This window comes from Papaver somniferum, chromosome 2 (genome assembly GCF_003573695.1).
Source record: "Papaver somniferum cultivar HN1 chromosome 2, ASM357369v1, whole genome shotgun sequence".
Classification (NCBI taxonomy): Eukaryota; Viridiplantae; Streptophyta; class Magnoliopsida; order Ranunculales; family Papaveraceae; genus Papaver; species Papaver somniferum.
Window position 1 is genome coordinate 38,339,115 of NC_039359.1, and position 72,089 is coordinate 38,411,203.

At 36.7% G+C, this 72,089-nt stretch overlaps 1 long non-coding RNA gene and 4 other non-coding genes across 7 annotated transcripts; 4 read left to right on the plus strand and 1 right to left on the minus strand.

Moving 5' to 3' along the window:
* Window positions 1–1,282: 1,282 nt before the first annotated feature.
* Window positions 1,283–6,692, minus strand: LOC113353132. Of its 3 annotated transcripts, none has more exons than XR_003361097.1 (4): window positions 6,058–6,692; window positions 5,266–5,616; window positions 3,990–4,990; window positions 1,283–1,627 (listed from the first exon to the last, which is right to left on the minus strand). It is a non-coding gene; the product is annotated as an uncharacterized LOC113353132 (long non-coding RNA). The 3 variants fall into 3 exon arrangements; XR_003361096.1 differs by having other exon boundaries at window positions 3,990–4,090; window positions 4,167–4,990; window positions 5,266–6,692; XR_003361095.1 differs by having other exon boundaries at window positions 5,266–6,692.
* On the plus strand, window positions 6,122–6,299 carry LOC113354912. Its single transcript, XR_003362105.1, has one exon. It is a non-coding gene; the product is annotated as a small nucleolar RNA snoR138 (small nucleolar RNA).
* LOC113354878 lies at window positions 6,448–6,529 on the plus strand. Its single transcript, XR_003362081.1, has one exon. It is a non-coding gene; the product is annotated as a small nucleolar RNA snoR14 (small nucleolar RNA).
* Window positions 6,693–9,889: 3,197 nt separating the features above from the next.
* On the plus strand, window positions 9,890–10,065 carry LOC113354913. The gene has a single exon (XR_003362106.1). It is a non-coding gene; the product is annotated as a small nucleolar RNA snoR138 (small nucleolar RNA).
* A 6,491-nt stretch (window positions 10,066–16,556) lies between these two features.
* On the plus strand, window positions 16,557–16,635 carry LOC113354879. Its single transcript, XR_003362082.1, has one exon. It is a non-coding gene; the product is annotated as a small nucleolar RNA snoR14 (small nucleolar RNA).
* The last annotated feature ends 55,454 nt before the right edge of the window (window positions 16,636–72,089 follow it).

Sequence of the window (72,089 nt, forward strand, 5' to 3'; positions counted from 1 at the left end):
CAGCAGTGGTCATTGTTGTGAAGTGGTTAGTGAAACATTTTATTACTTCATGTGCATCAGTAATCCAAACACCATGAGCATCTTGAATAGTGTCAATCTTGTTTCTTCTGGTCATGCATTTAGTAGATTTATGAAATAATTTTGTGTTCTCATCTCCCAGCTTGATGAATTGATTTCTACTTTTAGTTTTCCAGAATTTGTCTTTTATGTCATGCCATTCACTGATGTTGCTTTTTGCATTGTTGAGCATCTGAGCTTTGTCTTGTCTGAAGTAGTTGTTATGGAGCCATTCCAAATGAGTTTTGTAGTCTTCAATATTGGTTTTGATGTTACCATAGACTTCTTTGTTCCAGACTCTGATAATTAGCTTGATGTTCTTCAGTTTTCTGGCAATAAGGAAAGCAGTTCATCCTGAGAGATATTTATTCCAGCATTCTGCAATAATTTTCCTGCATTCCTCATAGTCAAACCAATGGCCAGAAAACTTGAAGGAGATTTTACCGCTTTTCCAGTGGGGGTTGTAGTGGAGAAGAATAGGATAATGATCAGAACCAATGACAAGCATGTTGGAGACCGCGGTGTTGAGAAATAGAAGAAGCCAGCTCTCTGAAGCTAGGCCTCCATCCAATCTTTGCTTCTTACTGGGTCAGTAAAACGAATATCAATAAGATTCAGCTTATTGATTTTGTTGTTGAAGAAGTTAGCCTCAACAACGTCTGTAGGACATGTGTTGTTCAGAATCATGCAAGAGAATGTTATTGTCTCCTATGATTCTCCAAGAAAAATTAATCATTTTTCAAGAATTACCATAATAGCCAGTGAATGCCAAGGGGGCAGGTAGATAATACATAATATCCAAAAGAAAAGAAAAAAAAAAGACACCAAACTAATATTTGGAAACTTTTTTCCCCCTAAATTCTTTAGAATGGTGTTTGTTGGACGGAAAAGATGGAATCTATTCTGGTTGGTACAGAATGAGATAGAAGGTGTTAATAATACCAAATGGATCTAAACATCCAAACCCCGGAGATTTTCTTCTCTTAATATAATGTATCGAAAGATTTGGATTTTGATTCTCACAACTGGAGATCTGAAGTTGTCTCCTATAATATGTAGATAGTGGCTTACCCTATTCATTAAATCTAAACCTTGCTCCTTATCGACATTATAAATTGTAAGATCACCCCCAATTATGTGCAGGCCCAAAATACCTGGGAATAAACATAAGAAGAAAATGATTGTACAACGAATTGAAACAAGAAAATAAATGTATTAAACGCAGAATTCATGGTAAAGTTGGTGAAGGTTGTTATCACATTATGTACCATACACACATTAGTCCTGGTGCAACGTCAAAGTCTGTAACATGTTTATTTGATATCCAATTTTTGTAATTCTGTAACATGTTTGTTTGATATCCATTTCTTGTAATTCAAGTTTCCAACCCGAATTTCCTGAGAAAACTTTACCCTTTTGCAGCTTCTAACCGGAACAACTTTTTTACTTGCGCTGTTGTCATGAATGCCATCAGCTATGTTGTGATGCCATATTAGATTCTGCAACATGAACTCTATGCCGTAAAATGACTCTACCTTCTCAAGCTATATCATCAATGAGCAACATGTCACTGCACCACCACCACACAGTTTAGTTATACATGTCCCATGGAGAAACGCATTTTAGTGCTTGAAAAAAATACACACAGAAAACAAGAAGCATTTTTCTCGCTAGCGAGCAATTGAGAAGTTACATTCACAAAATTAATAGCCATACTTAGGTGAAACAAAACTCTGTTTCCATTAATCATTATTATTAGAAAAGCGTCGAGGTAGTAAACACTAAACAGTAAACTCTGCAACTACAGTAGGAACCGCCGTAGCTGTTTATGCTTCATCGTACGTAGTAATTAGTGTGCAGTATACTAAATTTTTGTTAAATTATATTAAGATCAGAGCAACTATGGTCAGAAAACTTTTCATATCTATCAAAAATATATTTCTTTATCAACTTGTAACAGAAAATAAAAATGTGAATGGAAAATATTCAACTGCCTATGATTCTAGAGCCTTAATCGACACGACATATATGCAGTTCAGCAGCTAACAGGTTACAGTGATACACATAATGTTTGTTGAATATACAAATGTAATACGTAATTTTACATGAAATTTATATTGAACCCTTATGAATATGATCAAATCTGAGTACAATTCAATCTTATGATCAAATTGTTCAGCCGTATTGGAATGTGATAGCTACCTAGTCATAAATTAACCAACTTAGTGTAATACTTTGTCACTAAAAAACACTTTCAAGAGTTTTGAAAATGTTAAAGGTTGTAGTGTGAAAGTTCTGGTATTCATATAATTCGCATCTGTCTTATCTAACCAAAAGAAAATCCAAAAGAAAATAATGAAAATGATAAGCACTTGCCGCCATCCTCTCGCTGACATAGCCAATGGTGCATAAACTATTAGATCTTGTATTAGATTGTCATCACTATGTAATCTTACAGATAGATTGGTGGTTGCATAAGTGTCCTAGTTTATGGCAAACAAGGTTAGGGTCCACAGTGCTCATTAATCCTCTCAATTGTACATGGGGACTGTTTCATTATATTCTACACCTAACTTTGTACTTCTTGTTTTATATTGAGGTGGGTAAGGATAATACAGTTGAACTAGCCAGAAAACAAAAGAACACGACTATGATACTCAAGTGCAGCTCTAGAAATTATAATTTTATGATATGTGTTCTTACTCAATCTTGCAAGATTTTCCTTTTAGATGCTTCAAAACTTGTGATGACAATTCTTGTGTAACCAGCTATTGATAGGTCGCTGTCTTAAAAATAACAAGAATATAATACTTGAGAATCCATAGAGAGTATTCAATAATGTACCCAGCATTCACAAGTAAATTGTGATATCTAGCTACTTAGTTCAGACTTAAGTGTAATGTAGATGTATCTGGATGTTGTGGAAGATACACAGACTATGTCAAATCTACGTTTAAAACCGTCATCTGGGTTAGACTAGGTAAATGAGATATTTTAGAATATGCCATGACTTCACTTTGCAATTAACAGGAGAAGAGTCACAAATTTGTCGTTTCATAGCCCAAATGATTCTTCTTGAAGGTTCAATCATATTAAAATTGCAGAGAAAGCGTGCTTGCCTAAACAAGGTTTATTTTATCCATAGAAGATACAGTGGAGATTTTAATATAGAAATTCCTGAAGATGACACTCATATCCGACACGAAGTTTCGCTGTCGAGTAAAGCTTAAAGCTATATAAATCACAAACTTCAAATTATCATATGCTAATATTATATAAAATGTTTGAATATTGATAAGAAAAGCATAAAAAGGTCGATTATGAATCAAGACTTGTAGGTATTATAATGGCCACTTCTTGTGTAATTCTAACGTGGCCATATTGTACTCGGCTAAGAATTAAATTATCCAATAAAAGTCTCCATTTTGTTGGTGTTAAACAGTGATACCCGGGTTTAAACTTTCCATACATGGTTCCTGTCGTTATGCTGATTGAAAAAGTTTTGCAAGTTTGGAGAATCTACTCACTTCTCATTCTCTACCCGAAAGGCGAGCTACATTAGTGGTTATTTTCATAGGGATGTCGGTTTCCTCAAATAAGCTTATTTTTCTTAATCGAATTTTTGTACTCTGTGTATTGAAGTCTCTCTTCTTCTCCTTCAACTCCTCGTCCACTTTCTATCTTTATCTATATTTGAGATGTTGTATAAATGAGGCACAAGGTATTGGGGTTCTCATTATTCATATTCACTAAGTTTTTCAGTTTTCTCAAGCAAATTCTCCCAATCATTCAGCTAAACAAACATGGAATAAAGGGAAACCAATATCAAAGAGCAAACTAATTTCATTTGAATACTTAAATCATAATATAATACTAAATGAACAATACATGCTTTGGTTTCTAGTAAATATTTGTAGTCAGGATAAACATACCTCTTCTCTGTTGCAGTCTACTTGAATGAGTGCATTGGCTCTGCAGAGGCTTTCGTACTCCACCAATCTAATTTAGATCAAGTCTTGAATCTTAATGCTTTCTGTGTAACAGGTTTACATCATTAAGAAATATGCTCCAGGATACTAACACATTATTTCAAAATACAGCGTGTCTACCTAATTCCGCAGATTTCTGGTGCCCAAGGTTGAGATGGATCATTTATTGAGAAACCATGTATTTTTGTATTCTGACTCTAGCCAACCTCACAAGCAAATATTTTTATTTCCCTTCTCTCTCATCAAATGCCTAACCTCTGTTACTTCTTCCAGCACACCAGCTTGTGCATAATGCTTGAGAGTGCTATGTATTCACATTCTTGACCTCCAGCATAAAAAGGTGATGTGCAGCATGTGCTGCTTCCCTCCCAAGTTCTGCTTCATTAATGAACTCTCCAAAGGCCCATGGTGATGCACATACTAACACTTCGAGCATAAGGCATTGTTTAAATTGACTCCTTTGCTTTTCTAAGACGCCCAGTTCGCTCATAAAGATCAACCATGCATGCCAACTGATGTAGTTCAGGGACCAAACCACATTTTCTTCATTTTGTTAAAATATCCTATCCCTTAATCCAAGAAGCCTCTATGGTTGCGAGCTGTTAAAACAGCTGTAAAGCATACGCGATCAGGTTTCAAATCCTCTTTTTCACAAATTCCTCAAATAGTTCAACCCCATCTTCCTCTCTTCATAAGCTGTCACCAGATGTCCCTAAAACATTAATCTTCTCATCACAAATTTCACGAGCGTGCTGCCACGCTTCAAATATATATTGTCAAAGTGCTCTCCTTATACAACGTTGATTTGAAACTAGAGAACTTATCACAAAGCTGTAGTGCTCAAACCCAAACATATGAGCTGTAGTGCTCATATTCATCCCCAACATGGCAACATTTCTTTGTACAAACTCAAAGAATCCTTTCAATACCCTTTTTATGCAAACCTGTATAACAGAAGTCCAAGAAACTTGGTCAGGATTTCTCATAAAACGGAGAACATTTCTTGCATCAACCATGAAACTACATTCTGCATATAAATCAATAAAGGCAGTATATTTATCTTTGTACCCGAGTCAAACAACTCTAGTATGTATTATTTGTAAACCCAAACACAAAGCTAACAACTTCAAACAAGAGCAAAAAAAGATCAGTGAGTACATTTTGCGAATTTTAAACAAAATCATTAACACTTTGAAAAGACCTGAATGCATGAGCTTACCAGTAAACATACTTTAAGAACTCGTATTTCTGAAAACCTCAGCGAACTCAAATCCGTTGTGACATAGTAATGAATTCAGCTCTTCAGGGAATTTCGTCGAACAAAGGATGTGCAACAAACTAAAGTATGGCCGTTACTGCAAACTAACTCAAAAAAATGGACTTAGCATATCAGAAGATTCTCGCCAAATGTTAGTGAAGCTGGATGAATACATATAATTACTTGCCTACGAGAAAGGACATGGAAACCTCTCTGGCCTCTCGGTTGGAGTGGGATGTCCATCCCCAACTGCTTGCCTCACTGACTGGCCTGGTTGCCATCAAAGACTGTTATGGAACAGACAGCACGGCCCTAAAAGAGTAAATCAGAAAAGGGTAAATCCGTCAGTTTGCTGAAAACGATTACAAAACCCTAATTCAGCCTCCAGTTTCTCCCTTAAAAGAAAAGCCTACAGCAACCTCAAAGTCCATCACTGCTTCGACTGCGGATTCCTCAACTGTTAGTTGAACTTACATCCTGCTTCTTGTTTAGTTGTTATTTGTTTAGGGTTACTTGGGAGTTCCATTATATGAATGCCTCTCAGAGTAGCCGTATGAGTTTTAGGGAGATTTATTTCTTCCAAGTTTCGGTTTCATATCTGGTTTAGTGATGAGGCATAAATTGATTAGTCTTTTTCTAGTTCTTAGAAAATGATTTTTTTTTCAGAGTTTTTTGATTTTGGACTTGATAGAAAATTTTATTTGTTTTTCAATCTAGTCCTTCAATCAGCTCTGATACATCTAATACACTTACCTTGATGTTCCATGTTCTGATTTATTTCTTTTTGCTTGGGGTTTAAGCTGAATTTCCATTTTGATTTGCCTTCGAATAACTGGATGTGGAAATTTGAGACCACATTCGGTTCAGACAAGGGCATACAACAAATATATGAGGGGAACTGTGTTGGAATTTATTTCTTTCACATTTCCATGTACTCTTGAATCGATCTTGATTGAAAGGAATGATTTTCCTTTCTAAAGATTGTTCTAACATTTGATTTTTATTCTTACGAATTTAATTGATAGTTAAAGAGGAAGGTTTGTGGGAGTTTCTGACCCTAGATTGAATCAGAGACTTCATCAAACAAGATATGTTGTTGTGGTAGAAATCATACTTCCCCCAATCCGAAATGCTAATCCCTAAGCGAAATGACGATAAGATTCACTGCTCAATAATTCACTGAATTCTGTGATGTTACTTTCGAATCTCGACAGGTTCCGATCGCTTTGGGAATTAGAAAAACACCTAAACCTGAACCCGGTCTTATATTAAAATGACTGCCATTTATTTGGGTGTTGAATGAATCCATGGGTATTTACTAATTTAGAAAAACTCAAAAAAATAAAAGCACACGGGAAATGCTTGCCAATGGTTAAAGTGAGCGAGTCATGGCACAGACCAAAGTTGTCTGTGGCTGTGGTTACGAGAAAATATTAGAAACTGCTTGAGACTTACCAAAAGCCTTCCTCAATCTTCTTCCCCCGATACGTGGCATCATCCTCACCTTAGATTTTATTTTGTGTCCTCGTCGCGGCAGAAAATAAAGGACTATTATTTGTTGGATTAACTTCAACATAGAAGTCACTAACAAGCTAGTTAGGACAAGATTAGGAAATTGATCTAATCCTACGAGAATTGGAAGTCATCTAGTTCTAAGAAAAGGAAAGACATGTAATAAGGTAATAGGACTAGGAAAAATAATTCATAGTTCTATATATATATGCTCACCAAAGTTGTGGTTGATCATATGAGCAAGATTAGAGTTTGTGTTTAGTTTTGAAAGATTTTCTAAACATCAATAAAGAGAGTTGTCTTTATATAAGCTAAGTTTCATCTTGCAGTTGCCATTAATTGGTATCAGAGCTTGTCTACACCGAGTCATGGGAGACGAGAGCATCATCATACGTACAAGATTTTTCACAAGCACAGTTGAAGCTTAAAGGGGAGAATGTTGGATTAACTTCAACATAGAAGTCACTAACAAGCTGGTTAGGACAAGATTAGGAAATTGATGTAATCCTAAAGGAATTAGAAGTCATCTAGTTCTAAGAAAAGGAAAGACATGTAATAAGGTAATAGGACTAGGAAAAGGAATTCATAGTTCTATATATATGCTCACCAAAGTTGTGGTTGATGATATGAGCAAGATTAGAGTTTGTGTTTAGTTTTGAGAGATTTTCTAAACATCAATAAAGAGAGTTGTCTTTATATAAGCTAAATTTCATCTTGCAGTTGCCATTATTATTATGTGAGTGGAGGATTGTGGGGATGGAAAGCATTTGACGATAATCTTCCTCCACATTCACACAATGAAAAATAGCCTTTTCAGGAATGGAGACACAAAACAAAATTTTAGGTGAGGAATCTAAGAATAATGCCATTTATTGCGGGAGAAAAATTACGGAAGGCAACCTAAGTAAATTCTCATTGATAAAATATTTTGGATTATCAAATAAGTAATCGACATGAAACTGTTAGTTCAGATAGTATTGGCTTAATATAACTGATTAACAACAAGTAGTTTAGATAGTATTGGCTTAATAGAACTGATTAACAACCAAGTATTCGTTCAACGATATGGAGGTGTGCTAAGCCAAATTACAGGAAAATTATGTTTATTAATTTTTCTTTTAAAACTCCAAACTTTATTTTAAGATTTAAGAGTTGCAACACAGCTCAACCTATATGGATGATAGTTCATTAATTGTTCTTAAAGATGTTTTGGATTTTTGAGTATTTGATTTATCAGGAATCGCTTATGAAGAGATGTTTGGATTTTTGAGTATATGATGAGTACACAAACTTATGGTCCGGGAAATCTCATATTTACCCTTGTAGCTAGTAGGAATTCATCGCGTGCAATTAAGTGGTATATTCTATCTTTTTATGATGTATAAATCGATGTGGATACTTCGATAATCAATAATTTCTGGATTGGTAAAACGATAATGTGAAAACAAAATTATTATTTTGGTGACCTTGTATATTTTGATATTTGGTGATGCATTATCAACACATCATAATGCATTTTTTTATAACATCAACACATCACCAAATCATAATCTAATGTCTAACATCATCCTTTCATCAGCCCAGAAAATATTAATTATCAGTTCATCTTCATGGACTTTTATAACATAAATTTTAGATCATTTGAATGCATTTTTTTTTTGAAGATATTCCAAGGCATTACATGTATCGCCATAACGTACATAATTTTCATAAACTAAAATAGTTTCCACCTTCCAAATAGAAATCAGCTAGAGAACTTATCACAGATATACAGTGCTCAAACCCAAGATATATCACATGAACATGAAGCAATGCCATTTTCTCCATTGCATCTTCAAGTTCCATACATGCAGTAATCACACTAGTCAGTAGAAAGCAACAACGTCTAATATTCATCCCCAATAAGGCAACATTTCTGAACACAAACTCAAAGAATCCTCTCCATACCTCTTTTATGCACACCTGTATAACAGAAGTCCAAGAAACTTGGTCAGGATTTGTCATAAAATAGAGAACATTTATCAACCATGAAACTACATTCTGCATATAAAACAATAAAGGCAGTATATTTATCTTTGTACCCGATTCAAACAACTCTAGCATTTTTTATTTGTAAACCCAAACACAAATCTAAGAACTTCAAACAAGAGCACAAAAGCAGAACAACGAGTACATTTTGCGAGTTTTAAACAACACCATCTACACTTCGAAAAGACCTCAACGCATGAGCTTACCGGTAAACATACTTTAAGAACTCCTATTTTTAAAAACCTCATTACTAGTAATGAATTCCAGTTCTTCGGGACTTTCATCAAATAAAGGATGTGCAACAAACTAAAGTATGGAAGTTACTACAAACTGAAAATGGACTTTGGCATATCTGAGAATTCTCGCGAATGTCATTGAAGCTAGATAAATACATAAAGTTACTTACCTGCCTGAAAGGACATGGAAAACATGTCCGGCCGGTCAGTTGAAATCAAAGACTGACTTGCCTCGCTGCTTTCCCAAATGCTTGCCTCACTGACTGACTTGTTTGGCATCAAAGATTGTTATGCGTGGCCGCACGAGAAAGCACGACCCAAAAAGAGAAATTAAGATCCAAAAAGGGTAAATCCGTCAATTAAGTAATTCGTTCCTCAGTGTGAAAACGATTTCAAAACCCTAATTCAGCCTCCAGTTTCTCCCTTAAAAGAAAAGCCTACAACCTTGAAGTTCCTCACTGGTCACTGGTCACTTTTTCTTCCGATTACCGATTCCTCAACTTTTGGTTCGTTTCTGCAATGAATTTGTATTATGCTTTTGTTTAGTTGTTCTTTAGGGTTTACTTGGGAGTTCCATTATATTAGTTCCTCTCAGAATAGCCATATGAGTTTTATGAGATTTTTTCTTCCAAATTATCAGTTTTTAGTTTAGTGATGAGGCTTAAATTGTTTCAGTCTTTTTCTAGTTCTTAAAGATTGATCTTTTCAGAGCTTTTTGCTTTTGGATTTAATAGAAAATTTATTTATTTTTAAATCTAGTCCTTCAATCAGCTCTGATACATCTAATTTTTCCATGTTCTTTGCTTGGGTTTTCCTTCGAATAACTGGATACGGAAATTTGAGACCACATTCGGTTCAGACAAGGGAATATGAAAACTATATGAGGGAACTGTGTTGGAATTTATTTCTTCACCTTTACGTTTCCTCTTGAATCAATCTTAATGGAAAGGATTGATTTTCCTTTCTTTAGATTGTTCTAACATTTGAACTTTTATTTTTACAAATTTAATTGATATTTCAAGCTTAGAAGAATGAATTGTTGATATAAGTTAAAAGAAGGGATATTTTGATTTTGGGTCAAATAAAAGTGACCAGCTTTGCGTTTGGGTCACGCCAAAATTTTAATTAGAATTTGGGTGACGAGACCATCGTTGACCTTCTTGACAATTAAAAAATAATTTATTTTTAAAAATTAATTTTTATTTACTTAACACCGTCAGTTACCGTTAACACGTGACTCACACATGTTAACTAGAGTATCATTGAGGTACATCTGACGGTTGAGAACAGATGAATCCAACGTTCAGGGTTATTTATCTGTCATTCAGATCGTTGAGCCCACCTTCAAATCCCTATAAACGCACAAATACTGCCATTTTAGTAACCACTTTTCCAGCAACTCATTTCCACACCTGCAGACAGTTTTATGCACATATTTTTGACAGAATCAACAGATCTCAACATGGAAAAACTGGATAAAAGAAGTCTTACAAAAAAGCAGATTAAAGTAACATGTCATGTTTCATAAAAAAAAAATGTTTGCAACATGAAAGAGTTGGATGTTTGCAAAAGATCCATAAAAACACAAAGATGTTTCGAAAACAAAAAACATTAAAGAAGGGATTAAACCAAATTCACATCATGGAAGTCCTTCATTCGCCCACTGCTCTTCTGTGCCTAGCCAGTACATCATTCTTGGCCTCTTTCCCCTTCCAGATATAAAAGAAAATGCACCACCTCCTCTCATCACTGGCCCACCTCCCCTGCCACCATAAGTACCTCTTAAGAAGGATCCATCTAGTCCTGGTATAGGATTTACCTGCATTGAACAACAAGTTAGATATTATAAGGTCATAAGAGACACAAATTGCTAGTTCATTACCAGCAAGAAATTGCAAATTCAAGATAAAAAGTTAAAGCATAAACCTGCACTGGTGTTGGTTTTCTAGTCAGTGTTGGTCCCTCATCCTGTAGTATTCCAACACTTACAATTCTCCCATTTCTTCTGTGCGCTGTATTCCCTCTTGCTCTGCTTCTTGCTCCTCTTCCTCTCAGTGCACCACCCCCAAAATTAGTAGATGAGTTGCCAACACCTCTTCCAAAAGCAATTGTTGTAGATGTTGCAACTTGAACTGGAGCAACAATTGACAGTGGAAATAGTGCAGTAGCACCACCTCTGCCTCCCCTAGTTCCTCTTCCACCACTTCCTCCTCTAGTTCCTCTTCCACTCCTGCCTCTTCCTCTAGTAGTTGGTACTTCTGGTTCATATGTAGGTGGAACTGATGAAGCAGCAGTTGAAGATGGTGCAGCAACATTTGAAGTTGATGCATGAGTAGATCCACCTCTCCTCTTTCTACCACCACTTGTAGTCCTTGGTTTGTTCCTTGTAGCTGGTGTTGTAGTAGTTTCATCTGCAGATGGTGAAGGTGGTGGTGGCCCAGTACCTGGATCAGGCCTTACATGAGGCCCTGTGTAAGTTTCTGGAGCTGAAACATAAATAAATGAACAAATAAGCCCAATGAACAAATATGCCAAACAACTAAGCCCAATAAAGCATAACATACACAAATGTGGCCAATAGCTTTACCTTGATGTTGATCTTCAACTGAAGCTCCTTTACAAGTGCTCATGTTATGACCGTACACATAACATCTCCCACACATGTATTTTCTGCTATTGCCACCTTCATCCCTGTCCCTTCTTCTTAGGCATCTAGGTCTACCTGGTGGTCTACCTAGTGGTCTACCACATTTAGGAGGCTTTACCTCCCTTGAATTCTGCATAAGTCAGAGGTTACTACAAGTCTAGGTGATCATACAGTAAGATTCAAAGAAATGAAAGTTAAGATTACCTTGGCCCATAAAGCTTGGTGATTTAGAGGTTCAATTGAAGGAGCATACAAGTCTCTGTATGTGTCAACATGCATGTAAGAGTGCACATACCTGCAAACAAATGTACATACAATGTAAGAGCATACATATCCAAGTGTAATTAAGTAGTTGAAATGACAAAGAATTATAACAAGAATGTAACTTACTTCTTATAACTCTTTGGTCTTGCACGTAAACTTGCACAGATAGCATGCACACATGGTATTCCACATACTTGCCATGAATTGCAGGTGCAAGTATGCCGTTCCAGGTTCACCACCCATGATATGTCCTTCTTTCTGTCAAAAACTTGCCAAATATTCACAGATGAAGGTTGTGTGGTGAATTCATGGCAGAAATACAAGTGACTGTTAACAATTTGTGTCACTCTAGGGACCACTTCATCATCAGGCATTTTTTTACCCACTTGCTCTCTATCATAGAAAATTCTCATCATAAGCAAATGAAACTTCTGAACTAACTTACATACATGAAGCTTCCTTAAATCAAGAATCCATGAATTAAAAGCTTCACAAAAATTTGATGTCACATGCTCACACTTTGATGACCTATCAAAGTAAGCTCTTGCCCATGTCTCAACTGGTTCTCTGTCAAACCACTCTGGTGCAGATGTCTTGTACTCTTTGAGTTTGTCCATCCAAATTTTATGACCTACCTCACTAAATGACCTTGCTGCTCGCCATGTCATAAACTCAAGGTTCTTGCCAGGATGAAGCTTCTTAAAGTTCTTGTAAAGATGTCTAAAGCAGTACCTATGATAGTGATTTCTATCACTAAAATTTACAGCAACACCTTCAATCAAACCCTTTTGCCTGTCGCTAATGAAAGTCAAAGCCCTGGGATGTGCCTTCAATTCCTCAGCCACTAAACTTAGAAAATGTATCCATTCTTCCTTGCACTCTGACTCGCAGATGTATATAGTAATGGGGAAAATGACATTGTTGCCATCAAGACATGTGATGGCCAACAAAGTACCACCATATTTTCCAAACAAGTGGCATCCATCTAGTCCTAGAATAGGTCTTGCAGACTTAACAAAACCATCTAATGACACCCTATATGACACACACAGTGACTTAAACTTCTTAGTCAAAGGGTCAGTTGTTAATTTAACAATGTTTGTGGGATTGTCCTTCAGAAGTTGGTCACATAATGCAGGCAGCAATGAATACCCTTCCTCATAACTACCCAAAATTTTCTCATTACACAGATGATAAGCATGCCAAGAAGTATAATATGAAATTTCAACCTTGTGATTCTTCTTTACCTCAGTCATGAAGTCCCTGGGCTTGTAGTTTGTATGTGCTTTGAAAGATTCAAGCATCACCTTGGATACCCATCTCGCATTGGCCAATGGATGCTTGAGACCATGAATTGCCTCACAAGTATGGATAAAATGACCTGAAAATTCAACGACAAATATAAAATTTAGTTAATACACAAGTTAAATTGACCTGGACATCTTACATTAAACATATATAACTGGACATCTTACATTAAACAAATTACTAACCTTCTTTGCATTCAAATGTTTGCTTATCAGAAAGTACAGAGCAGTAAACCCTCCATGGACAATTCTCATCTTTGCATTTGTATTCTTGCTGATTTTTCTTGTTTCTCACTTGAACAATGGAATGGTTCAAATAAAGTGCTAGATCCTTCAAATACTCCCTACAATGTTCTTTACTCAACCATTGCTTCCCAACAAACAGTTTCTCCACAAATTCTTGACCTTCAGACAACTTGTGATCTTCATCTATGTTGTCAGTTTCTAAAAAATATTCTTTGAATTCTTCAGTTGACTCTAGTGTTGCTTGAATCTGACAAGTGAGGTTGATCTCTTCATCGTAATCAATCTCAGGTTCATAAAGAAGTTCTTCATCATCACTCTCATCGGGTTTATCAGGAAAGTCATTTATATTTACTGTCTCATTTGCTGAGTTGCTTTCATTGTACATACTTTCAAATATATCTTCATCATCTAGCTGTGAGATCACTTCATTAGGGTCAACAACTGTAAATGCTTGACTTTCAGATGTGCTTGACTCAACTTGAATGGCCTTTGTAGAAGTTTTCTTTGGGTCCAAAATGGGCAGAAAATCCAAGTCTTCTTCAGGTCTATAGTCAGGCATCTTCTCCATGTCAGGATGCTCAGCCCTTGCACTTTTTCCAACAACATAACCACCTTTAGTGGGATAGTATCTAAATAAATCATTCATTGTACCTGCATTTAAATACACACAACCACCAAGATTAAAACCTTACATACCCACTTGTCTCCAAGAAATTACTCCAATAAATGTACGCAAACTAAACATGAAAATCGGCTAGAACAGTAGTCTAAAAGGCCAGCTACTTGGGTGTATGAGTTAGCATAAGGGTGTAAACTATAAGCAGATTAAACACGCCAGAATACGTACTAATGCTTCTCCTGTCTATTTCGGTATAACAAATTATTCAACCATCTAAAATTAATTAAACATTTAAATTCTAGTATGTATTATATATGTACCAACCAAAAATGGTTGATTGTTTCTTATCAAACCAGTAGTACAAATTTTTGAAAAGGACATCATCATTGAATACTTCCAGTTTTGGCTATATATACCTTTTCATACATATTTTAAGTATGGAAGGTGAGAACCACTGCAACTTGATTTTACCAAGACTAAACACTTAAGAATACTTCTATTGACAACAATCACAGTTCCTAAACTGTTCATACAATTATATATTTTAAGCCATCACTAGGACCATAATATCTCTCACCCACTTGTACCAATTTTTATCATAAAGCACCACTCGACAAAAGTAAAAAAGGAATCAAAAAGAAAACCTAAAAAAATTCCAGAACAGAACAAAACCCTAAAAAACAAAGGAAAAACAAAATTTATCCATTAAATTACTATTTCTGCAACGAATAACACTCATAGGTATCATTAAAAAGCAGATAAACGAAAACCTCCAAATTAAATTAACAGATTATGAAAAATTTTGTACTTAACTCAACTGAAACACAACTTTTACCACGAAATCCTTGTAGATTGGCAATAATAAGAACTAATACTAACTGAAATCAACCATTTCCACAATAACACGATACACACTCTCAGATTTTAGGCAAAATCTCCTCTGCAGTCACAACAGGAAAGAGAAGTGAAACCCTAGAACTAAAAGATCGATTTTGGTTAAGTGAGAAAAGAGAATCTGGTTACTTCTTTTATCCACACACGTTTTAAATCTCAACCGTGCATTTGTTAATTATTAGGAACCATACAACTGTCAAACGGAATATTTGATGGCTTGGTTAGTAAATAAATGAAACTCTAATTTTTTTCTGGTCATTTTAGTATTTAACTAACTTTCCAAACGGTCAAGACGGTCAACGATGGTCTCGTGACACAAACTCTAATTAAAATTTTGGCATGACCCAAACGCAAAGCTGGTCACTTTTATGTGACCCAAAGTCAAAATATCCCTTAAAAGAAAGGTTAATGTGGGTTCTGACCCTGAGTTTGAATCAGACACTTATCAGAACATACTAGTACAACCGCGGTTACAGTGGGAGGGACGACCGAAGAAGAATCTAAAGATGGGGTATGTCTGCGACAACTTTCGCCCCGTTTTAGAAAAAGTGATATTTTCGCCTTATTTCAGAAAAAGTGATATTTTCGCTCAGTTTCAGAAAAAAATGAAACTTTCGCCCCGTTTGAAAAAAAATGATACTTTCACCTTGTTTCAGGAAAAGTGATACTTTCGCCCCGTTTCAGATGCAAAGCGAAAGTATCACTTTTGCTGAAACGGAGTGAAAGTATCACTTTTCCTGAAACGAAATGTGAAAGCATCACTTTTCCAGAAACAGAAAATTAGTTGATCTATAAATCAAAATATGGTTGCATGATGTGTTATGCATCCTTTGTGGTGGTTTACATTATGACTATGTATTCAATTTTCGAAAATTGTGTCTAAAGTGAAAATATCATTTTTCTTGAAACGGAGGGAATACATACATTTTTTTTTGAAGCATGTACATACATTTTATTAGTTGCAACCGAAAATTAGTTGATGTATAAACCAAAATATGGCTACATAAAGTATTATGTTTCCTTTGTGGTGGTTTGCATAATGGATATATACATTTAATTTTCTAAAATTGTGCCTAAAGTGATGAACATTTCCAAATTTTTCGTGAGAACTCTAAATTTGATATTGTTGTTTGTGCTCATTACGTAGATGTTTTTATAACCTTTCCAACGAGATAAAATTTGTAAAATTCCAAGGCACGAATTTTTAGATATGTTATATTAAAGTTTGTTTTCCAATTATACTCCTAAAAGAATAGGATACATAAGGAAAACTAGGATACATAAGGAATTATGTGAAAAGGCTTCACCAAAAAAAGCCTCACCAAATTCAATGTTTTTATTAAATTGAACATTTTTGTTAGGATTCAATTTACAAAAAAATGGTCATAAAAGGGACTAGGGACTCCCTCCCTTCGGGCCCTCCGGTCGGTCGGCCCAATTATTGTTATCGTAGAAATCGTATACTTGCACATGTCCGAAATTCGAAATGCTAATCCCCATCGAAATGACGATAAAATTCATTGTTCAATCCACTGAATTCTGTGATTTTACTCTTGATTCTCGATAAGTTTTGATCACTCTCGGAATTAGAAACTCCTAAACCTCAGGTCCTCAACCAGAAGATTTGCATGGCCTGGTTACTAATGGGTGTTGATATCAATCATTGGATTAATCAGGGTATTTAGAAACTCATTACAAGGAAATTGCTCACCGTTCAAGACCAAGTTTGTTTTAGCTTAGGCAAGTGTTAATATTGGGGTAGATCGAAATTGTTATTCAAAACCTAAATAAAACTGATATTTGCTGATGAAAATAGGACAATTCGGATTGACCTAGGTGTGAATTTGATATTTCTTTGATCAATAAACGTATTGTTTATTGAAGAAAAAATAAAAGACAAACGTAATTAAGAGCTAACTAAAATTACAAACATGAAGTGCCCATGAAGAAAACAAATCTGTTGTAGAATCATCATGCATGAAAGGGATACCGATATTAGCGGATGGGTTCCAATCCATATAACACGAAATGATTCTGATCATTGGATCCTAGTACCCGTATTTGGAAAATGTGGTACGTCATGAACTTTATTATGAGTCCCAGCGTCGAAGCCGGGACTATTGATTAGATGGGGCTTTTTGGAAGAAAAAAAAACTTCCACCTTAACTAGTCTCACTTTTTCATAAACAAGTTATAACGTCGTAAGCTAGGATCTAAATGGGGATATACAACCATATACAGTACATCTAATCACTTACTCAATTCATTAAAGAAAAAATGACTTCGTTTAACAAGAATTGGGTAAACCATGTCCAATGTTATTTACGTGTGTGTACGTAGGATAAAGAGTAGGTGATTATTCTATGCCTATTTATGTTCGTAATTCTATTTAAAAACAAAAAACCCTAGTGGCTTAGTATGACCTGAAAGTTTAGTAACCGGCCAAGATGGCGCGTTACAACATAGCCGACCTAATCAGTGAACAACCAAGATGGCGCTATACTGTATAGACTGTTAAGCGCTAAGATAACGGGATCATGCATGACTGTTAACCGTTAAGATATCGGGACCGTATACTTGGTCTTAACTATACGAAGATGACATTAGATTTTGTATAACGGCTTAATTCTGAGAGTATTTAAACTGGACTAGGTCCCGAGATTTTTCTGCATTTGTGGTTTCCTCGTTAACAAAATCTTGTGTTGTGTTATTTACTTTACTTCCGCATTATAATTGTTTTATATTATAATAAAGTAAATAATACTATTGTACGTTAATCCGAAGTACTTTACATTGATTCTAATAGTCAATCGGTTTTATTACCGTAACTATTGCCAAGTAAATATCTTGTTTGTCGTATTGTATCGACTTCGTCCATGGACAATCATACAAGGTATAAGATTTATAGGTTGATATTCGAAAGATTATGGTGTATTTGGGTACCCTCGTCTTTTTAATTGGTATCAGAGCAGCCAAACACGAAAAGATATAACAATCTGTGTTTGGTGCGATCCTTTGAATCAAATGACTGATTCAATTACGTATTGCAAGATTGTGAATACTCAAAAGTTGAAAATGCTGCTACTTCCTTGACTCATGATCCAGGAGTTAAGATGATTAATATCACATTTGTTATCCCTGACTCCGATGTCAAATAAGATGCTGAGAAAGAGTTGGTAAAACTCCTAAATCCTATTAAACGTTTGTCTTCTAAAATTTTGATATTAAAGACAAAATCTAATATTCTTAGACAAGAGATCATAGAAAAATACATACAACTAAATATTCTAGCCAAACGAAATATGGATCTCTATGTCAAAGTACGTAGAATCTCTTGATAAATCTCTTACTCAAGAACAAGGGGTTCATTTTAAGACTCTGACTAATGATTCTGTTGTAATTTATTCTGATGAAGAAACCAAAAGTCCTTGCTCGACTTTTACGGATCGTAATAACAAGACTTGTTTGATCACATCTGAAACAGATCATGATGATGGAGGTAGTCTGTCTGACTACATCAAGTCAAAAGATAATGAAAAACCTTCTTCTACAACTAATAATGATCAAACGAAATCTAGTTCAAAGGAAACTTTGAATCGGTTCAGCGAAAAGGATCATAAGGAATATAACTTTCAGTCACTTGACAAGAAACTTGACTTCTTCAAAATACTCTTGTGAAAGTGTTAAAAGAAGTATTTTGTCTTAAAAAACTGAAAGATCACTCCTCAGTAGAAAGACCGAATATACCTCAAACCGATAAAATAACTCAAATGGTTCAGACGAAAGAGTTGATAATCATTTCTGGAAAAAGGTTTCATCACATTCATATCGAAACGTTTTCGGTTCACATGAAGGTAGTTTACCTACTGAATATTTCCAGAAGAAAGGGAATGAGACAATTTCTGCCAAGAAAATCAATCAGATATGGGTTCCAAAAAATCCTACAATTATTTATGATGATCAAACTGATGTGAATGAGAAGGAAATTGTTAGAATGGTGAGATCATACGAAAATCTCACTAACAGAATTAAGAGAGATTTATCTATCTCTGAAAATTCTCACATCGGCTCATTTTATCCTCATGATCCAAACCTCATCACAATTGGGAAATATCGGCTTTTTGGGAGAAAATATGTTGTGCGGAAATCTTCAAAAAAGAACATGAACTATGGTTCTGATATTCATTGTAAGCATGACAAGGCTTACTCCGATACAACTTAGTTGTATGGAGTTTGTGCACCCTCATCCAAATTTGTGCTCATAATTGTCAGGATGAGGAAGCCCATAAAACGAGAGCACATGTATTTTGTTTTTATCAGAAAAAAATTCAGGAAAAAAATGGATAACTGCGAATCCATATTGTCTAAAAAGGTTCATGCCAACACCGGTTTTCGGTAGTTAGGGTTTGATTAAGATTTTCGGTTTTTAATATTACCTTATGAAAAAATTATAATCTTCCTAGCATGAGGATTTCATACAATATTATGGAAATAAAATATACGATGTATACTTTTTAAGTAACAAAAATCTCTTTGGTATTTCCATTCTGGAAGTTATTTTCTTCTAAGAAAATCCCTCTTGCTTTTATTGTGAAATTCTGATTCATTCTTATTTAAATCTTTGAGCATGTGTCCAATAACTCGCAGTATTACAAAGGATAATAAATAGGAAGCTCTTAAAGTTGAGAATTGTCTGGGAATCAATACAGAAAGAAATAAGAAGATCATCTCAAAAGTCATGTCTGATTATAAGTATGATAGTTCTACGGGATCCCAAGATGAGTCATGTCTTATGGATTTCAACTTTCAAGATCCGAAAGAAACCAAGTAGATACCTACTGATAGTATGGTAAACTTTATTAATGATTTTGAAGAACTAAGAACCAATCTCATATTAACAGTTCGAAATCAAGATTGGTTAAAGGAGAGAACTAAAGAGACAATAGCTAATCTTGCAGAATGAAGGAGCAAGAGGTGGTTGCTGAAAAGTCTCTTGAGACGTGCTTCAAGAGTTTGATGTGGTGATCTACACTAAAAAACTTGCATTAAGGGACAAAAATTCCATATCTAGAATATGATATGAGGAGAGAAAGAATAATTGAGGGAGAAGATAAGTCCTATTTCATTAGCTGACTAAGAACAGAGAGTAGAAAGACAATAAATATACCTAACGTACACTCTCGCATGATTCATGCACACACGCACCAACTTAACAACTATTACAGCACCCAAATAACAGATAAAAGGAACCTTACAGGTCTGCTCTTAAGAGAAGTTATACTACTTTCACTACATAGCCCACTACTTCTCGAGATCTTTGACCTCATTAAGGATCGGCTTAGGGAATTAATTCTCCATAAGGTGTTTGTCTTCCAAGGTAACATCCTTGTCAGATGAGTTCTCCCAGACAACTAAAACTTGAGATACCTTCTGATTGTTTTTCATAATCACCCTGGTGTCTAATATCTTATGTGGTGTAACCTTCATCTCCCTGTCTTTAGTCAAGGCTGACAGTATGATTTGTGGAAGCATACCCGCACCAATCTTAGGTTTGAGTTGAGAGACATGAAAGGTAGTATGTATCTTAGATCCTGGAGGTAATTGGAGTTTCTAGGCTACCTTACCTACCTTGGAGATGATCTGATAGGGCCCAAAGAATTTTGCAGCCAACTTTAAATTCCTTCTCAGTTGAATAGAGGATTATCTATATGGTTACAAACGTAAGTAGACCCAATTCCCCACTTCAAAAGACCTCTTTATACGCTTATTGTATGTTGAGCCTCCTCTAATACACCTTTGAGTAACTGAGTCATAACCTGTCTTTGTTGTAGATATTCTTCAGCTGTAGCATTTACTACTTCATAGGGAAACTCCACTCCAAACTGAGGAGGAGGATAACCATAGATTACTTCAAATGGAGTGAGTTTCAGGCTTGAATGATAACATGTGTTGAAACCATCATTCATCCAAAGATATCCAGGATACCCATTGAGTTGGCTTGTAGCTGGTCATGTATCTAAGGTAAGTCTCCAAGCAAGCATTTACCCTCTCTGTTTGGCCATCATTTTGAGGGTAATAGGTTGTACTCATGTTTAAAGAAATACCCAACTTGGTAAACAAGGCTTGCCAAAAGTTACTCAGGAACACACTATCTCTGTCTGATACAATGCTTTTAGGTAATCCATGTAATTTGAAAATGGTGTCAAGGAATACCTTTACAACTGACACTGCAGTGTAAGGATGGCTCAAGACTATAAAGTGGCTAGATGTGGTGAATATGTCCACCACCATTAGGATCACTTCTCTTCCTTATGACTTTGGTAGTCCAGTGATGAAGTCCATACTTACATGTTGCCAAGCCTGCTCAAGTATGGGTAATGGCTGTAAAAGACCAGCTGGTAATGCTGAATCTCCTTTGTGTTGCTGGCATATGTCACATTCCTGCATAAAATTTATGATCTGTGCTTGCATACCATCCTAATAAAAATACAACTTAGATTTCTGGTAGCTATCTTGAATTCCTAAATGCCCACCTACAGATGAAGAATGTATTTCTGTAACTATCTTCTATCTTATATCTCCATGAGTACCAATGTAGATTCTGCCTTTAAATTTGAGTGAAACTTGATCATAAGTATATCCAGGTGTGACTTCAGTCTGAGCTAAAAATCTTGGAATTAATCCTTGAGCTAATGGGTCATCCTTGTAACTGTCTTTGAATTTCTTCCATCCAGGCTGGCCTAACCTTTGATATCCTATGACAAGAGGATTAGTTTTCCAAGTGTACCCTGGAAATATCATCTTCTACCTTGTTGTCAGCACCCTTCCTATACCTTAGCTCATAATTGTACCCCAACAGCTTTGACAACCATTTTTGCTGCAACATAGTATGTATTCTTTGCTTCATAAAATATATAATGCTTTGGTGGTCTGTAAAGATAATGAACTTATTACCTAGTAGATATGATCTCCACTTAGTTACTGCCATAACTATACTCTTTAGCTCTTTTTCATAAGTAGATAAACATAAAAACCTTATTCACATGCCTTTGCTGAAATAATCCAAGGGTCTCTTCTCTTGCATGAGGACAACTCCCACTCCAGTGTCACAACCATCAATGGCTATTTCAAATGGTTTATTGAAGTCAGGAAGTGCTAAAACCGGGGTAGTAGCCATAGATTTTTTTAGGAGATCAAATGCATCTCGTGTTGTTGAACTCCATTGGAAGTTGTTCTTCTTCAGCAGGTCAGTAAGAGGTTTGCATATCATCCCATAATTCTGCACAAACTTCCTATAATACCCAGTAAGTCCTAAAAAAAACCTCAAGTCCTTTAAGGTTGCTGGTGTTTCCCATCTTTGCATACATTCAACCTTGGAAGGATCAACTGCTACTCCCTCACCAGGAATAATGTGTCCTAGGTAATCAATTTGATTCTGCCCAAAGGAGCACTTGCTCAATTTAGCAAACAAAGAATGCTGCTTCAAAAGTTCCAAAGTAATCTTCATATGCTGAATGTGTGTCTCTTCATCTGGACTATACACCAATATATAATCAAAAACATACCAATATGAATTTCCTTAAATAAGGCTTAAATACATCATTCATAGGGGCTTGAAATCTTGCAGGAGCATTAGTCATTCCTTTTGAACTTATAGTGGCTTTGATGTGTTTTGAAGGCAGTTTTATGAATATCAAAAGGATATACCCTTATTTGGTGGTATCCAACTCAAATCAATCTTTGAGAAGACCTTGGACCCTTTGAGATCATCTAATAACTCTTATATCATTGGAATGGGTTACTTGTCCTTAATATTTATCTCATTCAACCTTCCGTAATCAACACAGAACGTCCAACTGCCATCCTTGTTCTTTACTAACAGAATTGGAGCAGAGAACAGACTGTGACTAGGCCTGATCACTCCAGCTTTGAGCATCTCTTGAACCAATTGTTCCACAATCTCCTTTTGGACATAGGGTATTATGTAAGGCTTTTGATTTTGTGGTGATGCTGAGGGTTTGGGAGGAATATGATGGTCATGATATCTGATGGGTGGAAGGGAACTTGGCTATTGAAATAGAGATTGAAAATCTTCTAATATGTTCTTGATGTTTGGAGGAGTTGGTTTGTTCTCAGCACAGACTGATATTGAATATAAATGGCCCATAATTCTATGTTTATTCTTTTGAAAGTATTTATGGCAGGATTCCTCAGACATCATGGTTACACTGGATGGCTCAATCTTCCCTATTAGCTCAATTTTCTATCATTCTCTACAGAAAGTGATCTCCATTTGTTTAAAATCAAACTTCACTGGGCTAATCTCCTTCATCCAATCTACTCCTAGAACCATGTCACACCCTCCAAGAGCAAGTAGCCTGACATCAAATTTGAATGTATGTCATTGTATTTCCCAACTGAATTGTGGGAATTTAGCCTCACTTACCAATTTATTACCATAAGCTACTGCCACTTGAAATGTTGTTGTAAGTTCTATATGGCTGCCACTGTACCTAGCAATTTCAGGGTCAAGGAAGCTGTGTGTGCTTCCACTATATACTAGAATGGTGAAACTTCTCTTCTTTTTAGTGACCCTCTGAACCTTGATGGTTTTGTGAGAAATGTTACCTGAGAGAGCATGTGGAGATATCTCCACTTCTTATTCTAGCTCTTGTATGATAGGAGAACTGGATTGAGAGCCTTCTTCTGAAGTGAGTAAGTCTTCATCTTCTCCAACAAGCATAAAAAGTTGTTGTTTCACATATTTATAACCCTTCTGGTATACTTCATCACAATTATAACACACACCTTTTTCCCTCATTGCTCTCATTTCAGTATATGAGTGTTTTTTAATTGGTGGTATTTTTGGGCTAGTGGAACTGATGTGTTTAGGAGAGGGTGTATTTGATTTAATAAGTGTAACAAAGTTTCTGGAGTTTGTTCTTGGAATAGATAGTGGTGGTAATTTGGTGGTGATGGATGGCTTATTCCTTTGAGCTATATTTTCCAGTAACACTTCTTACATTTTTGCAAGGTGGATGGCTTGTTGCAGGGAAGTTGGAGAAAACATTTGAACACCTATCCTGAGATCCTTATCAAGTCCACTGATGAAACTAGAAGTGAAGTATTCCTCAGTGAGGTACCTTTTCTTGGTAATCATCAAGGCATTGAGCTCCTCAAATAATACTTGATACTCTACCGCATTACCAACTTGGCTGAGTTTATTGAACTTACCTACCACATCATCATGACCTAACTCCTGGAACATAGAGGTGATGTCTCTACTGAAAACATCCCATGATATCATTTCACGGCCCTCTTGGTAATCCCGGTACCAAACATCAGCTTCACCCTCTAAATATAACGACGCCATCATAACTCGTCGTTCTTCATCCACAGGATGGAGTTGGAAAAACTTTTTATACTTCTTTATCTAAGACCTTGGATTATTACCATCAAACTTAGGGAAATCGACCTTGGGATTATGAGAATTCGAAAACTGGCTAGTTATCAATAAGAAGTTACCTCTGGATTGTCCATCACGGGTAGATCTTTGATGGCTACCTGAATCTGGAGGAGGCTGCAGTATTTTGTCACCTCCATGGTTCGCCGATCTCCTCAGACGATCTTCCATAGCCTGAAACTCGTTTGTCAGTTGAAGGGATAGGGTTTTAGTTACTGCTTCCGCTATTTTGGTTTGTTCTTCTTCATTTGAACCTTCTGCTTCATCCAATATTTTCATCACCAGGTTCAACTTCTTGTTGATTTCGTCTATATCCTTTTGATTAACCATTGTAACAGGTCACCAGAAAAGCTGCTCTGATACCACTTGTAGTGATCTACACTACAAAAATGGCATTAAGCGACAAAAATTCCATATCTATAATATGAGATGGGGAGAGAAAGAATAATTGAGGGAGAATATAATTTCTATTTCATTAGCTGACTGAAAACAGAGAGTACAAAGACAATAAATAGAGACCTAACATACACTCTCACACGAGTCATGAAAACACACACCAACCTAACAACTATTACAAACCCCGAATAACAGATAAAAGGCACCTTGCGGGTCTGCCCTTAAGAGAAGTTATACTACTTTCACTACATTTGAACACTGAAGAAACCTCTGTAAACAATCAAAGCACCACTAAGGATTGATTCATATGTTGTAATACTTAATCCAGGCAATAGACTATTCAAAATTGTTGATTTATTTTGATATTTTGTATAAGGTCTATTTAAACTATCGATTATTATGAATAACTAAATTTTATTTTATAACTTTTGTATTTCATTCTTTGATTGCATAAGCCTGTGTTGAATGATTATATTTTATGTTATTGATTTCGGTTTATGAGATGTTAGTTTCATTAACCAAATTTTCGATTTCATATGATGGTATCCCTTATGGTTTTTGTGGCTTTTTGATTTAGCGGGTTTAAGTTCTAGCCTTTTTAGGTAGGATTTATCAAAGGAACATAAGGTGATACGATTAAAAATCATGTGTGAAAAGTCACAATATGTTGATATCAATTTATGTTTACATAAGTTTCCTTAGCAAAACATATGAGTTTTGGGTTTAAAATTTTGCTATTGCTCACATTAGTTTAAACCGATTCAACCTTTCTATGGTAAAGGTTGCTCTTGTTGTTGTTCTTTTGTTCTTGCGAGAGGATGACAACAAATAGGGGGAGATTTCTTATTGAACTTGCGCTTAAACGGTATATCTTTATGGGGTAAAGTGGTTGCGGAAATCGAGGTAATGATATATTTTGTTAGTTAATCATTTTCCTGTTTAAGAAAAGCTTCATTTTATTGCATATATTTTGCTTTTGCTTAACAAAATTTCTGTACGATTGATATGTTCCATTATTTTGTATGGATTGATTATTGCGATTCAGTTGTTTCCGGTTAAGAAAAATTGTGTCAATTCTATTGACTTAATGATTTGGTATCTTCTTTATTATTTGGTATTAATTGTTTTTGCTTAACGAAATTCGGTGCAATTTTTGATGTCCTTACATTGGATTATCTTTGTTTCAATTGCTTGTGGTTGAGAGAGATTATGACAAGCGAATGATTTGATTTGTGTCCACTGGTTTTTCTTAACGAAATTACGGGGTCATTTGTTTAGTCCATTTGATTCCGGATAAGAGAAACTAAATCAATTATGATATTAGTTATACTTATAAAATGAAGGATTTGGTTATTTAAGTCTAATCGAAATCCTAGACAAGAAAAAATAGTTAACTAACCTAGTGTTTGTCTTGTTTTAAAGAAAAAAGTGTAAGTTATTTTACGGAATAATTAGTCTCTGATAAGAGAAATGGAATTAATTGTGATCTCTATTTGTGTCTTGTCAAAACAAGCGATTGTACATACACAATCGGTTCCATTAATAACTAAGTTATCTTAGTTGATTTATCGGACTAAGGGAAAATTGCTTCGGGCAATTGTTTCCTTGATAACATACTAAAGCTAGATAACTTTTGTAATTTCGGTTTTAGTATTGGTTATCTAAAATGGTATATAAAACCTTCGTTCTTACTCTTATAGGTTGTACAAGTCTTATATATTTGTAAGATCCTTTCGGTTTTCTCTTTTGTTTGTTCGTTTCTTTGTCATTTTTGTGACAAAAAGCGGAGAAATATATGGAGTAAACAAGTGATTTTTAATCACTAGGAAAGGGTATATGTGCTTAAATGTTATATCTAATGAAAGAGTAAAACATAGACTAAGGGGGAGAAACATATCATCTTGTTGTGTAGTATTTCATACTACAAAAGGGGAATAACAAAGATGTTTGGATTTAATATTTACCTAGCTTTCCTTTACGGGGAGTAAATCTTTTATTATTCAAATGTCAACATCGACAATTATTTTCTTGAATATATGCAGGATATTGTGATGATGAAACTTGGAATCAAGCGTTTGAAGAATGAGTTATTTTATAATTTATTTATCTAAATATGTAATAGAGTTTTGTCACTAAAATTGACAAAGGTGGAGATTGTTAGAGCATAGCTCGGTTGAACCCACCAAGCGTTGGTATGTAAAGTTTGGTTGTCATATTTTAGTATCAAAACTCATATATAGTCGCTTGATTAAATACTAGAGTCAACTTCGTTTAGGTTAGACTAAAAAGTCTAGGAATGTTGAGACATACAAGTATTACTCTGAAGACCTAAAGAATGTGAAGAAGTAATGACTACAACGAAGACATCATCCTTCCACTTGAGGTTAGTAATACTGACTTGACTTGTTTTCATTCCTAACGTATCTTTCTAGTCATATTATATTGAAAACATATCATGCGAAGCTGTATATATATAATATTCTAGTGATTAGACTTGGTCATATCATTATGATTAAAGTGTCAAGGAATTATATTGAATTACGAAGTATAATGCTTATCTTTTGAACTTCGTAAATACGACATCGGCATAATCTATGTATTTAGTTACTTGATTATGTGTAGGATATAGGTGTGATTTCATCCCAGAAAGCTATGTATTATTACATTGGCTTAAGGAAGTAGATGTATGAACTTGTTTCATAATCGAAAGGGAAATCATGAATGTGCTGGTACGGTTTTTCATTGAATATATGTTGAGAATTGAGGTATAAACGGTCATAGTCTTAGTGTGTAGCAAGTTGTAATCAGTCACAAGCTACTTTGTGAAGCAAGGTGTAACCGGTCACAAGCTACATTGGGAAGTTAGTTGTAATCGGTCCCAAACTACTTTGGGAAGCAAGGTGTAACCGATCACAATCTAATTTGGGAAGTAAGGTGTAACCGATCACAAGCTACTTTGGGAAGCATGGTGTAACCGGTCACAACCTATTTTTGGAAGCATGGTATAACCGGTCATAACTTATATTGTGAGTCATGGTATAACCGATCCCAAGAAGCAAAATCGAGTTTCCAATATTCACATATCTCTTTATGTTTTGTGTGATTTTGGAATTATGGTTTGCTTAGATGAGAAACTTCTATATGTCGACATTATTTGAACATGTACATAACTCTTATCATTAATTGTTCAAAGATATTCCTTGATGCTCAAGGTGATCCCAAACTTAAATATTGAAAAACATTTAATTATGATTTTCAAATATATATGTTTTAATTACCAGCAATTAAAGCATATCCTCTGGAAAAGGTTTATTAGTTAATGTACAAAACTAATAATAGAAGTTTTCTAAGAGAGATTTCGGAAAATATTGTTTGACATTAATTGGAAATAGGAAAACCGAAATTAGGTACTTCAATGAATATCTTGAGAATATTCTCGGTTTTGGAATTTCGTTGTTGTCCAAACAACCTTGGTCTATAAATACTTGAGTTTGCATTTCTTGCAAACTATCCTAAGAGCCATACAAACTTCATTCGTGTTTTTTCTAGTGGAGCCGTCTATCCGTAGAGGAAAGTACCCTAATTAGGCGAAATATCTCATAATTGCTCGTTTAAAGACTGTTATGGGATCAAGAATCTCTACGAGTGTTGTTGGTGGGAAACTAGATATTTGCATTGTTATTTTAGTTTTCGATTATTGATTTGATTGAATAATGGTTGTTGAAACTTTGATTGCACTTAGTTTGATTATTCTTGAGAACCTTCTCTTCTGATGTAAGGGTCACTCAAACTAGATCAAAGTACCGACGAGATCTTTAGAACCATTTGCGGATTTCAAGACATCTTGTGATAATCTATTGTTAACAGACTCATTCTATGTGTGATTGATGACAAAAGGATTCAAGTTTGTGTGTGCAGGTTATTGAGAAGGAAATTGAAGATTCGAAGACGAAGAAGATTTTCTTATTAGTTTTCGTATCTTGTGAATTTGTGCACAAACCTTGATCGGTTGGGATCCGACTTAGATTAGATTTATCTAAGTCGTCGGTAACTATCATTTGGTGGTACTCTTCAGTATCTGAATCTGATAGTTGTGAATCTGAATCTAAGATTGATTATATTTTACCAAAGATTGATTACCAAAAAAATTCATTCTTTTGTTGTTTGGAATACGATCCAAAGGAGTAGCTATTCATGTGCGTGACTCTAAAAGTAGAAGGCGCGGGGATACTTAGGAAACTAAGTAGCTAGGGATATTCTACTTGATCTCAACTGTACGAAGTTGGCATTAGATTTTGTATAGCGGATTAATTCTGAGAGTATTCAAAACTGGACTAACTCTCGGGGTTTTTCTGCATTTTCGGTTTCCTCGTTAATAAAATCTTGTGTTGTGTTATTTATTTTACTTCCGCATTATAATTGTTTTATATTGTAATAAAGTAAATAATACTATTGTACGTTAATCTGAATTACTTGACATTGATCCTAATAGTCAATCGGATTTATTACTGTAACTATTGTCAAGTAAATATCTTGTTGTCATATTGTCTCGACCTCGTCCATAGACAATCACACAAGGTATAGAACTTATAGGTTGATATTCGAAAGATTGTGGTGTATTTGGGTACCTTCGTCTTTTCATACTTATTAATCAAGTATGTTATGTCAAATGTATCCACTTCACTGAATTCATTGTAAGCTTCCTTGCATTTAATTAGCATCGGCCGAAATAACATTCTTCAAACGATTTTCTTCGTCCACATCTATGGGGTAAAAGGAATCAATATTCGGGTTTTGCATTCTTGCAAAATGTCTTTGAAGTGCTGCAGCATCTCCCTCACCAAGCTCCAAATGCCTCTCGTTCGTGACCATGTTTCTTACACCCTTATCATCATGTGTAATATTTTAGCGACCGCCAGGTTCAACTGTTTGAATGTTAAAATGCTTGCACAGTCTAATTCCTGCTTTGTCATATAGTAAGATCTTTCTTTTTGCAGCTTTTTTAATTAACTTGTTACATCTCATGAATCGAGCTTTATTGGGACATATTAGATGGTTGTGATCGGGAACAAAGACAGTGATCATCCGTTTGCCGTATAAATTCAATAATGCGGTTATTCTAGCCTTGCACCCACACTTTTCTGATTAATTCATATAACAAATATGAATACTTGCCTTCTCGGGTACAACTATAACAAATATGTCTTAATATCCCATATTCTTTCTTTGATGAGCGAATCTTACATGCAAATCCCGTTCTAATTGCATAACATATATATAATTCATATATTTCATCGACATCGTCGAATATCATTCCAACCTTTGGCACCAATATTTCACCATTATCAGTTAAACCATTATTTGTATTTCCATGGTGTACTATCTTAACCATGATTGCACAGAAAAACGATTATCAATATGTTAGATTCAGTGATGAAAATGTCATATTTATCAATTACACATTTCAATAAAGAAGGTATGTCAAAGAAAATAGTTAACGAAATGTCAGAGAACGTTTTAATGGTATCAAAAATAGTTGGATCTATCTAACTAATAGTTTACTTAGAAATGATCCTAAGGTAATGAATAACCCCCATTAACATCTCAAAAAAAAGTATTTGGTCTAAGCATATAAAGATGAGTGTACTTGAAAAATCTACCAGAAAAGATTGCAAAAAAGTTTGATTTTAAAAGAAAGAATCAAACATATGATTTTAGTTTTGATTATAAAACCTTATGGATGGGGAAACACGGTTTGCTGGTTTTTTAGGGAATGAGGGAATCATCGTGCGATGGAGATTCCTCGAACCGTCCAAACTGTTCAACCTCATACAGATGCACTGCAAAGGGAGTGCTTAGATTCGAGAGATCAATCTGTAGGACTCCGGCCTAAACCAAGTCAATGGCCGTTCCAGAGTCAATTCGGTCGCAAAGAGGGAGATGGGTTGATCTGTAGGAGGGAAGATGAGAATTGTGTGGGATCAGTGATGATCAAGGATTGTGGATGTGTTGAAGGTTTCTGCAATAATGGTGAACTTCTGAAGTTAAGTTCTGTGAATAAGTTTTTATCGAGTTGTTGATGATTGATGATCGATGATAATGTTGTTTATTGTCCTCGATTTTGGACTTACTTATGTTGCAAGAATGATGAACACCCTGATCCCTGTAAGCGTGACGGTTTCTTGAGTGAAAGAGTGGGAAAGTGAGAGATCGTGGTGAAACCAGTTTCAGGTTGTGCGGAGACTTGGTTGATCACTCACCCACTACTTTGCTAACTCCTTAAACTGTTGATACGACTTACTCACATTTCTCGTTGTGGATGAATCCACGTGTTGTAGGCCGCCAGACCAAAACCCTAAGTGATATCCCCCATTTGTGACGTGATTGATGTCTCACAAATCGTGGAGTCTGCATGACAGACATGCATTTAATTAGTCATGTTGACTGATTTAGACAATGAGTCTAGGTTTTGTTAAATTGAGCATGAATGACGAAGTGCTTAGTGGAAAATTCGAGTAACTGAGCAAGTATTGCTCGACGAATTACTGGGTGTTGATGGTTGGATCAATATTCGACCAATTGAGCAAGTATTGTGAAATACTGAATATTGATATCTGGGCAATTGAGCAAGTATTGCTCAATTCGAAGAATTACTGAATATTGATAGTTGGATCAATATTCGAGCAATTGAGTGATTTCTCAATTCGACGGATTACTGATAAATCACTGAATATTGATAGTTGGGCGATTGAGAAAGTATTGCTCACTTCGACGAATTACTGAATATTGATAGTTGGGTCAATATTCGAGCAATTGAATGATTACTCAATTCGACGGATTATTTATTGGTGTCGTGACCCAATAAAATATTAGTAGATTACCAAATATTATATAATTAATCTGTGTGTTGTTTGATGGATCAATATAAATTTATTTAGTGTTTGAACTTCCCAGAATGATGATTTGTTGAGCGTTTGTTCAAAACCCTAATTTTTGATTGATTGCTCATTAATTGACGAATTTCTGAAAATAGGTCATGAGCGAAGGAGGGACCGACCACATGGGACTATGGACGTCCATGTGATTCCCAATTGCTCGAGTGAGCGTATGCCAGGTTCTTGAGTTGACCGGTTGGTGAAGGAATGACGATTAAATGTCAGATTCATCATTTATTGAAATAGTGCTCGATTGAGCATTAGGTGATAAAACCTAATTATAGAAAAGTGGGGGACCGACCAAGATGAGACTTAGTGGTTGTGGGACCGTTGATGGGTATTTTCACAAACTCTGAGTTGGTTGTGAAGAGTTTGGACCCAATATGAGCAATTGCGCAAATTAGGTCAAAAATGTGAAAACGTGTGGGACCGGATCGTTGCAAGCCTTAGAGCCGCCCTTGGTCAGTCAAGGGAGCGTGCCCGTATCTCCATAATGCTCGTGTCTCAGTCATGAGGGTTTCAGCATTTTCTGATGTGTGTTTGAGCAATATTTCGGATTTTCAGAAGAGTTCGATCTTTGACAAAAATCCTCGATTTTGCTCGAATGAGCAAGTATGCTTGTTTGATCAATATTTTATGAACATAAAAATAATAATATTTTAATATATTTTTCGTGAGTAACGTATTCGGTCGTGTGACCATGTTGACTTTTGGCGTTTTCATGGTTTGCGCAATATTTGAGAAAATATGGAGAAACCATGATTTTTGCAAACAGGGGAGTTTCACAAGATGAGAAAAATAACAATTCATGAAAAATTAGGGATTGCAAGGTGTGGGGCCGACCGACCGGCCAAGTTTCCCGGTCCCGAAACACCTTTCCCTATTTTTTATTATTATTTTTCGTGAAACTACACAAAATTGGGGAAACCACAAAATATGGAGAAACCATGAGTTTTGCTCAAACAAGGAAAGTTGCTGAGATGGAGGAGTCTTCATGAGTTTATGAAAACAACAAAAATAAGGAAAAATAATGGAGGAAGCATGGTACCGGGCACGGCTAAGGCACGGCAGGCCGGCCAGTAGGCCCGGCCCATGGGCGCTTCTCCATTATTTTAATATTGTTACTTTCTCTCTCATGTTTTGTGCGGGATTCCTCATTTGTCCATATTTTGGATGCGCGTTCGCGCATTTGGGTGCTCGTTCGTGCATCATTGTCGAGTACACTTGCACTATTTTATGGGGCTTACTCAGTGGTAGTCCAGATGCCCGATTGTTGAGTATCTATCACTAATTTATGAAATTCAGTGGAGAATGATTCATAAAATTGTGTAATAAAACTGAGTATCTTTTTATTATCAATTCACAGGATCAGCCGTGGATTCGACCATGAATTCGGAATAATAAAATAGGTATTACCATTGCATGGGATCGTGAATTCAACCATGAAATCGGAGTAATAAAATAAGTGGTGATATTACCATTTCATGAGACCAACCGTGGGTTCGACCATGGAATCGGAGTAATATCTATTACCATTTCATGAGATCAGCCCTGGATTCGATCATGAAATCGGATTAATAGATTTATCTATTACCATTTCGATCATGAAATATGAGTAATGAGATAAGATAGATTATCTTCTAGGAATTCAGTGGTGAATGTCACGGTAGAATTTAATCTCTTGCGCATAGTCAGTGAATCAGTGAGTGTTGCCGACGTCCTGAAGACGTTATTGCTCTCAGTCTTACGGAGAACCGTCTGGGTCTATACACGGTCTCTCTACATAGTCAGAGAACAGTGAGTATCATCGACGTTCTGAAGGCGTTATTGCTCTCAATCTTACGGAGAACCGCCCAATCGTTCTTCTATGTAGAGGCAGGTACCTCTATGTAGTCAGGGAACGACGAGTGTCACCGACGTCCTGAAGGCGTTTTTTCCTCTCAACAAACAATTATGTATGGAGGACCACCCAATCTTTCTTCTACATAGATGGAAGCGATGAAATGCACATCATCGATCGCTCAGCAAGTGGGAGGCCTTTCGAGAATCATATTCATCATGGCTCTGAGAGGTACTCGATCAAAGATCGTGAAAACGGTTCACGGATCGTAAAATATGGATCGTCACATGCGTTCCTGAAGCCGGATCAGAAACATGCAGTATCATGATTTTACGGTTTTTCCATTTGTTGAAAATTCACCATCTACATTAAGTCCCCTGCTTAGTGAGGGACAGTCATGTTCCGCAGTAAGCATGAAATGATGATTTTCAGTCGACGAGATCAGTGGTTGAACTCGGTCTAAAAAGGTTTTATCAGAATCCTCGATTTGCTCCAGTGGTATCATGTACGAGCAAATGTTTGGGTGAGGACCTTGATGATATGATAGAGTGTGATTCCGTGAGCACGGAGAGATGAAGCATTGCTGATTTGGTCGGTTGAAAGTCCAGTTTTGGTCAGTTTAGAGTTTACGGGCTCGGCCCAAAAAAGGAAATCCTTGTTTTAGGAACAGACGTTCGTTAGTTTAAGAAACAAACAAAATAGACCTGAGTCTAATGACATAAAATTTTGTCTATGAGATTTCATGAAAACCAAATTTTATTTTTTAAATATGTGATATTTCACAAAGTGGAATAAACTCTCGTTTCAAAGGTGGATGCTTATACGAGAGAAAAGTTTTTTTTTGTTTTAGACGTGTCTGTTAGTTATAAAAATTTTGTCCATGAGCTTTCATGAAAAAATTTATTTTTGAAAATATGCTCTTGTTTCAAAGACGGATGCTCGCACGAGGGAGCAAAATATATATTTTCAAATTTACATGAGTTTCACGTTAAAAATATTTTCTGTAAAATCAATGTTTTGATTTTGAACAACTGTTGAAAGTAGACAATTATACATGGTGAAATAATATACGTATGTGAGTTTTCACAATTGTAGAATGGACGTCTATCCAATTTTTGAAAAACCAGTGAATGTTCACATAGTGAAAACTTATGTGAAATTAAGTTGTTCATTTTCAGCAATTGCTAGAAGTAAACAATTTTTGATGAAATATTGTTTGCTTAGATTTTGTGATCTGGTAATGTATGCACAAAACCAATGAGTGTTCACTCGATGGAAGTTGCTCACACGGTGAAAATAATGTGAATTGTTCACATGATGGAAGTTTCATGAATTGTTCACAGTTTTATGAAAATCACGTTATGGTTGTGAATAACAAATTTTGTTCGTCTTTGCAGGTCTGAAAGAGCGAACAAATTCTCGAGATTGTAATCACTATAGCTAGTGAAATTGTAAATAGGTAAGAGTTGGATAGTTACCATTTTTGTAGACGCTGTTGTGAGCACCTTTATTCCATGATTCATTGTTTTGTTGAATCCTGCGCTTTGTATGAATGATGTGCCGAAATAACCAATTTGCAAGAATGACCGACTCCCATGATGATAATTCCAAAGATGGTGTTTCCAGAGATGACATCTCTACGAATGCAACTTTAAGAAATGGTACTTCTGGGACCTCTGAGTGATGGTGAGAGGTCCTTCATACTGAGTTGTACTTCTGGTTATATCATTAGTTTTACCACAGGATGATCGAATAGTGAGATCCCGAATCAATGTAGACTCCACGAAAATGGAAGAAAGTCTACGGGAGCGGAGAACCCAGCAGTAAGTACTACAGGATGACGTGCAGTCCCCAGCCGTTTCTTTGGTGAGTTGTTAGCGCTCCTTGTGTCATGAATTTTCCCTGCCCGTGCAATTAGGATCACGAGACCAAGGTTTGTTATTTATTATCAGACTTTTGCTCCATAACGGTCTTCAACTTGTTCCCGGACAAACAATTCAGGAATCCAGCACTGACGAAGAAGTCGATGTAAGTATCTCTTTCGTGCAGGTGATCGTGGCATCTCATTGAATGAAATAATAATAATTGTTGTCGATGTACCCAGGAGGAAATCAATGTAGATAAGCAGCATGTTGACGAAGCGTGCTCTTCTTCTTTGGGACATGAGAATATGGAGGATTCCCGAAATCCCGAACCGAATGAAGATAGTGGAGTTTCCAGTGTAGATTCCGGCGAGCCTTCAAATGATTTAGAGACTACTCCAGTAAGTACATCTCCTATAATTTCTTCATAGAAGTATGAAATCGTTGGTTTGTGAAGGAATGAATGAGAATCCATGTAAATTTACTGATAACTTTGCCGAAATACGTCACTAGAAAATTTCAGACTTCAGATTTTACTAGAAACGCTGTAGAATCCTCGTCTGAAGTCGGATTTTCACGGTATGCATATGTATCTTCAAGCCCAGGAAATTCCCAAGATTTTGTAAAAGAAGCTTTTTGAACCTTGAGCATGTTTATGGCCTGTAAAAGGCGAAATAGTGAACTTCCAGGAGACCTTCAGAACTTTTTCAGATTGCATGTTGTCTGATGTTTTGGCTACATATCCTTGCTCGTCCATCCGATTGTTATGAAATTTTGATATGTTTTAGAGAACATCCATACGAAGAGAATGGTATATGACTAAAGCTTAGATTACTTACCAATTGCTCCCAGTTCATCGTTTTCTATAGGGAAGTGCAGAATTTCTTCAGATGTGCTTGTTTGAAAACGTGTTTCATGACTTCTCACTATTTGCTCATGTCTTGGATGCATAGTAGAGAACTTAGATAGTGATAGTTCACTTACGTGATGGGTTTTATGATTGTGTTGGGTTTCCATGTTTAAGACGCTCTAATCCCATGTAATCTTCCGCATTAGGTGCCAAATGCCGAAGTTGGGAATGATATAACCAACAATGATGAATTGAGCAATACTGGGGATGTTGATGATGAGACACACATCCATGCACATAAAGACCATAAAATGCTTGCGGTTGATGCTGCAGAGGTGACTGAAACTCCAGTTATGCCCGAGATGGTGAAACCCGAGTCGAGAATGGAAGAACTACTCAGACGGAAGTTGTTTCTATGGCTGCTGATGCTGCTCCAGTGACGGAGAACCGCATGATAGTGCATGAATATCTTCATGCAGTGATTGATTTTACTCTTCCGTTTAGTAAGACACTCCAGGGCCAGAAGTATTGCTACTCGAGATGTACTCTTTGATTGGGAGTACAACTTGAAGAATGCTGAAGAACCCGACTTTAATCTGATGTGGTTTCGTCAAAAGGTTGATGCTATCAAGGAAGCAGTTGAAGGAAACACACCTTTCACCAGTGAGGCCGTGATGAAGAAGATGACTGAAGTTGCTGAGTTGACCAGGAAGCTGGAGTCGGAGAGAGCAACTTTGCAAGTCTTGGAGGATGCAACAAAGCATAAATCATATTTCACTGACTTTATTTAGTTTTCTTTCCATAGTCTCTCGAACTTTGAACTTCTGAGAGATGTGAGTCTTTTAGATTTCGGTTTTGGTTTTGATTTCTTGATTGGTGAGTGATTGAGGATTTTCTTTTGGGTTTTGGATCTGATAGATATTTTTTCTTAAATAAAAAACTTTGATAAATTCCCGAATTCAAATACTGGATGCGAGTATTGCAAACATTTTGGAGGAATCGAAAATACATGTGAAAGAAAATCCTAAAAGCAAACCAAATATTTCTGTGTCTGGTAGGAAACGTCTGAATTGCCGAATACCTCAGACATCAAAAGCTTTGAGCCAATTCTCATGAATTACTGGTATGGTCCTGCCATCCATGTTGATTAGCTTGTAGTATCCTCTAATTATGGATCTTGCAACCATAAAAGGTTCTTCCCAATTGGAGCTCCTTGCAGAATGGAGATCACGTTTAGCTGCCTTAAGAACTAAATCTCCTTCCTAGAATTTGTTAGGCTTGGTTGTACGCGCTTTGAATATCTTCTGCTGATTTGGGATTCCCCGAGCAGTGGAGTTCCATGGTTGTGGTACATATGGACACTCGCGCAAAGGGAAGCATCTATGATACTGTTTATCAAACTCAGCCATTATCCTGGAGATGACCGTGTCGGTGGAGTGCTGAATTTTGAGAGGTTCTGCATCTAACCACTTGGTGAAGTATCGCTGAGGCAAAACTAACCATTCATAACGTTTGTCTATAGATAGGTTTTGAGCAGAACTGAGTCCCGGGACTAGGGTAGCATATTTGAAAAGTTGGTAATACATATGCATCAGGGGGAATAAGACTTGCCTGGGTGCGGAACCTTCTAACGAATTCATGGGAGATTTCCCCAGGTTTTTGTGTGAGTTCCATCAAGGCTTCGACTTTTCCAAAATGCTCGAACGGTTGATCATCTTCCAAGTCAAAGCTTTCTTCAACGGAGAAATGTGTAACTAAAGATGAAGATACCGCAACAAATTTTTCATCATGAATCCATGCTCGCCCAAGAACCATGTCATATCCTGGATCCTCCTTAATTATGAAGAATTTAGTTTCTGTCCAGATTGAATCATTTCTTATATTGAGAATGATGTAACCGTAAGCATCCCTAGATATTCCTTCATGATCTCTGACTGAGATTGGAGCATGAGTTGCTTCTTGTCGAGTGATTCCATCAGCTCTGAGGGTTTTTAAGGAGATGATGTTAATAGCAGTGCCAACGTCGACCCATGCTCGCTTGAATTCATTTTCTTTGAGATGGACTGTAATGAGAAATTCCCAGTCATACATCTATTTGTATGTTTCCGGAGGTTCAGTGAGTGTCTCCTGAATTGTTAATCGTTTCTCTGACGCAATATGGTTCAGTGCAGCGAACATGTCATCTCTTTGGGCCTTTTACAAGTACAACAACTCTCATACATGATCAATTAAGGATTGAACTGCTTTCTTGACCGGATGTTCGGAGAGTGCAAACGTTCTGATCAGGAGAGGATTCCTGTGTACTCCTCCAGTCCCCAATTCCCCTGAATCAGCCTTTTCTTTGAATATGCGCATCATAGTTCTGCAATCACTTGTTGGATGACTGACATATATAAGGAAGCGACAATAGCATGGATTTTCCACTTATTCTTCTGTTGGCTCTCTTCTGATGGGAGGTAGTTTGATCGCACCGTCTTGAATCCAGACTTCCAATAACTCGATCACCTCTTCAATGGGAAAACTGGCTCTTCTTGGTCGTTCTGCTGACGCTGAGCCGGTGGTTGTGCATTCTAGCCTGGTTGTCCTTCCTTGGTGCTTTTGCGGGATGGGATGCTGGAGGAGCATTCTTATGTTGTTGCGCCTCAGCTTTCCTTTTGCCTCCTTCAGAAACATGCATGGAAGGTTGAATATTGTATTGTTTATTGACTAGGCGTCTGATGTTGCTTCGGTTGTCTCGCGTCTCCTCGGTTTTGACAGTTTTTGTTCTTTCCAGTAAGTCTGGAGCATTAGTTGCTGATCTCTTAGTCGCTTCATGGAGTTCTGAGAAAGTTTGGAACCGGAGATTTTCCAGCAAGGCTCTGTAGACAGGGATCATCCCGTGGATGCACAAGTCCACCAATTGTTGTTCAGTAATATTAGGATCATGACAATCAAAGGCTTGAATTCTGAACCTCTTAACATATTCGTTCGGATGTTCGGTGTTTTTCTGAGCCATTCCCCTAAGTCAGAAAGAGTAATCTGCTCTGAAATGAAAAAAGTATTTCCTGTAGAAGGCATTAACCATTCTCCCCAATTAGCGATGCTCCTTGGTGCAATGTTGTTGTACCAAGTATATGCTCGGCTGGTCAGAGACTTTGAGAACTCTTTCAGTCGGATAACATCATTGTGTCATGTTCTCCTAATGCCTCCAGGAATCGAGAAACATGCTCTCGGGCGTTCCCCGTTCCATTGTAACGTGTGAACATTGGAGAAGCATAGCCCTTCGGGAGAGAAATCCTCTGTACAGCAGAGGAATAGGGAGGTTGATGATGATGGACATATGGTGCCTTGCCCTTTCCTCGATCCTTCATGAATCGCTCTAGATCTTCACGAGTGATGAAACCGGCAGACTCCTTTGTTGGTGGGTTTTCCGCAGCTTTATGGACTTCATCATCGTCAACTGTGTGGACTGGAACAACTTCAAGATCAGATGTTTCCTTGGCTTTTCCTTTCTCCTGAATCTTCTCTGACACCTTGTCAGTGAGAGTTTTGAGATAATTGCACAACTCTTTCTGTGTTGCATCCATGTCAGTCTGATTTTTAGCGAGAACTTCCTGGACCTTCATGAGATCGGCTATGGTAGGTGGATTTTCTATGACCTCTTCGGGATGCCGGCCGAAGAGAGGATGATTTTCAACGTTGGTTTGAGAAGGAGTGGTACCACCATCGTTGGAAGCAAGAATGGTTTCTGGAATACCATCATTGTTATTGTTGCTAGTGCTAGTGTCGTTTACATTTGTAACTAACCCAGACCTAAGACCAGCCATTTTGTGAGAATGTGAGATTGCAACCGAGAAATTAACCTCCCACTGTGGTCGCCAATCTGTGGATGGGGAAAAACGGTTTGCTGGTTTTTTAGGGAATGAGGGAATCACCGTGCAATGGAGATTCCTCGAACCGGCCAAACTGCTCAACCTCACACATATGCACTGCAAAGGGAGTGCTTAGATTCGAGAGATAAATCTGTAGGACTACGGCCTAAACCAAGTCAATGGCCGTTCCAGAGTCAATTCGGTCGCAAAGAGGGAGATGGGTTGATCTGTAGGAGGGAAGCTGAGAATTGTGTGGGATCAGTGATGATCAAGGATTGTGGATGTGTTGAAGGTTTCTACAATAATGGTGAACTGCTGAAGTTGAGTTCTGTGAATAAGTTTTTATCGAGTTGTTGACGAATGATGATCGAAGATAATGTTGTTTGTTGTCCTCGATTTTGGACTTATTTATGTTGCAAGAATGATGAACACCCTGATCCCTGTAAGCGTGACGGTTTCTTGAGTGAAAGAGTGGGAAAGTGGGAGATCATGGTGAAACCAGTTCTAGGTCGTGCGGAGACTTGGTTGATCACTCACCCATTACTTTTCTAACTCCTTCAACCGTTGACACGACTTACTCACATTTCTGGTTGTGGATGAATCCACGTGTTGTAGGCCTCCAGACCAAAACCCTAAGTGATATCCCCCATTTGTGACGTGATCGATGTCTCACAAGTCATGGAGTCTGCATGACAGACTTGCATTTAATTAGTCATGTTGACTGATTTAGACAATGAGTCTAGGTTTTGTTGAATTGAGCATGAATGACGAAGTGCTTAGTGGAAAATTCGAGTAACTGAGCAAGTATTGCTCGACGAATTACTGGGTGTTGATGGTTGGATCAATATTCGAGCAATTGAGCAAGTATTGTGAATTACTGAATATTGATAGCTGGAAAATTGAGCAAGTATTGCTCAATTCGACGAATTACTAAATATTGATAGTTGGATCAATATTCGAGCAATTGAGTGATTGCTCAATTCGACGGATTACTGATAAATCACTGAATAATTATAGTTGGGCAATTGAGAAAGTATTTCTCAATTCGACGAATTACTGAATATTGATAGTTGGGTCAATATTTGAGCAATTGAGTGATTACTCAATTCGACGGATTATTTATTGGTGCCATGATCCAATAAAATATTAATTAAAATACTGGTAGATTACCAAATATTATATAATTAATCCGCGTGTTGTTTGCTGGATCAATATGAATTTATTTAGTGTTAGAACTTCCTAGAATGATGATTTGTTGAGTGTTTGTTCAAAACCCTAATTTTTGATCGATTGCTCATTAATTGACGGATTGCTGAAAATAGGTCATGAGCGAAGGATGGACCGACCACATGGGACTATGGACGTCCATGTGATGCCCAATTTCTTGAGTGAGCGTATGCCAGGGTCTTGAGTTGACTGGTTGGTGAAGGAATGAAGATTAAATGTCAGATTCATCATTTATTGAAATAGTGCTCGATTGAGCATTAGGTGATAAAACCTAATTATAGAAAAGTGGGGGACCGACCAAGATGAGACTTGGTGGTCGTGGGACCGTTGATGGGTGTTTTCACAAACTCTGAGTTGGTTGTGAAGAGTTTGGACCCAATATGAGCAATTGCACAAATTAGGTCAAAAGTGTGAAAACGTGTGGGACCGGCTCGTTGCAAGCCTTAGAGCCGCCCTTGGTCGGTCAAGGGAGCGTGCCCGTGTCCCCATAATGCTCGTGTCTCAGTAATGAGAGTTTCAGCATTTTCTGATGTGTGTTTGAGCAATATTTCGGATTTTCAGAAGAGTTCGATCTTTGACTGAAATCCTCGATTTTGCTCGAATGAGCAAGTATGCTCGTTTGATCAATATTTTGTGAACATTAAAATAATAATATTTTAATATATTTTCCGTGAGTAGCCTATTCGGTCGTGTGACCATGTTGACTTTTGGCGTTTTCATGGTTTGCGCAATATTTGAGAAAATATGGAGAAACCATGATTTTTGCAAACAGGGGAGTTTCACAAGATGAGAAAAATAACAATTTATGAAAAATTAGGGATTGCAAGGTGTGGGACCGGCCACGGCTAGGGCATGGCCGACCGGCCAAGTGGCCCGGTCCCCCAACACCTTTCCTTATTTTTTATTACTATTTTTCGTGAAACTACACAAAATTGGGGAAACCACAAAATATGGAGAAACCATGAGTTTTGCTCAAACAAGAAAAGTTGCTGAGATGGAGGAGTCTTCATGAGTTTATGAAAACAGCAAAAATAAGGAAAAATAATGGAGGTAGCATGGGACCGGCCACGGCTAAGGCACGGCCGGCCGGGCGCTTCTCCATTATTCTAATATGGTTACTTTCTCTCTCCTGTTTTGTGCGGGATTCCTCATTTGTCCATATTTCGGATGCGCGTTCGCACATGTCCATAGGATCGGTTCCCCACATATATATGATATCTAACTTGTACTTGATGCACATGTGCATAGGATCGGTTCCCCTTTGCCTAAAAACGTGTTGCACATGTCCATAGGATCGGTTACCCTTTCTGCTATAAACTTGTTGCACCTCATACAAGGTTCAATTCCCCTTTGTGATGTACTGCACCTCTTACTAGGATCAGTTCCCCTTTACCCATATTTAGTCAGACATAAAATCACAAACTCGATCATACCATCTCAGGTGATTACTTAAGATTGGTTTCACTAATAAAAGTCATACCAATACATAAGTCAGGCCTTTGTGAATAGTTTTACCAAGAACAGAAACAACTCATAAACGGTTATACTAATCACACATATTGGTTGTTCACAAGATATGCAATGAATAAAAATACCGATAACACCTGGCGTTTTTTTTCAATTCACAAACCAAGTTCATGAATTTACTTCCTTAGAACACATGTAAAAAATTGTTCCCTAGGATGAAATCCTCACCTCATACCCATACATAATAACAATAGCATTTAAACGATTATGTCGATGTCCTATCTACAAATTTTAATGGTTAAGCAATAAACCTCGTATTGTATTCCTTAATACTATGTCTATCTAGGGTTCAATCATGCTTCGCAGTTTTGTTTTCAATATGCACGACTTGAAAGATATGTTAGGGAATAATACAGTTCAAGTCAAATATCACTAACCTCAAGTGGAAGGATGATGTTGTCGTTGTAGCTCCTTGCTTCTTCACATCTTCAAGTCTTCGCAATAATTGTAAAGTCTAATTATCATAATACTTTCAAGCTAACCTATACGAAGTTGACTCTAGTACATAATCAAGCGACTCTTAACATGAGTTTTGATTCACTAAAATATGACAACCAAACTTGACATACCAACGCTTGGTGGGTTCAACCGAGCTATGCTCTAACAATCTCCCCCTTTTTCAATTTTAGTGAAAAAACTCTTACATCATATAGATAAACAAATTACAGGATTTCATTACACATATGCTTGATTCCCGAATTCAACAACACAGTAATCTGCATACATTCAATCCTTAAAAATGTCGTTGTTGACATTATAATAACAAAGATAATACTCCCCCTAAAAGAATATAGGTAGATTTTCAATCTGCACGTCTTTATTATACCAATTAATGATATGTTACTCCCCCTTAGTCTATGCTTTCACTCTTTCATTAGATAAACGTTTAAGCACCAATGTTCTTTTCCTTAATGATACAAATCAATATAAAATCAATGCTAGTATCACTTGTTTACTCCATATATTTCTCCCCCTTTTTGTCACAAAATGACAAAGAAACGAAAAAAGTAAAGGACAAACCGAAAAGAATCTTACAAATCTCAAAATAGACTTGCAACCTATAGAGTTAAGCACGAGGGTTCACACACCATTTTCTGATAACCAATATCAAAAACCAAAACTGCAAGTAGTTTTATTTTGATATGTTACCAAGGAAACAATTGTCCGAAACTATTTTTCCTCTTTAGTTTAACAAACCAAAAATCAACTAAGCACCTTAGTTCCTTTGTTAAACTGATTGTATAAATACAATCTCTTATTCGATAAGACCAAAATAAAGATCTATTTTTCTCATCAGGTTTTAATTATCCATAAACTTAGGCCTTTCAATTTTAAACAAGACAAGTACTAGGCTAGTTAACTAGCATTTCTTGTTAAGGCATTTGATTAGATTTGAATAAACGAAACCTCACTTTGATAAGTCTAAATAAGATCATAATTAACTTAGTTTCTCTTATCCGGAATTGAATTGGACTAAACGACTCATCCCGTAAACTTTTTCTTTCGTTAAGCCATAAATAATTCATACAAACCAAATAACTTGCATAATTATTCGCCTCAACCGGAAGCAATTGAAACAACATAGACATTAAAGCACCGCAATTGCGCCGAAATTTTGTAAGCCTAAACAATTGATACCACACAATAAAGCAAGATAACAACAGTTTTTCTTAACCAGAACCAACTGAATCACACATACATCCATACACACATAATGGAATAAACATCAATTGTACCAAAATTTTGTTAAGCAAAAAGCAATAAATATGTATGAAATAAACTCAGGCTTTTCTTAAACAGGTAAAGGATTAACTAACAAACTCGTTACCTCAAATTTCGCATCCGCTTCTCCAATATGATTGCATCTTCGTCCAGGGAGAATTGATATCGAAATATCATCATGTTGTCATCCTTATGCAAAACAAATGAATAACAACAACCAACCTTTACCATAGAAAGGTTGAAAATCGGTTTTAAAAATTGCAAGCAAAAGTTGAAAACCGCCGAAACACATATCCTTTTATGCTAAACCAAAACCGATTCAACATATTATGACTTTTTCACATATTGTTTCTACCAAAACCCCTCATGATTCTTTGATAAAGCCTACCAACATGGGCTAGAACTTAATCCTGCTAAATCAAAAAGTCACCCAAACCACAAGGGTTCACAACATTATGAGATCGAATATCAAAGTTAGAAAACCAAAATCAAACATCCCATAAACATACATAGGAATAAGATAAAAGCATTCAAGCACAGGCTATATAATCAAAAACTATCACAAGAAAAATTATTAATCAAATAATTTTATTCATAATAGACTAATACAATCATTGAAAGGAATCAAAAATTGATGTATATTTTTCTTCTTGCAATTCAGTCCTTCATGTCAGTGCTAAATGAAGGCGGATTACTACTCTTCATCTTTTGAATTTCTTCAAGTAGAAAACCTTGTTGCTTGACCAGAATTTCTTGCAGATGAGAATTTTTCGTGAAGGATTCTTCAAGAGCATGTAATTATGTCTTTGATTGAACACAAAAGTGTGTCAATGCTTCAATACACTGATCTTTCTTCAACGTATTCTCTCTTTCCTTCTTGCTAAGTGTTTGAGGGTAAAAATTGATTCTGGTGTTTTTGGTAATTTGGGGTGTGTTGATAAGAAACGATTTCAAACCCTAAATAAATGCACTGCACGGGAATGTTTTTAGGTTCGAGAAATCAATTTGTAAGACTCTGGCCTAAACCAAGAAATGGTCGTTCCAGATTCAATTCGGTCACAAGGTGAAGGAGAAGGGTTGATCTTAGGGAGGGAAGCAGAGAAGGTGTTTGAGATCAGAGTGTTGAATTATGAAGGTGTGTCTATTTATGACCTGTGTATCAGAAAGTGGTTTCTGGATACTTATGTGTTGATAACACTTGTGTTCCCCCCTTTTGAAATAGGTTGAAAATCTATTTATACAAGTCATTGAGCGCACCATGATCTCTTAGGAAGTGGAGGAAGTAAAGTAGTGGAGAAGTGGATTTGTGCGGAAGGTAGTGATTATCGTGTTTCCGTTATGAAGGAAAAATGATCACACGTCCTTCCACTACTCTCACTACTGTTAACCGTATGTCTTTCCTGTCACGTTCTCGTAATGGACGTGTTGCACGCCGCACGCTGTAAACCGCCAGACCAATACCCCAGTAAGCATCACCCAGTTTGCGACATGTTTGATGTCTCGAATAAGCGGGTCAAGTCGTGGAACCTGCCGCGGAGAATAGCATGGTGCTATTAGGTAAAACAACCAAGTTGTTAATGAGGCCCACATAAAATATAGTATGTATTTGATGCATGTGAAGCATCGTGTTTAAGAAGCTCAATTTAATCGATGTGTATGAAGCATCATTGTTTTAGAGCCTGATTGAATAAGTCGCGGATAAGCGTCTTAAAAGGGTAGCGGGGTCGACCACTTTGGGTGATCGTTCGAGTATCTCATGGGCAAACTACCATCTGGTCGATCACTCCCTGTGAAGGAGTGAGGTCCGGTGTTTACAACGCCACTTTGTTAATTTTCTGAGAATAAATATACACCTTCCTACTAAGCTGACGAAGTTGGATGGCCGTGATTGATTTGCGGAAGTTGTTCAACGCCGTTGACGCGATTTTTAGGGTTTGGAGGCCGATCAACCAACTCCCTCTTGAGCGAGCGATTCGAGGTATTGCATTTGGATTTGAGTAGGTCGATCGACCATGTACAAAGGTGGGTTGCCAGCGAGTACGCTGACATCCCCTGGGTCACCTAAAACTAAATCTAAGCCACTCAATTCGGCTGGCGAAGTTGGATGGTTGTGATCGATTTGCGGCAGTAGTGTGTTGCCGCAAACGTAATTTAGGGTTTCTAAAGCAGTGCGTTCACCCTACTTTGGGTGAACGATTCTATACGTTATCGTCTTGCCGTGAGCAAGTCGATCAAACATGGGTGTAGCTGGGTCGCCGGTGGACATATCAGCGCTTCTTTGATTGCTCAAGATGCAATCTAAGCCGTCCAACTAGGACGGCAAAGTAGGACGGACGTGATGCGTTCTGAGACCTTCTTTGCCGGTCTCAATTCGTTTGAGATATTTTACAAAGCGTGAATTCCCATGTATGGGTAAGCGATTGATCACTCTATAGGTTTTCCACATTCAAGTTGATCGACTAGGACACTAATGGGCCCACTGATGATCATGCTTGTGCTTCCTTAATTGTTCGTAGGAGAATCCAAGCCGTCCCACCAGGCTGGAAAAGTTGTACGTTCGTGATGCTTCTAAGACCGTTTTTAATGGTCTTAGATCGTTTGAGCTTGCGCGAACACCCATCTTAGAGTTGACGTTTGGGGCGCTTCGGAGTTAATTTAATAGAACTTGATCAACTAGGGTTTTAGTGGGCCCACTGGTGGCCATCATAATGATTTTCTAATTCCGTTAGGAGCAGGCTAGGTCTATTAAATCGCGCGGCCAAATCGTACGGCCGTGATTATTTTTGAGACTGATATTAACAATCCTGATTTTCCTTAAGGAATTTAAGCGTGTTCGATCATGCCAACTTTTAGTTAAAAGGTGTTCGAACACGGTGATCTCTTTGTCAGAGGGTGGTCTTTCCTATGTGGGTGTTTTCATGCAGGTCTCAATACTGACACTTCGGGAGATTCATGCTACTCCTTTGCGAGTGAACATTAATCGTCATGTCATGCCAATATTGAGAGTTCGGCTGGGGAATATAGCATAGGAAAGCACTAGGCAGGCTATGCATTAGTGAATAATGCTGGTGCAAGATAAAATTTATAGAATATTTGGGATTGTTGCTACATGCACCATTCTGAGTAAATTTTATATACATAAATATATTGAATTGCTCAATACATATATGAGAGAAGAGGCTTTAGGCACTCAACACTTTTAAATGGATTCATGTCATTAGTGAATAATGCAACTAGGAGCTTAAATACTCATTAGGCTCTATACTAGTGAACAATTCATCTAGGAGCTTGAGTTTCAATACAATATGAAGAGCATAGGCACTCATCGGATTTTGATATATTCTTCAAATTCCTTGCGTAATAGAGACATATCAATGTCTATGTCGGGTCAGGTAGATATACTTTTACAAGTTTCTCCCTAAACTAAAAACCACCATCAACACTAAGCCAATCTTCCTTTTTGATTTTACTCTTAATATCAAGAGACGGTCTAGGCTTATTCTTTAAGTGATCTTTCTGATCTAGCATCTTTTCCAGAGAAGCCATTTGATCCAGACCCATAGTTCGGACAAGGAATGACCAAATTAGGAGAAAGATCTTTTTATAATTTTCACACTACCTGTTTGTACCCAAAATAAATTCTAGGCACTAAACACGATGAATTGATGATGATTATGATGAATTAGGGTTAGAAAACAAACTAAAGATAAACAATATAGACAAAGATTTAACATGGTTCGGAAAGTGATGCCTACATACACGGAGGAATCCCATAGGGAGTGTATTGTATTGATATGAGATTACAATAGTTGTGGTATGGTTATCTAACCTAGGATTACATATCCCTTTAGGGTTTAGGATACATGTATTTATATAGTTTACGCAACCCTAATTAGGTAAACTTTATGTGCAAGCAACTTGGGCAACAAGACTTCTAGAAACATCTGGAATCTTCACGAGTAGACGGGCTTGAAAATAAGTAATGTGCAAAGATATTCCTTAATAGCTAAAGGAAAAAACCCCGGATCGAAAAATAAATTGAGAATCTTTTAATTAAGGTTTTTAATTTTATTTTTGGGAATTGAAAATTAGTAATGTGCATTTACTAGTTGGAGATTTTTTAAGAGATTTTCGGTCAATGTTTGGACAAAGAATTTCAGGAATTATGGAAACCGAATTTGGAATATATTATATATCTTGAGAATATTTTCGTTTTTGGAAATTCCTTGGTGTCCAAACTTCCTTGGTCTATAAATATCAAAGCTTTCATTTCGAGCAAACTAATCCTCAGAGCCAGCAAAACTACCTAGTTGTGTTGTTGCTGGTAGAGCCGACTATTGGGAGAGGAAAGTAACCTAATTAGGCGAAATCTCTTACGGCCGCTCAGTTTACTTTGGTATTGAGAAGCTCTGTTAGTACCGTTGGTGGGAAACATTATAATTGCAGTTTATTATTAGTTTTCGATTGATTTTATTGACTAACGGTTGTTGAACTTTGATTGCACCTAGTTTGTTTATGCTTGAGAATCTTCTCTTCTGATATAAGATTCACTCAAACTAGATCGAAGTCTCGACGGGGATCTTTAGACTGTTTGTAGATCTAAAGACGTCTTGTGATAATCCATTGTTAACAGACTCCATTATGTACGTGATTGATCACAAGAGATTCAAGTTGATTGTGTGCAGGTATTTATTGAAGATCTAAGAATATTTGAAGACGAAGAAGATTTCTGATTTGGGTTCATAATCTTTGGAGTGCACAATACTTCTTTTGGTTAAAGAGGATCCAACTATAATCGGTTTATCCTTGTGGTAGATTGGATTGATTAGTTGAGTATATCATCATCAATACAATTATTTGTGATTCAAAGTATTGATTGCAATATCTTGAAAATTACTTAAGTAGTTGTTATTAGATAGATCTAAGAACCTGACAAAGGAGTTTATTGGGATAAACGGAAGAGCCTTTTATCAAACTCACGTCACTTGGTTGAAAAGATTTGCTACCAAAAAAATTTGTTGTTCCTTTACTGTGTTTGGAATATGAACCAAAGGAATTGTTCCAAGTACGTGACTTATTACAAGTTGGAGGCGTGGGAATACAGACGAAACTAGGTGAACTATAGGTTTAGTTGCTTGGTCTCAACTATACGAAGTTGGTTTGATTTTGTATAACGGCTTAATCCTGAGAGTATTCAATTATGGACAAGGTCCTGGGGTTTTTATGCATTTGTGATTTCCACGTTAACAAAATCTTGCTGTGTCTTTTACTTTTCTATTTCCGCAATTATAATTTTTTTTATTATAATTAGAAGTAAAATACACAAACGTTAATTCCTATTTACTTGATAGTAATCCTATTGTGTTTGGTTAAGTCCAAACCCTTTATCAAGTAAACATACTTCGCTTTTGTATTATCTCGATCTCGTATCCATAGACGATCACACGAAGTGTGAACCGATTATTTGTATTGTCTCGACTCAGTCCATGGAAAATCACTTTCAGAGAAAGGACTTATAGGTGGAAAAGTTTTAGATTGAGGTATATTTGGGTACCCTCGTCTTTTCAATTGGCAGGTAAACACGAAAAGATATAACAATCTGTGTTTGGTGCGATCCAACCTATAATAAATTGAATTCATGTCCGGTTCAGTTAACGTTATGCAAGAGTATGAATACTCAAAAGTTGAAGATGTTACCTCTTCGTTAACTCATGATCCAGGAGTTGCGAGAATATCTATGTCGTTCTCTGATGGAAAAGAGGATGCTGATAAAGAGTTGATAAAACTCCTAAAGCCTATAAAATCTTTGTCTTCTAAGGTGCTAATATTAAAGGCAGAGTCAAATCTTCTTAAACAGAAGATCAGATATAAAGACATTCAACTGAATAGTATGACCAAAGAGAATGTGTATCCCACTGTCAATTAGAAGCTCTTGGTAAAGCTCTTACTCAAGAAAAAGAGGCACGTCCTATGACTCTAACTAATGATGTTGTTGTGATTTCTTCTGATGTTGAGGAAACTAAAATTCCTTGCTCGACTTTTATGGATTGTGATAAAACCGGTTTAGTCACATCTGAAACAGATCAAGATGATGGTAGTTTTCTTAACTACATCGAGTCAGAAAATGATAAGAAACCAGCTTCTAGATCTACTAATGATCAAACGAAAGCTTGTACAAAGGAAACTTTGAACCGATACCGTGTAAGAGATCTTGAGGAATACAACTTTCAGTCACTTGACATGAAACTTATACTTCTTCAACATACGGTGGTAAAATGGCGATTTTCTTTTCGATTCACAAACCAAGTTCATGAATTTACTTCTTTAGAACACAGGTAAAAAATTGTTCCCTAGGATGAAATCCTCACCTCATACCTATACATAATCACAATAGCATTTAAATGATTATGTTGATATCTTATCTACAAAGTTTAATGGTTAAGCAATAAACCTCGTATTGTATTCCTTAATACTATGTCTATTTAGAGTTCAATCATGCTTTGCAGTTTTCAATATGCACGACTTGAAAGATACGTTAGGGAATGAAACAGTTCAAGTCAAATATCACTAACCTCAAGTGGAAGGATGATGTTGTCGTTGTAGCTCCTTGCATCTTCACATCTTCAAGTCTTCGCAATAATTTTAAAGTCTCATTATCCTAATACTTTCAAGCTAACCTATACGAAGTTGACCCTAGTACATAATCAAGCGACTCTTAACATGAGTTTTGATTCACTAAAATATGACAACCAAACTAGACATACCAACGCTTGGTGGGTTCAATCGAGCTATGCTCTAACAATCTCCCCCTTCGTCAATTTTAGTGACAAAACTCTTACATCATATGGATAAACAAATTACAAGAATTCATTACACATACGCTTGATTCCTGAATTCAACAACACAGTAATATGCATACATTCAATCCTTAAAAATGTCATTGTTGACATTATAATAACAAAGCTAATACTCCCTCTAAAAGAAGATAGGTAGATTTTCAATCCGCACGACTTTGTTATACCAATTAATGATATGTCACTCCCCCTTAGTCTACGCTTTCCCTATTTCGTTAGATAAACGTTTAAGCACCAATGTTCTTTTCCTTAGTGATACCAATCAATATAAAATCAATGCCAGTATCACTTGTTTACTCCATATATTTCTCCCCCTTTATGTCATAAAATGACAAAGAAACGAAAAAATAAAGGACAAACCGAAAAGAATCTTACAAATCTCAAAATAGACTTGCAACCTATAGAGTTAAGCACGAGGGCTCCACACACCATTTTCTGATAACCAACATCAAAAACCGAAACTAAAAGTAGTTTTATTTTGATATGTTACCAAGGAAACAATTTTCCGAAACGATTTTCCCTCTTTAGTTTAGCAAACCAAAAATCAACTAAGCACCTTAGTTCCTTTGCTAAACCGATTGTATAAATACAATCGCTTATTCGATAAGACCAAAATAAAGATAACTCTATTTTTCTCATCAAGTTCTAATTATCCATAAACTTAGACCTTTCAATTTTAAACAAGACAAGTATTAGGCTAGTTAACTAGCATTTCTTGTTAAGGCATTCGATAAGACTCGAATAACCGAAACCTCACTTTGATAAGTCTAACTAAGATCAGAATTAACTTAGTTTCTCTTATCCGGAATCGAATTGGACTAAACAACTCATCCCGTTAACCTTTTCTTTCGTTAAGCCATAAATAATTCATGCAAACCAAATAAATCAACTTGCATAATTATTCACCTCAACCGGAAGCAATTGAAACAACATATACATTAAAGCACCACAATTGCATCGAAATTTTGTAATCCTAAACAATTGATACCACACAATAAAGCAAGATAACATAAGTTTTTCTTAACAGGAACCAATTAAATCACACATACATCCATACACACATAATGGAATAAACATCAATTGTACCGAAATTTTGTGAAGCAAAAGCAATAAATATAAATGAAATAAACTCAGGATTTTCTTAAACAGGAAAACGATTAACTAACAAACTCGTTACCTCAAATTTCGCATCCACTTCTCCAATATGATTGCATCTTCGTCCAGGGAGAATTGATATCGAAATATCATCATGTTGTCATCCTTATGCAAAACAAAAGAATAACAACAACCAACCTTTACCAGAGAAAGGTTTAAAATCGGTTTTAACAATTGGAAGCAAAAGTTGAAAACCGCCGAAACACATATGCTTTTATGCTAAACCAAAATCGATTCAACATATTGTTTCTACCAAAACCCCTCATGATTCTTTGATAAAGCCTACCAACATGGGCTAGAACTTAATCCTGCTAAATCAAAATGTCATGGAGGCATACATGTGTTTCCATGGTGTCCGTGTTTCCATACTGAGAGTTTCAGTATTTTCTGATGTACGCTCGAGCAATATCGTGAATTTTCAGAAGAGTTTCATCTTGACTGAGAATTCTCGATTTTTGTTGGAATGAGCATGTATGCTCAATTCATCAATATTTTGAAAATATTAAAATAAAAGTGTTTTAATATTTAAAATTGCCGTGAGAGGCTAGCCAGTTGTGTGACTATGTTGGCTTTTGGTTTTTCGTGATTTGAGCAATATTTGAGAAAATATGGAGAAATCATGAATTTTGCTCAAACCCAGGAGTTTCATGAATTGAGGAAAATAATAATTATGCAAGATTAGGGATTGCAAGGTGTGGGACCTACCATGGCTAGGGCATGGACGTCCGGCTAGGTTGCCCGGTCCCGCACACCTTTCCCTATTTTATTATTTTTCATGAATCCTTGAAGTTATGGAGAATCCTTGAAGTTATGGAGAATCCACGAGTTCTTGTTGAAACGGAGGAGTTTCGTGAGATTAGGGAATAATAATTATAAAAATCGAAGGACTGTGAGGTGTGGGACCGGCCACGGCTTAGGCATGGCCGGCCGGTTAGATTGCCCGGTCCCGCACACCTCTCCTTATTTTATAATATTATTTCGTGAATCCACGAAGTTATGGAGAATTCACGAGTTTTGCAAAAACAAGGAAAGTTGCTAAAACCAAGGAGTTTTCGTGAGTTCACGAAATAACAAAAAATAAGGAAAATAATGGGAGAAGCACGGACCGACCATGGCTAGGGCATGGCCGGCCGGCTGGTGGGCCCGGCCCTGGGCGTCTCTTATTATTTTATTAATATTTATTGTTTTCTCCTGTTTTGCGAAGGGTTCCTCATTATTTCATATTTTTGGACACTCGTTCGTGCATCTCGGTGCTCAGTCGTGCATCATTGTCGAGTACACTCGCACCATTTTTGTGGGGCTTACTCAGTGATGGTCCAGATGCCCGGTTGTTGGGTATTTATTACTGATTTATGAAATTCAGTGGAGAATAATTCATGAAACTGAGTAATAAGATGAGTAGTAATTTATTATCAATCCATAAAATCAGCAGCGGATTGGACTATGGATTCAGAATAATAAAATGATAATTTCATCACCATCTCATGGAATTGCAGATTTGACCATAAAATCAGAGTAATGAAATGAGCGGTGATATTACCATTCCATGGGACTGTGGTGATTCGACCATGAAATTGGAGTAATATCTATTACCATTTCATGAGATCAGCCGTGGATTCGATCATGAAATCGGAGTAATAAAATAAGTGGTGATATTACCATTTCATGAGATCAGCCGTGGATTCGACCATGAAATCGGAGTAACATCTATTACCATTTCATTAGATTAGGCGTGGATTCGGTCATGAAATCGGAGTAATACATTTATCTATTACCATTTCGATCATGAAATATGAGTAATGAGATAAGATATATTATCTTCTAGGAATTCAGTGGTGAATATGACCTAGAATTTAATCTCTTGCGTATAGTCAGTAAATCAGCGAGTGTTGCTAATGTCCCGAAGACGTTTTTCCCTCTCAACGTTTCATGTGTGGAGGACCGCCTGAGTCTATACATGGGTCTCTCTACATAGTCAGGAACAGTGAGTATCACCGTCTTGAAGACGTTATTGCTATCAATCTTACGGAGAACCGCCCAATTGTTCTTCTATGTAGAGGCGAATTCCTCTACGTAGTCAGGGAATAGTGAGTGTCACCGGCATCCTGAAGGCGTTAAGATCTCAATCTTACGGAGAACCTCCCAATTACGTTATTCTACATAGAGGCTATGATGAAATGCCCGGTGTCGAACGCTCCGGAGAGGCCTTTCGAGCGACATATGCATCATACTTCGTAAAACACGAATCGTCACATGTATCCCTGAAGCCGTGTCAGAAACATGCAATATCATGATTTTACGGTTTTGACCTTTGTTGAAAATCCACCATCTACACTAGCATTTAATCATCTTTTCACTAACTGGTCTTCAAGAGACTTTGGTATTTTTTCTCACTTGAGCATCTGGGCGTTACATGGTCGACTCATCATCCCATGTAGCCGGTCCCTCCTTCACTTCGTGGTTGATTTTCAATAAATCATCAATTGATCAGCAATTGATCAAAATTAGGGTTTCGAATCCAGAGCTCTGCAAATACGTAATTCTGAGTAGATTCGAATACGAATAATTTTATGTTGATCCCTGATGTATTTCAAATTGTAATTGTAGTAGTGGTAAAAACAGGGTCTTTTCAGACTTGTGAAGAAAACAATTTTTCTAGATTTAAATTAAACAGGAAAATAAATAAAATAGTTCAAACCTTTAGAGAAAATACCAAGACTAGGATTCCACCATTAACCAATTAAATAGTAAATTCTAAATAATATTCATGCAATTCTATCTTTAAAAATAATTCTAATATTTGCCTCAAATATATTTTTGAAGTAATAATTGTAATCACAAAGTATAAAACATCAAAAGTTTTTAAAACCCAGCATGCTTCATCAAAATAATTCACAACTATTCAATAAAAACTAATATTTTAAATTCAATTCCATGCAAATAATCAAATAATAATATTGCAAATAAATAATAAAATTAGAATTATACCAATCAATATGGACCAATGGCTTCCTCCGTCGTCTCGGCTAATGGGTTTAGCTCCTCATCCCAAAGACACACTCACAAGATGAATTCATGGCTAAAATAGGTGTTTTTATTGATGAATATAAGATGAAACAGAAATTTGCAACGCTGTAATGGTGTTACAGCGCCACTGTTACAAAGGGGTATGGTAATTTAAGACTGCTGTAAACGATAACTACCTACTGCTGTGAAACAACAACAGCGGTCTGAAAATAAGTCTGCTGAAGAACGACTGACTCTGCGAGTCTGTTCTTCGTGTTCTTCAGAAGCTTTAATGGCAGCAGCAGCGTTGTCTCCTCTATAATTGCTTCTCCTAGGCTCTCATCGACTCTAAAATCTCTCCTAAAGGTTTCTAACCGTTCTTTGATGTAAACCAACACTTATATAGCCTTCAGATTCCCTAGAAACTCGATCAAATTCGAGAATAAATCTCTTATTCTTCACGTGCAGTTTGAACAATAATTCCATCTGTCGATCTTTGTATGCGTCTGTGAGCTATTCTATTGCTCCCAAAATCTTCTCTGACTTGAACTCAACTGTTTTGAAGTATATCCCACGCAAGAATCTCTCCCAAATCTTTCAAACCAATTCAAAACCCTAAACAGGGACCGTGTGCACTGTCTTGACTTTGTGTGGATTTTATGACTTATCCAGCCCAATTAGATGGGTCTAATCGCTTCTAACAGGTCCCTTATGTCTTGTAGAGTCCATGGGTACCAAATTTTCCCATTGAATCGCCTGCTAGGTCGCTCAAATCCTTGATCCAAAACTGTTGACGCTGCTGCCTTTTTTCCCGCCAAAATTTTCTTTTGAATTTGAGAAGTTGACCTCCCCTTATCTGTGGCTGGTCTCCCTTTAGCAGATGCCTGGAAATGGGTCACCTCTTAGTAATTAGGTTACCCCTTATCCAAAATCAAGGGTCCGTATAGCAAGTGTCCTCTGGGGCATTTTCCGCATTTTTTTTCGGGGTTCCTCCGGGGTATTTCTGGGATACTTCCGGTACACTTCTGAGGCGCTTACGGTACGTTATCAACGGAGGTCCAAATGCCACATTTTTAGCCAAATTCGCCGCAAGAGATTATTTTCCAAAAACACCTACAAATACATAAAATAACCAAATAAGTACAATATCGAGTACTAACAATATATACAAATGAGCTATATTAGACACATAAATGCGTCTATCAAATACCCCCAAACTTATTATTTGCTAGTCCCGAGCAAATCAAAACTACAAAATAAAATCCTAACTCACTGTCGCAGGCATCGTCGATTGCATTTAGCGTATGCAATAAGCCTTTAAACCCCTAGGTGGCCCTAGTGGCCGAGTTATAGTCTCGGGAGGGCTTACCAGAGATATACCCACAAAACCTGTACTCCAGACCTTAGCTATCTACGCAGAACCTTGGAAGGCACTAAAGAATCTCCTTGGTTGGCATACTTATTGACTACAGGAAGAAGTACCCTGATGCGAAATTCCAATTGCTGTACACGAGTTTGCACTCAAGCATACTAAAATTCATATAAAGGGACAGAGCTCTACTCAGATAGTTGCACTATGGACATCATATTCGGAGTCAAACTAATCACATGGAAAGATTAAGAGATGGATATAGAAAAACATAGATGGTTTTGATGTTTACTAAGTGAACGGCGTTTCCCATATCTGTCTGAAGGCCTCCGCCAAAATGATCCTATCCTAATGGATTGAGATACTAGTCTGACTAATATCAATACACTGGCATATACAAGGGTACCAGTGGTCGACTTTATTGAATTTATTCCTTTTGGTCAAATGGTCTGGTCTCAATTTCTTTCTTTCTTTCTTTTTTTTTTTTTTTTTTTTTTTTTCATCTTTTTTTTTTTTTTTTTTTTTTTTTTTTCATCTCTTTTTTTTCAACTTTTTTTTTTTTCATTTTTTCATGGTATCTCAATCACTCTAATTCACCCTAGCATTGGTAACAACTTGAATCGTGGGCCCCACCTATCACTTAGAGAAACATAGTTTAAAAACAAAATAAAATAAAAATAGAAGTGAAAAGGACTCAACGAGATATGGTGAAACTATCATGTTATTTCTAACATCTGAGCTCTGTGCTTTTATGAATAGACTCTTTAGATGTTTCCATCTAATCAGATTGGTTCCTCAAACTCCTACAATCAAAATGCTTCCATCCACTTAGATTAGTTAGTGCAATCCTCAATAGGCATAAATTTCTAGGCTCTGGAGTTTATTTATTGCAACTAAAAGCTAACAAAAAGTGTTTCTTCCCCACCCCCAAACTTAAATCTTACATTGTCCTCAATGTTCTAAGGATGAAAATAAAAGCATGAACAAGGAGAAACTATTACCACTGGAGGGAAAAGAAATAAGGAAGGATATTACCGTATCACATGAACGCGGGAGCCTCCCAGTAAATGCTAAATTTATAGTCATTAGCTAGACATCAAATACCTCAAAAAGAATTTTCACCTTCCAAAGTCGTATACCAATAGTCGAAATAATTGTGGGTCCATAAGACCAAATAGAACTGCCACAAATAGGAGACAAATGCTCAAGATCAGAAAAATGAGCAGATAGAGCAAACCTGATCTAAAGTTTCTCGCAAGACAACTGGATTTATCTGAGGTGCCCACTTGGGCTTCATATGAGTGTCTCGGCAAACAGATTCATCCGAAAAACGGGTCTCTAACATTTGGATTTTCTCCTGGACATTATCAGGCGGATCAGGTTGTGGAGTCTGAATACACTCAAGCGATACCTCAGATGCACTAGGCTTGAGTCCCAAGTTAGGGACTTCTATTGGGGATAATTGACAATCTCTACCCCCAAACTTAGAATTTTGGGTGCCTCTACAATGACTAGTCACAATGTTCCTAATTTCTAGACCATCGGGTTCTTGAAAAAGGTCAATTGCTTTCTCTAAGTCATAATCAGGTGGTTCATCCTCAGCTTGCTTCATATCTTCTATGGTCCACTCTAAGGCTTCCTTATTTTCTTGAAGCACGGTCTCTGGACTACTTTCCTGATCACTATCCAAATCGGAGGCTATAATCACAGGGAAAGACTCGGGTGGGCCTAAAAATGTATAATTAGACTCCAACTCAGGAGGCTCTTTTAAATAAGGTATTAAGATAGACTCAGAAGCTAGTAATGGTTCGAACCTATCTTTCCATATATCAATATCTAACATAGGAACAGAATCCAACAGAGCATTTACTTGTTCAATGTTACTATCATCGTCGAAATCCAGGCTAAAATGGGATAAACAACTCTCCAATGTATTTTCCGGTACGATGTTTGGTAATGACTCCTGAACTAAGGTTCCTATCATGTTCACCTCTTCAATACATGTGCTATCTAGCTCAGAATGTAGCTTGTTTACATTAAAAATATTCAGCTCAATAGTCATATTACCAAAAGATAGATTCATAATACCATTTCGACAGTTTATGATCGCATTAGACGTAGCTAAGAATGGGCGACCTAAAATCACAGGTATTTGGTTCTCTGGGTCGGGGACAGGTTGGGTATCTAGGACCACGAAATCCACTGGATAAATAAACTTGTCGACCTCAATAAGAACATCCTCGATCACACCACGAGGGATTTTAACGGACCTATCAGCTAACTGGAGTGTTATCTGGGTAGGTTTCATCTCACCAAGTCCTAGCTTAAGGTACACATGGTATGGCAGTAAGTTCACACTGGCTCCTAAGTCAAGCAACGCTTTCTCAACACGGTACTTACCTATTGTACAAGAAATGGTAGGGGACCCTGGGTCTTTATACTTAGGAGTAGTGGTATTCTGAATAATAGAACTCACATGACTAGCTATGAAGGCTTTCTTCTGGACACTGAGCTTACGCTTTCGCGTACACAAGTCCTTAAGGAACTTGGCATAAGAGGGAATCTGCCTAATTGCATCTAATAATGGAAGGTTGATATTAACCTGCTTAAAAACCTCCAATATATCATTAAAGTTGGACTCCCTCTTAGTCGGAACTAGCAGCTGGGGAAACGGGGCTCTGGGAACAAAGTGAGGCTCAACAGGACCCTCATTGGTCTCTTTGGAGACTCTATCAGTCTCCTCATTTTCTGGCTCAGCAGGGTGAACTACAGCATGTTCACTATCAGGCATGGCGACCTTGTTGTCAACTTTCTTTCCACTTCTTAGGGTTGTGACAGCATTCACATGATTGTACGATTTCTCTCCTCTAGGGTTAGGATCAGTATGACTAGGGAACCTTCCATTCTCTCTCACTTATAAACTTAGCTATTTGTCCTACTTGAAGTTCTAACTTGGCAAGACTCTGGGAATTATTCTTCAATTCTTGCCTAGTTTCTTGTTGAAAGCTCATGTGGTTCTTTGTTAGCATTTCATGGTTATTTGCTAACATAGTGAGAGTATCCTCTAAGGTAGAGATCTTTTTCTCGGAAGTGTTCTGAAACTGGGTTTGACCTGAAGAGTTCTTAAAACCAAAACCTGGGGGAGGCTGAGAATTGCTAGACTGGCCTTGATTCTGGCCCTTAGACCAAGAGAAATTAGGATGGTTTCTCCAACCAGGGTTGTAGGTTTCTGAGTATGGGTCAAACTTCTGACGGTTCTCAAACCTAGAGTTGTTATAGACAGCATGGGCTTGTTCTTCACTAACTGACCTTCCCAAAATGAATTATCGGGCTCTATTCCACAACTAGAGACTTGAGAGGCTCTATTAGGTTCAACAAGGGGCCTATTTTTAGACTGACCCATTTCTAAAGCTTCTAACCTTCTGGACAAAGCAGCAAACTTAGCATCTGACGCAAAACTCGTATCTACCATATTGGTGCTACTTCTATTGACCAAGAGTCTTTTAGGGGGTTCAACACAAGATTCCCACTGTTGGGATTTTTCAGCGATAGCTCCTAAGAAGGTAAAAGCATCATCAGCATTTTTACTAGTGAACTCACCAGCGCACATAGACTCAACCATGGCTTTGGTCGAATAGTCTAAACCATCATAAATAATCTGTACAAGTTTCATATTATCAAATCCATGGTGAGGACACTGAGATAGGAGATCATTGAATCGCTCTAAAAACCTATAAAGAGACTCTCCCTCTTGTTGCACACTAGCACTAATTTTCTGCCTAACAGCTGCAGTTTTATGCTTAGGGTAGAATTTCATATAGAAGGCAGCGATAAGTTCCTGCCATGTTTCAATGGATTCAGATGGTAGGTTGTTAGCCAGGTCTTGGCTTTATCTCTCAAGGAAAAGGGAAACATCTTAAGTTTCAAGACTTCATCAGTAAGGTCTTTTATTCTAATTGTCCCACAGATTTCCTCAAAGTCCCTAATATGAAAATAAGGGTTCTCATCATCTTTTCCTAAGAATATAGGGATCATTTGAAGAATACTAGGTTTTATCTCGAAATTAGCCGTAGTGGCTGGCAATTTAATGCATGAAGCTCGGTTGGTCCTAGTTGGGAACATGTAATCTTTCAAAGTTGCCATCGCTGGCACAACAGAGTACTAGGGGTACTTTCCTCACAGAGACAATTCTCAAAACTGAAGTTTCCAAAAACAGGGCTCTCCAAAGAGTCTTCGAGCTCCCTGCTTAAATCAGAAGAACTACTAGGTTTTTCGCTAATCAATCGACCTAGAGTATCTCTTTTCCAAGCCCTAACAAAATCGGGCATACACTAAAAAAATTCAAAAAGAAATAAAAATCCTAACAGGAAGGTTCTAGCAATCACACAGCAGGCTGACTCGACTTTACCACAGCAAACCTAAAGATTTCTAGCAAACAACAAGCATGATGGCTCCACTTAGATTGTTTCTAGACCAGCTTCTAATCCTTCGAAAGGGAATTCGTTACAATTTGAGCAAACCCCTCTGGAATCAATCCGAGTTTAAGCAAGTTGAATCGAGGCGAGGGAAGCTCAGTGGAGCTTTGATACCCAAAACCTCACCGATCCAATGCGGCGCAGTCACGCATTCAACTCGCAGAAACCGTCAAGAACTTCGAGGTGTGCTTAAAAGAGTAACCAATATTTTTCGAATGATTGTCCTGTTAAGCTCGATACCCTATAGGTCTCTTTCTAGTCCAAATTTTAGGCTTAGGTTCGCTTTAGGTTTCGTTTTCCTAAGGCGGGCAAGAAGGGAGCGGTGATGAAATCCGAACCCTTATCTTATATGGTCCAGTCCTTGCCCTTTACTAGGAATTTAAAAACAGTCCATATTCAAGTCCTCAGCATATATTCACCTTAAGGAGTCCAGTAACCCGCTTGCAGGAGATTCGCGGGTGTTTAGAATTTTACCTCCCGTACCAGACGGGCGAAGAACCGCTGAAGTCGACTCGGGCCACGACTCCTATCGTGTGCGAACCCGAGGGGCCGAGTGATATTGTAATCACCGTCCTTCCCTGCAAACAGTTTGTATTTAAGGGTACCCTTCCGTAGGGTTTAAAAATAAAAATAAAAATGTCCCAAAATTAATGTCCAAAGTCCATAAAAAAAAACAAAAAAAGAAAAGAAAGTCTAAAAAAAAAATTACAAAAATAAAAATGTCTCTTTTTTTTTCTCTCTTTTACAAAATAAAAAAATCTTCTTCTTTCGCTCCTTTAGCTTTGCTTTTCGCTCCCAAACTTTAAGTAAATCACCACAAGCTTTGGCAAATTATCTTCGCTCCAATCTTCAAAAATCTGCAAGGAAACAAAAAACCAAAAAACGTAAAGAAGAAGAAAAATAATAAAAAAAAATCTAAAAAAAATGCTAACTAAACACAGGTCCGCGTCGGCGGCGCCAAAAATTTGATGGTTTTCAAATGTGATTGTAGTAGTGGTAAAAACAGGGTCTTTTCAGACTTGTGAAGAAAACAATTTTTCTAGATTTAAATTAAACAGGCAAATAAATAAAATAGTTCAAACCTTTAGAGAAAATACCAAGACTAGGATTCCACCATTAACCAATTAATAGTAAATTCTAATAATATTCATGCAATTTATCTTTAAAATAATTCTAATATTTGCCTCAAATATATTTTTGAAGTAATAATTGTAATCAAAGTATAAAACATCAAAAGTTTTAAAACCCAGCATGCTTCATCAAAATAATTCACAACTATTCAATAAAAACTAATTTTAAATTCAATTCCATGCAAATAATCAAATAATAATATTGCAAATAAATAATAAATTAGAATTATACCAATCAATTGGACCAATGGCTTCCTCCGTCGTCTCGGCTAATGGGTTTAGCTCCTCATCCCAAAGACACTCACAAGATGAATTCATGGCTAAAATAGGTGTTTTTATTGATGATATAAGATGAAACAGAATTTGCAACGCTGTATGGTGTTACAGCGCCACTGTTACAAAGGGGTATGGTAATTTAAGACTGCTGTAAACGATAACTACCTACTGCTGTGAAACAACAACAGCGGTCTGAAAATAAGTCTGCTGAAGAACGACTGACTCTGCGAGTCTGTTCTTCGTGTTCTTCAGAAGCTTTAATGGCAGCAGCAGCGTTGTCTCCTCTATAATTGCTTCTCCTAGGCTCTCATCGACTCTAAACTCTCTCCTAAAGGTTTCTAACCTTTCTTTGATGTAAACCAACACTTATATAGCCTTCAGATTCCCTAGAAACTCGATCAAATTCGAGAATAAATCTCTTATTCTTCACGTGCAGTTTGAACAATAATTCCATCTGTCGATCTTTGTATGCGTCTGTGAGCTATTCTATTGCTCCCAAAATCTTCTCTGACTTGAACTCAACTGTTTTGAAGTATATCCCACGCAAGAATCTCTCCCAAATCTTTCAAACCAATTCAAAACCCTAAACAGGGACCGTGTGCACTGTCTTGACTTTGTGTGGATTTTATGACTTATCCAGCCCAATTAGATGGGTCTAATCGCTTCTAACAAGTCCCTTATGTCTTGTAGAGTCCATGGGTACCAAATTTTCCCATTGAATCGCCTGCTAGGTCGCTCAAATCCTTGATCCAAAACTGTTGACGCTGCTGCCTTTTTTCCCGCCAAAATTTTCTTTTGAATTTGAGAAGTTGACCTCCCCTTATCTGTGGCTGGTCTCCCTTTAGAAGATGCCTGGAAATGGGTCACCTCTTAGTAATTAGGTTACCCCTTATCCAAAATCAAGGGTCCGTATAGCAAGTGTCCTCTGGGGCATTTTCCGCATTTTTTTTCGGGGTTCCTCCGGGGTATTTCTGGGATACTTCCGGTACACTTCTGAGGCGCTTCCGGTACGTTATCAACGGAGGTCCAAATGCCACATTTTTAGCCAAATTCGCCGCAAGAGATTATTTTCCAAAAACACCTACAAATACATAAAATGACCAAATAAGTACAATATCGAGTACTAACAATATATACAAATGAGCTATATTAGACACATAAATGCGTCTATCAATCCCATGATCAAAACTTTCATTATTATACTCGGCCTAGCAGTCAGTATCTTAAATTAATATTTTGTTTGGTCCTACCACTAAAAATTCATCAGACGAGCAACAGTCGCTCAGATGATCAATATTTGCTCAGACTAAGGAATATTGGTTCAACTATCAATATTCAACGATTCAGCAGAACAGTTTGCTCAGGTTATAAATATTTATTTGGCAATGATACCTGTGTATCAATAGAAATGTTCAATTCATGAGTCTTAGAACATTTGCAAATCACGTTCGACTCAGCAATACAAGGACTCATCGTCCCATGAAGTCAACAACTGACTCCACAACCACGAGATGTCAATCGTGTCACATGGGGGATATTAACTAGGGTTTTGGTCTGGCGGTCTACTGCACGTGTGTTCATGCACACGATGAGAATGTGAGCAAGTCGTGCAATCAGTTGGAGGAGTTAACAAAGAAGTGGATGGAAAATCAACCAAGTCTCCGCATGATGAGCAACTGGTTTTGACACAATTTTCCACTTCCCCACTCTTTGACTCCAACAACTGTCACACTTCATGGGATCAAGGTGTTTACAATTCAGCAATATAAAAAGGCCTCTGAATCCTGATTGAAACAGACAAGAATTTCTCGACAAGTTCATACAGATAATCTTTCGTCTACACGAACTCATCGTCTGAGCAATCACTCTCAACTGATCAAATTCAATCATTTAGAACTTTCTTACGCAGAATACACAACACACCTACAATCTCGATCACCATTGATCTCACACATTTCTCAGCTTCCCTCCTACAGATCAACTAATCCTCTCTTGTGACCGAATTGACTCTGGAACGTCTATTGTCTTGGTTTAGGCCGGAGTCCTACATATTGATCTCTCAAACTTAAAGCACTCCCTTCTTGAAGTGCATATGTGTTAGGTTGGGCATTTGATCAGTTCAAGGAGTCTCTGCATGGTCATCTCCTCAATTCCGTAAAAACCAGCCAATCGTTTTTCCCCATCTACAGGAGGTAGAACCGAAACTTGGTTTGATAGAACCGTGAAACCCATGTTTGGTGATTGAGTGTTATTGATCAATCACGTAGTTCTTGAAAGTCAGATGAACCAATTCTAAACTTGTTTGGAAGTGTGGCAAATCGGTTTCAAGATTGTAAGTATGAAAGAGGACTTACAAAGTAACGATGTCGATGTACTTTGAACATGTGCAATAACGCTTATCTTTAATTGTTTAAAGTTATTCCTTAATAGCTAAAGGATGAAAATCCAGGATCGAATAAAATAAATTGAGAATCTTTTATTTAAGGTTTTTAATTTTATTTTTGGAAAATAAAAATTAATAATGTGCATTTACTAGTTGGAGATTTTCTGAAAGATTTTCGGTCATTATTTGGACAAAGCATTTCCAGGAATTATGGAAACCGAATCTGGAATATATTGCATATCTTGAGAATATTTTCGGTTTTGGAAATTCCTTGGTGTCCAAACTACCTTGGTATATAAATATCAAAGTTTTCATTTCGAGCAAACTAATCCTCGTATAGCAAGAGTTATCTCAGTTGTGCTGCTACTGGTGAAGCCGCCTATTCGGAGAGGAGGGTAACCTAATTAGGAGAAATCTCTTAAGGCCGCTCAGTTTAAAGACTTCTTTGGGATTGAGAAGCTCTATTAGTACCGTTGGTGGGAAACTAGATAATTGCGGTTTATCTTTTGTTTTCGATTGATTTGATTGACTAATGGTGGTTGAACTTTGATTGCACCAAGTTTGTTTATGATTGAGAATCTTCTCTTCTGATATAAGATTCACTCAAACTAGATCGAAGTTTCGACGGGGATCTTTAGATTATTTGTAGATCTAAAGACGTCTTGTGATAATCCATTGTTAACAGACTCCGTCCTGTGCGTGATTGATCACAAGAGATTCAAGTTGATTGTGTGCAGGTGTTTATTGAAGATCTAAGAATATTTGAAGACAAAGAAGACTTTGAAGATTTCTGATTTGGGTTCATAATCTTTGGTTTACACAATATTTGTTTCGGTAAAAGAGGATCCAACTATAATCGGTTTATCCTTGTGGTAGATTAGATTGATTAGTTATGTAGATCTGCATCAATAAAATTCTTTGTGATTAAAAGAATTGATTGCAAAATCTTAACATTTACTTTGGTAGTTGATAATAAGATTGATCTAAGAACCTGAGAAAGGAGTTTATTGAGATAAACAGAAGATCCTTTTGTCGAACTCATATCACTTGGTTGAAAAGAGTTGATACCAAACAGATTTGTTGATTCTTTACTGTTTAGAATACGAACCAAAGGAATTGTTCCAAGTACGTGACCTATTACAGATCGGAGGCGTGGGAATACAGACAGAACTAGGTGAACTATAGGTTTAGTTGCTTGGTCTCAACTATACGAAGTTGTTTTGATTTTGTATAGCGGCTTAATCCTGAGAGTATTCAATTATGGACAAGGTCCCGAGGTTTTTCTGCATTTGCGGTTTCCTCGTTAACGAAATCTTGCTGTGTCATTTGCTTTTATTTTCCGCAATTATAATTGTCGTTATTATAATTTAAAGTAAATTACACAAACGTTAATTCCTATTACTTGATAAGTAATCCTATTGTGTTTGGTTAAGTCCGAACCTTTTATCAAGTAAACATACTTCTTTGTTGTATTGTCTCGATCTCGTATCCATAGACAATCACACGAAGTGTGAACCGATTTGTTGTAATGTCTCGACTCAGTCCATAGACAATCACTTTCGTAGAAAGGACTTATAGGTGGAAAAGTTTTAGTTAGAGGTATATTTGGGTACCCTCGTATTTTCATACTAAGCTTATTGTGAGGTGATTCATAATACTAGGTTGTTCTTCGGGAATATAAGTCCGATTTATCAATTAGTTCATGTTCACCTTGATTTAACAAAAGACGGAACAAAAAATCTTGGGTATTTATGTGGAAGACAAATTTATTGAATCATATAGACTTTTCAGTGTGAGACAGATTTGTTTATCAAGTCATCGACTTTGGGTCGTATCAACTCTTAGTTATGGGTAAGATCAGCTAAGGTAATCAAGTGCATAGTATCCTGCTGGGATCAGAGACGTAAGGAGCGCAACTGTACCTTGAATCAGTGTGAGATTGATTAGGGTTCAACTGCAGTCCAGCCCGAAGTTAATTGGTAGTAAGCTAGTGTCTATAGCGGCTTAATACAGTGCGGTGTTCAAATTGGACTAGGTCCAGGGGTTTTCTGAATTTGCGGTTTCCTCGTTAACAAAATTCTGGTGTCTGTGTTATTTCTTTTTCGCATTATATTTTGTTATATAATTGAAATATCACATGTTGTGCGTTAAGATCAATCAATTAGAATATCCAACATTTGGTTGTTGATTTACATTGATTTACACTTGATTATTGGTCTTTGGTACCGTTCAAGTAATTCCTCTTATATTCAATCAGGATCGCAGATTTCTATTTGCTGATTGCGGATTGAATTAAGAGTTAGAGATATTAAACTCTTTGATATACTTTATTCTAGATTGAGTCTGACTGTCTAGTTGATTCTCTAGAAAGTGTATTGGAGTAAGCCCTCTCAGATTTCCAAACGAATTTTTGGGTGTGGTTATTAGACCCCCGCATTTTCATATATTGCAAATTATTATGGGATATGTTGTTTACGTCCGTGAACCTTGAATGTCCCATATTTTCTCATAAGTTAACTTATTATATGTTGGTATGGAAATATTGTTAAAACATAGAATGAACTTTTGACTACAAAAGTTAAGCCTATTATGTCATTATGCAAATATTGATGGAAGATAGGATGAACTTTTGTTTACAAAGATTAAGTCTATTATATGTCATTGTGCAAATAGCGATGAAAAATAGAATGAATCTTTGATTATTCCGCAATATTGGTCTTTCCATGGTCCACATCTTTGTGTATGTACTGTGCGGCTCCGTAAGTTCTCTTATGTTGAGCACGACCAAGTGAATTGATCACTTCCTTGTGGTTAATTCAATCGAGATTTTTGGATACAAATTCATGTTTCATGTGATCTGTTAATGTCCAAAGAAATCCTTCTTTTCTTGTAAAGTTAAGGTCGCTCTTGTTGTTCCTTCGGGAATGCCATTTTATGGGGGAGAGTTATTAATTGAACTTGTGCTTAATTGCCAAATCTTTGTGGGGAGTGCGGCTGTGGAATACTATAGGATTTTTCTTGTATCTTTATAAACTCCTTGATGAATACAATAAGTTTAGACTATGTGAAATCATAGAAAAAAGTTGATATGTTGTTCTCTTTTGGTCATGAAGTATCTCTATGAAAATTTCATGAGGATTCCACTAGTTTTCGTACCTTTTCCAATTTATATTGACAAAAAGGGGGAGAATTAATGTGTAGTTCACACTCCAAATACATATGGTTCACGGATCAGTATGTAAGGGGGGTGGTTTTCATTGTAAGATGAAGTATTGACTATGGGGGAGTGATACATATCACCATAATATTGTTTTCAAAGTTGTGATACAATTGGACTTTGATGTTGTGTAATAATACTATGACACTGTATAACAATAATTGAGAGCAACTGTTTTCTCATTGTTATAGCTACGGATTTTCAACAACTATGATGCTGATTTGAACATATTTATAATCATTGGAGTACTTGGAAGTGACGAAGATTTCAAGTAATGTTGAAGAACCAAGGAGATCAAGCATTTGGATGAGAAGTTACAAAGTTTATTTATTTTGTAATCCATATGTATTGATAGTTTTGTCACTAAAATTGACAAAGGGGGAGATTGTTAGAGCACTGCTCGGTCAAACTCGCAAGCGTTTCTATCTCAATCTTATTTGTCAATGTTAGTGATCAAAACTATAAGTCTTGATTTCTAGGATACTTAGTAATGTTTCGGACTAGGATAGATTGTGTAGTTGAGCATTAGACTTCACAACGTTCATCATTTGAAGACGGAGAACTACTAAGGAGAGCTTGTGGAACTTCATCAACAAAAGGTATGTGGAGACTAAAACTCATATATCACTTGGAAAGTCTATTTCTACTCTATCTCCTATATTGAGACAAAAGTCGTATTACTATATAGTATTCGATTATGCGCATTTGAGATTTCGAGCTGAGTTTAACTCGCTTATATATTTCTCAAAATATGTGTTGGTAAGCTTTCGCTTCAACCAAGTTCATCTTATATTCTTGACGAAAGTCAAAAGATGATCATGTGAAAATCGCCGAGTAACATCTTACATGGTTTTTGTGATACAATCATTTGGTGTAGACTTGGAATGTTTTGTAATGATTATTTCAATAACTTGAAAATTATATTGATGCTAATAGTTCGTGAAAACATCTATTGTCATCCTCTAAGAATGTTTCAATGATTGAAATAGAGTTTAGAACACTTAACCATCATTGAATTATGAACATAGTATGCGTGCTTGCATATATGTGATCCATGACCGGAACTATAGTATGCATACCCGTATGCGTACCTATTAGTTGTGAAATTACGGGAGCCTAAGTACACATACCCATACGCGTACTGGCGAAGGGTTTGGGTCCAGAAAATTATGTTATGTTTGGAAGTATCCATACCCGTTTGCATACTGGCGAACCCAAAATCAGTCCGGCTACTTTAAGTATGCGTACCCGTTTGCATACTTGAGTGGTAAAAGTTCTAGAATCGGTTTGTTCATGAACTAATACATTTAAATAATGCATTCTATGCAAACCGTGGCTATAATGTTCATGAATTGATTCGACTGAATCAAATCGATATTGCTTCAATTGTGTTCTTGTATACTTCTATGAGAATACAGCAATTGAACAACTCTATAACTAGTTTCATTTGAGTCATTTGAACTAGTTGTGGTTAAGATGAATAAGGTTGATATGAGAATGTTCATATAGCTAACTTCGGTTAACTACTATTGAGCCAACCTAGTGTACACATTTAGGTACGGTTATACAAACCTAAATGAAGGTACATTTCATTTGTGTATAACAAGCTAAGTTTGATCTAACGGTTGAAAGATATTATCTTGAATCTAATCAGGTTTTCATCTAACGGTGAATATTGAATGCTTTGTTACCAAGGTAACTTAGATTGCAAAACCTGATTTGAAAAATATATAAGAGAGAACTCTAGCAAATGGGAAATATAATACCCACACCTTATGTGTGATATTAGCTACGACTAGAGTCGATTATCCTTTAACCTTAGGTTTTTCACGAAGTCTTGTAGGTTAACAACTTGAAGACTTTATTGGGATTGTGAAGCCATACCCAATTATTTTCTCTGTAGTTGCGTGTTTTGATCTCACTTCTACTATCGTGTTTGAGTATTATCTTTGCTAAGATTTGCTTGAGATTTATCTCTGATAGGTAAGATTAAAAGTAGTCACATTTTCGTCTCATCATTTGTGATTCCACAATATCTTGTTTCGCTTTCATACGATTAAGATTATTGTAAGGTGATTGATAATACTAGGATGTTCTTCGGTAATATAAGTCTGATTTATCAATTGGTTCCTGTGCACCTTGATTTATCAAAAGACGGAACAAAACTCATAGGTATTTCTGTGGGAGACAGATTTATCTATTCCAATAGACTTTTATGTGTGAGACAGATTTGTTTATCAATTCTTCGACTTTGGGTCGTAGCAACTCTTAGTTGTGGGTGAGATCTACTAAGGGAATCAAGTATGTAGTACCCTGCTGGGATCAGAGACGTAAGGAATGCAACTGTACCTTGAATCATTGTGAGATTGATTAGGGTATAACTATAGTCCAGTCCGAAGTTAATTGGTAGTAGGCTAGAGTCTGTAGCGGCTTAATACAGTGTGGTGTTCAATCTGGACTAGGTCCCGGGTTTTTTTTCTGCATTTACGGTTTCCCCGTTAACAAAATTTCTGGTATCTGTGTTATTTCTTTTCCGCATTATGTTTTGTTATATAATACAAATATCACAGGTTGTGCGTTAAGTTCAATAAGTTCTTGAATCCGACCTTTGGGTTGTTGATTGAATTGATTGACACTTGTAAATTGGTTTGTGATACCGTCCAAGTTATTTTTCTTATTCAATTGGGCTCGCAAATTCCTGTTTGTTTGATTGCAGATTGAATTGAGAAATTGAGATATAACTCTTTAATGTACATTTCTATAGATTGAGTCTGACTGTCTAGTTGATTCTCTTGAAAGTATATTGGAGTTTTTCTATTCAGATTTCCGAACGAAATATTGGGTGTGGTTGTTAGACCCCCGCTTTTTCAAATATTACTAACCTCAAGTGGAAGGATGATTTCTTCGTTGTAGTCGTTACTTCTTCACATTCTTTAGGTCTTCAGAGTAATACTGGTATGTCTCAACATTCCTAGACTTTCTAGTCTAACCTAAACGAAGTTGACTTTAGTAATTAATTAAGTGACTCTAGATGAGTTTTGATACTAAAATATGACAATCAACCTTGACATACCAACGCTTGGTGGGTTCAACCAAGCTATGCTCTAACACTACCCACTTGTTAATCTATATTAGTTGGTTATTCTTGCTTTTGTGAAGCTTTTTTTTCCTTGTTATTTATATTTTCAAACTCCTTTTGATTTAGGGTTTTTTTATTGGATTTCTTTTCTGGTTTCTATGATGATGATATTTAAGAGATGGGATTTGGGTTTTTACAAAAGAAACTCATCTACAATTTCAACAGAAACAACAACTCCAACAACTTCGACTTTTTCACCAGCAACAACAACAACAACTGCAAAAGATACTACAACCACAACTCGAATTGTTACAAAGATAACGATCAGCTTCCGACCGATTCTGACCAGATTCAGACCAACTCAACTCGCTTCAGAAACCAGATGCTATTTTAGTTTAGTTTGTTACTTTAGTTT